This window comes from Sinohyriopsis cumingii, chromosome 10 (genome assembly GCF_028554795.1).
Source record: "Sinohyriopsis cumingii isolate HCF-2022 chromosome 10, ASM2855479v2, whole genome shotgun sequence".
Taxonomy (NCBI): Eukaryota; Metazoa; Mollusca; class Bivalvia; order Unionida; family Unionidae; genus Sinohyriopsis; species Sinohyriopsis cumingii.
Window position 1 is genome coordinate 7,757,090 of NC_142970.1, and position 72,089 is coordinate 7,829,178.

General features: G+C 34.7%; 2 long non-coding RNA genes across 6 annotated transcripts; both read right to left on the bottom strand.

Moving 5' to 3' along the window:
- Positions 1–20,931: 20,931 nt before the first annotated feature.
- On the bottom strand, positions 20,932–33,986 carry LOC149789563 (uncharacterized). Of its 5 annotated transcripts, none has more exons than XR_016423672.1 (4): positions 33,870–33,986; positions 23,503–23,592; positions 22,455–22,651; positions 21,608–21,954 (listed from the first exon to the last, which is right to left on the bottom strand). It is a non-coding gene; the product is annotated as an uncharacterized LOC149789563 (long non-coding RNA). The 5 variants fall into 5 exon arrangements; XR_016423671.1 differs by having other exon boundaries at positions 23,503–23,619; XR_016423670.1 differs by lacking the exon at positions 33,870–33,986 and adding an exon at positions 23,938–33,111.
- A 3,384-nt stretch (positions 33,987–37,370) lies between these two features.
- On the bottom strand, positions 37,371–38,679 carry LOC149789564 (uncharacterized). Its single transcript, XR_016423675.1, has 2 exons — positions 38,013–38,679; positions 37,371–37,494 (listed from the first exon to the last, which is right to left on the bottom strand). It is a non-coding gene; the product is annotated as an uncharacterized LOC149789564 (long non-coding RNA).
- Positions 38,680–72,089: the final 33,410 nt, after the last annotated feature.

Consider the following 72,089-nt stretch of genomic DNA (forward strand, 5'->3'; position numbering starts at 1 on the left):
CAGGTCCAACGCAAGAAATATGTATATTGTGTGGATCATATTAGCTTCATCAAATAAAACTGCCTTTACGCTCACGCGTACGTGCATGTCTTCGCATTGCTGTGTGGAATATTTTGTACGGTAATAACCTTTCAATATATGCGGAGAGGGTGACTTTGTAACAGAAAAATGACGTTGGTTCTTTTAGGGGTAGAGTTTTAAAAAAATCGATTTTCGGAATACACTGCATAATATATGACATATATTATTGTCCCCTGGTCATAGTGGTCCTGGTGCTATGGAACTTACTTAATCTGGCGAAATCACATCCTAGGTAAGAACATTGCTTTTGCTGTATGTATCTATTTTATGTGCTTTATTCCATGGTGTGTGCATGAGAGAGAGAGAGAGAGAGAGCATTGTTGAAGGATAGGTAGCCAGTGGACATATGTAACCCATATAGCATTGCCATTTGTATTAAAGGTACTACTGTTACACGTGTAAGCATACGTGTTTCTTATGAGATATGTATAGTGTAAGTACGAAAGATGGGTGCAGACGGTAGGAATGGTGATGTGGATGAGGCAATATCATGCGCTTTGTTTCGAGGGGCAGTCGAGTTCTTAGTCATATGAGATCCTTGAAAAACCTTAACTATTAAAGGACATTTCCTTATTGTTGTTACATGGGCGGTTGAGAAGCATCTTGCCAGAGTCATGAACAGGAAACCCTCAAAATAATTGACTAATATTATTATAACTGGAAACTGTGATTCATTCTTACGGATTTTCCTTTTTCCTGTGGATCACTTTAATACCCACGCTTCGATTAAAACCTTCAGCTGGAGTGTTATATTAAAGCCTCATACTATCGATAATATTGTAAGTGACATTTTTAAAATAAAAAATATTGTTTTCTAATATAATCTGTCAAACAATTGAGGACGCATGGCATATGTCTTTCACGAAGAAATGTGCTATCTTCGTTAAATAAAGTTTATTATTGTTATCATTATTATTATTTATAGTGTTGTTGTTGTTAATATTAGTATTCTTTACTTGCATTTTGTCCTCAACTCTTTTTTTGTTTGTTTTCTTTTTCTTTTTTTTGTTGTTGATATTTTGTGTAGGTTTTAGTCTTCCTGTCTCGCTAAGTGTATTAAACACGCGAAATTTACTTACGTTGCATTACTAAATATATAAAGCAGTTATGTTTGTATTTGTTCTTTCATATGAAGTACTTGATAACATGAAAGTTAATCAAAGTAGTGTAGATTTAGTTATATCCTATATTCTCTGATTTAATGATGTTCTAAGGCAAGGTTATTAGTACGTTCCTGTCTTTATTTTGTTATTGTGATTCTAAGGGAAGCAACTCTGGAAGAAATATTATGTACACTATACATCGGTATGTGCATGGAAGGTTAACATAATGTTCAGTCTATTACAACCATGATTAAAGAGAAATAACCCGATACGAAATATAAAAATCGTTAAGCCTTGTTTATGTGATTATCCACCCACTCATATATATATATATATATATATATATATATAATAACAAAAAGTAGTCATACCATCTGATTTAGTACATGTTATATATATATATATATATATATATATATATATATATATATATATATATATATATATAAGTATAAGTTGAAGTGTCAAATTTTGACGAAGAATATTAAAATATTGTATTTCATACGCTACTGAAATTATAATCCGGGTTCACGCTCATTCCCCACCATCTAGCTTAAAAGCAATAGTTTCCTTACCACCTTGGACATGTATGACTGAGAAAGAAACATTGACCAAGATAGTGAGAGACAGAGAGAGAGAAGGACCCGACATTACAAGAAAACTAAATAGTATGATCAGTTGTAACGGTATGTAAAGCACAGAACTGACTTGGATCAGCTCTAAGCAACTTGACGTATCGGAAACACTTCCTATTTCTCTTTGATGGGCATATACGAACCACAGAGGGAAGCACAGACTCGCAAGGATATCCGGTGGTTATGCAACGTTATTGCAGATCATAGTTAAGGTATGTACTTGATTATGTCTTATCACACTTGATGATTTTTATAAGATCATATCGTTATAAATGTATTAAAGCCGGAACACATTTAATTAATAATAAATATAATATAGTTGATGATTAATTCTCTCAATTTGCGTCTTTTGCGTAGTTGCATACAACATAAAAATAAGATGCTAATTACTTCCGCAGATGTCAAAATAGGTTATTAATTATAGATTTTTCTTATTGCTATTCAGAATAGTTATAACGTATGGCAATGTTGCTTATGTATGTGATCAAATGTTTCCTGTCTGGGAATTGCTTTAATCTTTTGCCTCCCAAATCTGTATCGTAATCTATCTCTTGACTGCAACTATTGGCTTGAAAAAGCATATCATAATGCATATTGAGATTAGTAATTTTCAGGAAGGCACATTTGGTCTTGCCATAATTTGATCTAAACATTTAAAATTTGAAAGGAAATATACATAAGAAGGTAAAAGGGAAATCATGCTAGTGTTAATATACCGGGTATAATTTTATACAATGTTAAGGAAATAATGCAATAGCATGTCAACGGAGCTGAGCATTGTGGATTTCGTGATGCTTTTGCTTCAAGGATTCATTCATCTTGGAAACTGCCTAGTCGGAAATGGAGATAATAAATGTCATTTGCAATCCAAGTTAAGAACAATGCAACTATACAAGAACGAGAGAAATAATTTATGTTAAAATGTAAGTTTTCTGTCTAAAATTTGAATCCCTTGTTGCTGTCTTTAAATTGTATACATAAGCTATGGTGGTTGCTGCTGTCTTAATACTGTCAGAAAAGTTTTAAAAATGCGTCCTTTTTAAAGGTGTGGATTTAATTCAAGCATGAAACTAAACAAACATTAAGCTTTATTGCGAAATCAACTGTAGATAATGACAGCAGAAGAAATCTGAGCGAAAAAAACACAAATACAATATAGAAAACGCATTGTTTTGTTTAGACTAAAACGTTTGCCACAAACATTTCTCGATCTTGCAATAGAAAATACATGAAAATACTAAGTCGTTGCCCATCGTTATAGACTAAGTCACATGGGTTATGTATGTGCATTTATTCATTTTAAATTAATTATAAATTCTTCTTGTAAAATTTAGCACTAATTTTCATTAAATAAATTCTATTAAATCCTGATTATTGAATTCTCTTCATTTTAACTGTCACCAAGAAACTTCCAGATAAAAACTACCTATCACTATGGACCTGTCGAGTGGAATCATCATAATCGAGGATAGTACGAATTGTTTATCAATATGCGTAGCTTTTATTGTGATATCACAGCTCCCGACATTGAATCAGGGTTCTACTGGATTACAACTTTAGGTTCATTTCTTCCAATAATGGTTACGTACTATAACATTGATTTTGCCGTAAAATGAAGTGAATACTTGCCACTTAAAGGTATGTAGAACCAAATTCTTAAATATGACACCCATTACTGAAATAGTCGGTGTTGAGTGCCTACATAATCCGCATGACTTGTACTATAGTAATGACTTCTAGGATACTTTCCATATTTAGCTTTAAGGTCTCGTTTTGACGGTGTTATTTTGATGAGAATGATATTACCTAATTAATTATGTTATAAATACGCCAACTTCTAATGAACATGATTTTTTTTGTTCGGTGCCTGGTGGGTGGTAAATATTCGAATTTAAGATTTAGAATTAAGTATCCTCCGCCACTCTTAAAAGAAAACATAAAATCAGTATAATTACATTTTTCGTAAACTGAATCACGTTTAAAGTAATATCTGTTTACGTCTTTCCTTAGCGTGGAAATTTACAGATAAAACCAATCACAAAAGAGAACGTATTAGTTGTAAGGAAGCTTCAGTTACTTTGATGTATAAATTAAAGTTTCTGATAAGGTCACTCTGGGCATCCAAAGAAGGTAAGAAAGAAAAGAAGCACATACAAGTACGGATGAAACCGTCAATCGGTATATGAGACAAACCTTAAACATAAGATACAGACGAGTGGTTTCGTAATGTGTCTCCTTTCTTTACAAGCATTTAATCCTTTCTAAAACAAATTAAACTTCCTGCAAAGCTAAATTTTATTCATTTTATCCTATGGACGTGCTGATTGTGAGTTCACAAAATCAGTCCCACCAATAAATTATGTATATTCGAGCAGTGACTATTAATTTCATTATGCAAATTTCAATACAAATATAAAACGTGTTAATTCTTTGATACAATAAATATTGGTTATCATACACGAATAAAAAACCTTTACTTTTACGGCCTCAAATAAGCTTTCCATACTTTTCATAAGGTAACAAAGATATTTTCCTGAATTGCAAAATGTTGTTTAAAGTCTAAATTAAGGCATATTTAAAGGCTACTTAAACTAAACTATGGAAGGTTTAAAGTTTTGTTTCTTGTTGAATGGTCTATAAAGCAAACGGCTTAGGCCGACTAACACTTTCGTCAGTATAAACATTTTATTCTTTTTCAAAATAAACATTCAAACCTCACTGGAATAATACAGAAGGAGAAAATACGACAGTAAAGATCAGGAATAAAGCAAATCCAATTATTCTTGTTCCAATAAGAAAACTGTAAGATAGGAATAAGTGCCTATAATTAGAGCTGCTCAAATATGGCGTCATTTAACATGGATAGGTTCAAAATAGTATCGGTGTATCTCAGATTTTCAGAATAATAAACTATTCCATGAAAAAATTTTGAGACACTAATGTTCTGAGATACATTAATTCGGGTAAAAGAAAATGCAATCTTCGTTCACGGATTAGAACAAATTAGACCTAACGTTAATACATTTGTTTTAGTGATAATGCTCGTTTAAACCAAGTTAACATTCTTATTTATTATGTCATTTAGAAATATAGAGGAATATTTATTTTTTAAGTGCACATATAGTAAACGCACGAAACAGTAACAGAGTCATGAAAATGTTTAAACTCAGGTGTGTGTGTGTGTGTGTGTGTGTGTGAGCGGAGATAGAGACTAAAACAGCGAACCAAAGAAATAAATCAAGTGCAGGAGGAAGCAGACCGTGTGTCCCGGTAATGGAAACGGAATCCCTTACCTGTTTGTTCAATAGCCAGTTCTATAATGTTGTATCTTAAAGTTGTATTAACACATAAAGGTCATGTTAAATATGTCATATGTATATACGTAAAACTGAGATGTATACCTGACCTTAAATTGACTATGCATTCCAAACTGTCATTGATCGTTGATTACGTATGCGAAATTGAAATTATATCGGACACAACATATTTTTTTAAAGTTAACTGATCAACTGCAATGACAAAATAAATACAGGTATTTTACTTTAATCTTCAGAATCATCAAACCGTTTTCACAGTTCAGTCAAATGGATTCGGAGCTTGATAATTTTTGTTGGGTCTTGTAAAACAGCTGCCTCTTGACTGGTTTATTCTCAAGCTTCTCCAAAGCTGAATTACTTTGTATTATTAGAAACATACAGAACATGAAAGAATATCCATATAACTAATTGTTAGTGTTAAACCTGATTAATTCAATAGGACTCTGTCCTAACACGATCTTGTCTTTTATTTCATTAAATTTCGCTATATTTAGTGGACTCGCTATATTCCAAGTCACCCATGTGTATACACTATGTAAAATCTTTTACTCCTCTTCCGTCACTAGTATTATCGTATTCTCTTTGCTCCGACTATTAAAATGAAGTCACTCGGACAACATTATTTTCCGTACCGTACCAGGTACCAGCTACACTCTACCTAAATTATCTGTAAAAGGTAATACGTGACATGTTCGGGTAGAGAATTATATGTCCATACCGATACTTACGAAGTGGGCAGTAACATAACAATTCGAGTCACATTTTACATGTCGGACGGCAATTTGTTTAGAAGCATATACAGGTACAGTCATGGAAGCACCAGTTATAGCAATTATGAAGTGGACGTTACAAGTAATCCATATATTAACACCTTGCAGCTACCTATCTAACCAATACAAATTAGCTTTATTGAATATTACGTTTGTCACAAATATCGAAAAAACCAGTTGTTTTAAAGACAAAGTTCTTATTATTTCAGAATTTGATCAGAAGGTAAGATTGTAGAAATATTATTGACATGTCTGTCATTAATAACTTAAGTTATTCTACAACTAACATTCTAAAGATGTCATACATTAAATATTGATCTTTTTGTCAAAAGGTGATGATTTGAGGAATAGAAAAGGGAGGAGGGGAGGCTAGTAAAATCAAATCTTTATGATCGCAAATCTTACCTTTTAAGCATGTATCATGCACGGAACATGTACAGTCTGCGAATGGGTGAAGATATCACAAATGGCAATGCATTTCATGTGTGAGAATCACATCATTTGCTTTGGTGTTATTTTCCCATTTTTCCAACAAAAATAAGATTGACTTCGAACCATGTGACTCAACGAAACCAAATGCCAAATCCGAGCATAACTTTGGTTGGCAATACTTTCACGTAACATATGAAGAGTAACTAAACCCATAAACGATGTTCTTACAGCAGATTGTACTACAGTCTCTTGACCCAGAGCTGAATTTCCATTTTTATGTCCTTAGCAATGTCATTATTAAATTAGATAAAGCGAGACATGTTATATTCGGAGAATTATCCTAATTTTCAATATTAATATTGCACGTTTGCACAATTTTCCTTTCTCTCTATTGCAAGCAGTAAAAGAAAGCAAAATAAATATACATCCTACTTAGAGACAAAACAATATGTACTGGATGAAAATCCTGACAGTTAAACTATAGCACCTAAACTAAAGGAACCACAGTCTTATAATAGTGTGGCATGCGCTTCAGATATATTTTCTTTCCGCAGTGGTTCAATATGCTAGTGAATATACATAGTCGTTAACTCTTAGCGTCAAACGCGAACTCGTTGACTTCGGGCGAAACAACTATTGAATAAACAGTTACCATCGCAGAGGTGACATTGATCATTAATTTCACAATTATTGTACTGGTTGTGTTATGCAAAATTATGACAAGCGTTCGTCTTTGTTGAATGCCATTTGCTTTCACTCTTGGTAATACTAATTATTTTCCTGCAGCACTATATTATATCCCTTCTCAGGAATGATTGTTTTAGAAAGTTATCTTTTATGTACGTTCAAGGTAATATTTTTCATCGTTGAAGATCTGGTCGCACTAAAATTAGTCTCATTATTCATAAACTCAATGAAATATACATATGCACATACAGGCAAATCAACATATTATTAAGTAATCGAGGCTTATGTTAATTTTATGTTCGCTTGTTAATTGAACTTTTGTTTCTTTTTGTTAAGGTTTGTCTTTTTCCGCATTAACTGAAAATAGACACATGGAAACTCTTTCAAAGCTGCTTTGCTGCCAATGCCAAGGAGAATAACTGATTACAGTTGAAGTTAAGGATACTTTTATGTTTTTATGTTAGCAATGTTTCAATGTTATTACATGATCTCTGAATAAAGTCAGTTTCCTAATACTTTAAAGAAGCATACGAAAGAGCTGATTAATATTTTAAAACAATATTGACTAAAAACTCACTATCAGTCAATTGCACTTCGCCGATAACAAAAGTAAAAGGACAAGTCAGACAATTCAACTGTTATATTGTTTGTTTAGATGAAATGTAGTATTACAAATCATTATCTGTCGATTAAGCTCTCAACACTCACCGTTGCTAATTATTCCCAATTAAACATCTTATTAAACACTTAGAAGGTGCACATTATTGTCTTCTATTGAGACGATTACTTGACTGCCAGTAACTCTACGTCGATAATTCAAACATCGATACCATAATTTGTAGTAATCTTGTTCACCTTGTTGTTGGTGGATGGTTGGTAAGCAGGAGTATATTGCAACAGTCTATTATACAATAATACGTATTGCAGACTCGTCCATGTTTATACCGATATTGTCTAATAAAGTCATTTATACTTATTCTTTGAGATCCAAACAGTGCTAATAAATGAAACATAAAACTTGCAATCCATAATAATTGATTTACATCTTAAACGAAACGTTCTACGATTTTCCTCTACCTTGATACTTACAAAACAATTTTAGCATTCACAATCTTTGAAAGGGATAAAAAGGTAGTCGCTGTAGAAAATCTTTCAAAAACGTAACTAAGCAGCAGACATAAAATAGTACCATCCTTTTGGACTTGAAGTGATGTTTCCCTAAACGTTTCTATCGGTAATCATAAATCCCGAAGATGGGAAAAAATAAAATACACCAAAACACCCATAGAGATCAAACCGTATATAAGACAATGTGTGTAACAAAAGGTAAAAGTTAAAAGTATCTTAGTATTTTATTAATTACGGGATCCAATCTTGAATAAAGCAGGATAAACTGCTTACTAACTCCAACTGCACAATTATATTCCTGCCGTTTCATTGAATAATGTTTAGAGTAAAAAAAAAACATGTCTGATGAATACATACCTTATATTAGTGGACCAGTTACAGATGATTTAGCATGTAAATATTAATACGAAGAGGCAATTTCGAACAGGTATTGCTCTAATAAATACTCATTAGCTGACGGGATTCCTAAACATACATTTCTATTACTTTAAATCAGGCTAGTCAGGTATAGCTTAAGGAAAACAAATGTCGATATTTCTTTTTGATTTGTGCCAGCTATTTAAATGCGTCACTCATTTTTAACGATTTTTATTAACATCGCTTTCAATTATTTCATTTTATTTGCCTAACATCAAGCAGAAATTATAATTATGAATATGCCATCTTAATTTCAAGCTAAAGTATCTTGAAATCATTGCAAAGCTTTTCCTGACGGTGATAGTATAAAGTATAAACAAAATATATATTTTTAAATGTCCCAATATTTTAGATTTTGCGCTCAAGCCCTTCCAAAAAAAGATTGTTTCGCAGCAATCATTGATTGTAACTCAGATACCTGCATAATCCACTGTATTCTATGTTTAACGAAGAGGTTTGCTTCGTAAACTCTAAGACAATCCGTTTCTTAAACCCGAGAGAGAGAGAGAGAGAGAGAGAGAGAGAGAGAGAGAGAGAGCGAGAGAGAGAGAGAGAGAGAAAGAGAGAGAGAGAGAGAAGAAAGGAAGTTCAATCCTCTTGAAAGAGGTGTCACTTGATGATGCTGAAAATACAGCTACATGTTGGGGAATCTTGCCAAGAGAGAGAGAGTACACGGATCGAGCTGCAAACACAAAGCCTGTTTGAGCTACTGGCCAGCAAAACTTTATTGAAATACTCAACATATAAACTTACATTTCAATATCAAACTACAACAAGCTCAGTTTTCGGGTATAAGAAATACATATAAAACTATACGATATTCTTTCACTGACCAACATCATACTTGTATAATATATGTCGTTTAGAATATAATACAGATATCTAAATATCGAATAATTCCACGATAGTAAATAAATCTAAAATTCAATATTTCAGACTAACATCGTAATTGAAATATATTTTACTGAATTTATTCTAAAATGTCAACATATTAAAACTCTGTTATTCAAAGAGTATTTTATTTCTAAATTAACTATTACTGAGTATGAAGTTTGTAGCGAACGTTGATTTTACTATAATCAATAATATAATTACAAGCAAATATAAGTTCTTCAAATAAATTAACTTTCTAATACATTTTGTTAAACAATAGCAAAGAAATATTAAAATAATCTAATGTTTAAACATACTGATGTTAGGTTAACATCTTAATGCTAAAAATTCTTATAACACTAAAAAGTCTTATACTATGAAAAGTTGTACATAGATCATAATCTTACCTGTAAAGATAAAAGTCTGTTTGAGTTTCTGGCCAGCAAAACTGGCGTCAGCCCGTGGCTGTGGCTTTATATACCAGTTTCTTAAGACAACGCCAAATATGGGTATGAGTCTTAGTTCTTTTGCGTTGGCCAGAATCTCAAAATGAGGCTTCGTAGTCTCTACAGATTATCGTCTGGGTCTATGTACATTATTACGTAGGTACTTCTGCAAGATCAGCGCATTTGCCCTCTAGAAAAATCTATGGAATCTGTCTAGTGCATCTATTTACGTAACCTAGCAAATATACTTTTTTCTGATTTGAGATACAGGGCAATGTATGTATAAGACGGTTCGTACTTGATCATAAGAGCGCGATCATTGTTAAATAGTACACAATCATAATACCGAAATAAATGGATTCAGTCTCAATATATTTTTATATAAATTTACTTTCAATATAATTTATCAACTTACTTTTAATACCATTTAGAGAAAATTTCAATCTTGTTACTTGTACTAAAAAATTCTGTCCTAATATATGTACTACTGAATTACGAATTACATGGTTATCGACCTCTGCACTATAAATCCAAGTCACTGATTAGTATATATGTGTGTCCTATTTGAGCCCAAGAACTGTTTAATTAACCGTAATGAGATGTACTCAAACGTAATATACTGCAACTTGTGTAAACAGATTACGTTAGAACGAAATATAATTTGAATACTGCATTTACCCTATTATGATATTGTAAACGGGGGGAGAATTGTCCCTCCGAATTTGGTTTTCGTTATCTAGGGGTTGACCGCCCTCGATGTTATTACCCGGTTCGAGTAAATATAAATAAAAGTGGTGAAACGTATAGGTGAAATAGATAGAGATCTGAGCAGGTATATAAAACAAACCAACACGAGCCTCCGTACATGTAAACAAACAATTTATCAATTACATAAAAGAACTGTGAAAATTCATTACATCAGGAATAGGTTCAGCTTTTAGAAATTTCAACTTTCACCGAAATACACAGAAAATGCAGATAAATTTAAATAAACAGCCGATCTGTTTACTGATAGATTTAGTTCATCATAGGATCGAGTTAACAATCGAAGTCAACGTCTTGTACGATTGCATCACCTGCTTGTCCTCAGTTTTTTTTTTTTTTTTTTTTTTTGCTTCTTCTGTAGCTGTTCAGACCCTTGTATATCAGGATGATACTTCTCACTGCACTTCTCTCTATACTTCTCAGTATACGCCTCAGAATAACATCACATCATACGTCCAGAATAATACGTCTCATACGTCTCAGGATAATACGTCTCATACGTATAAGGAGATATTTTCTCCCTTTTAAATAAATATAAATAGAGACAACCTAAATTTCCCGTTATTTCTGAAACAGCTAATTCTTCATTATTCTCCCTCGTTATCCTATTTCACTATCAGTGCTAAACGGACGCTAAGGCCATCAATCGACTCCACATGTCCTATAATGACCCTAGTTAGTCGCTTGGCTAATTCGTTACGCCTTGACCTTACACATTAACACATTCGCGAGGACTGGGGTTTGAGCCAGCCTCAGTTTACACAGCGAATACATAGGATACATCAGTCAATTACTAGATCATTTCAGTCAATACACGTTTATTCTTAATCATACGTGAAATCTTCTAAATTCAAACAATTCGTCAAACTTATCTAAAGAAGATTAATGTAAGACTTCCTATGCATAAACTCAACACAATTATACTTCATAAAGCAAATTCTTACACGAATGTAGAAAAAAGATTCATGCAACTACAAGTAAATAACTTCAACAAAGCATTAAATATGGCATCAACAAATTACATGGAATTGTCGCACTATCTTTGCTTTCAACGTTCCTCCCTCTAATCGGCAAATTAGTTAGTTAGAATCTATATTAGCCCTGCATGGAGGATGTGGCAAGGTTAGGTGATTCATTGTTTCAGAAGATCTGTCACGAACGTGGATTGGAGATACTGGGGAGTTGTCGTGAAATAGATGGTTACCATTGGCACGTGTGCTCAGACTGGCGATTTGATAGTGTTCCAAACATTTTGGCAACATATTAGAACCATAAATAATTCTAGTGAATATAAGAGAGTCATGGACAGGTACCTGGAGGCTCTAAGCCTTGCGTCAACAGTATGCGCATTAGACTTTTTTAATAATAAGACTACGTGGAGCGATTTGCAGTCTCTGCTGATGTTGTGAGAGACATGTTTATTATTTTCTATTTAGTCGAATACAAATGCTTTAACCTTCTCTGTCAATCTGATTCCAACATGAGTAGTCCTATTTTCCTCAGTTCGGAAGATGTTTTACTATTTTAACCCGATCCTGTATATGATCACCCGTCAAGATATGAGGGACCCATCTAGCACACACATTTAAGAGCTTCATATAATGTTAAAATTATCTGCCCGATTATTGCACGGGAAAACATAATGATATAAGTCTGTCGATAGAACATCTCTCATTAAATGTTGATTTCACAGCAGTCATTTCCCGCTGAGCAATCACAAAGGTCTTTTAAAATGGGAATAATATTTTAGGAATTCTTGACCATGTTTAAAATACAAAGCCACATGAAAAAATTAGGATATGACAGAATTAGATGTGCCATCTTCATAATAGTGGGAATTTTTATCACTCAGGGAATACCGTTAGAATGGACGCATTATATAGTATGTAATTTGTCCAGCAACATAATTGTTATCCTTCTGCAACATAGTTCCATTTAGGGCGGAAACAACGAACTTCATTGACAGAAAACACATCCTTAGGTCACCGTCATTTATCTGTACAACGTCACACCCAAATATATTCCCGTCCACACACAATAAAAAGAAATCAAATCTGCAGGTTCAAAGAGATCAATAAAATGTAAAATTATGCACAGAACTTCTCAAATAACTCTTGTCTATAAATGCAAAATAATATTGCATTTGTATTATATTGAAATAATAATAATAATAATAATAATAATAATAGCAACATCATTACTAGTAGTATAAAAGCAATAAAATAGAATGATAGTTCTTCATTTTGCGGATAACTATATGATTGCCAGTAAGATTATTCCACTCCCATACATTAGGGACAATCCACTGCTCTCTCTCTCTCTCTCTCCCTCTCTCTTTCTCTCTCTCTCTCTCTCACACACGGACACACACAAACACATCGCCAGTCTGAGCACCCGTTCCTATATATATATATATATATATATATATATATATATATATATATATATACACGTTTTAGGTGCGTTGTGGGCAGTCATCCCGAAAGTGGGTTTACGGGAAGGACATGATATAGTTTACATTTCAAATCAAAATACATATACATAGGTTGTATTTCTTACATAGTAATTATGTATATGTTGAAAATAAGTATATACACTTATGTTATAGTCCTATTCATGTTTTCGGTTCGTGGGCAGATATATAAATTTCATGGGCAGTTTTGACCTTTAGGTTGAAGATGACAAAGTAACTGCCCAAAAATACGTTCACGAAGAACAAACATATAGCATTCTGCCCGTGAATACGGCCACGGGAACAATATATAGCGTACTGCCCACGAATACGTTCACAAGTAACAAATATATAGCATGACTTTCCGGTGTGCGCGCGCAAAATGGTTGTCAAGACACGACGATAAACATTAATCTATTAAAGCATCCTTTGCAATGGCCAGCGTACATATAGCGGACGTGAGGTTCGTTTTTCACAGCTTGTTTGAAATAAATGGATGATTATATATCCAGTGTAACAACTTGTCTTGACAGCTTATGGATGCTAATGTTTGACATTTATTGTGAAGATGATTGTTCACTGCTTGTTGATGAATTCGTAGCTTCAATTAATCGATGCTATAGCTCAATTTAACTGTCATACACTGATATGTTTAAGTCTGCTTGCACAGTTAACTATGCAGAGTTATGGAAATATAACAAATTGGTTTTAATAACTTTCAGAGTTTGTTTTACTATTACTCAATATTTGTTTCAAGTACTATAAAGGCTGTGATAGGTTGGGTGGCTTAGATTACAAATCAGGCCCTTCTCACTTGGGGGGTGGGGGGTGGGTACTGCCCATTATGAATATTACTGGTCCTAGATGTCCAACCTGATATTTATGACATATAGGTTCAACATCTTACTGCCAGCAGAAATGGTGTTCTGTAGTATTTTTCCCAGTCAATAGTTTATGGATATATTATGTCATGTACTATGCTTGTTTAATTCTCTCATCTCAGTTCTGACGTTACCTTTGAATGCTATAATGTTCCCAGACATCCGGTATTCTTGGTTATTAAAATTATATATATACACAGATAACTGTAGGTGAGTTCTCATTATTCCCTAACAATTGTAACTAGTGGGGCTGTAGCAATTGATGGTCTGAGAATTCAAGTTAACTGGTTCAAAACTTGGGTAAACAACAAACTGTTTTCTTCCTTTGACAGGCATCATAAAGTTTTGCATCTTTGTCTCTCTGATGACTGTGGTACACAAGTTACAGACTTTGCCTTAGAATAAGCCTGATTTTTGATACTTGTTACTGAATGGGGTGGGGTAGGGAAGTAACAAAATTATTAAAGGTGGAATGTATTCAAACCATGCTGGAAATAGATATGTGCCAGCAACTGCAACATGTAAGCTTCAATCAATTTGGAAACTATAAGCTTTATCCTGTAAATATTAACAGTTCACACCCTGTATAAAAGATGATTTTGTGTTTGATTAACTGGAACTGTTAATTTATTATGTTAAGGAATTTATTGTTTTAACCCTAGTAAATGTAATATAATTAGGTCAAAAGTTCCAGTTTGTTTATTGTTTCCAAGAGTTGATTATTGTAACTGGAAGAACCTGTTTCTAAGTGTTAAATGAAACGAAAGAGATATTGTTTACTCAAGTGATATAAAATAAAAGTTTAAAATGAACTGAAAGAAATATTGTTTATTCAAGTGATACAAAATAAATGCAAAAGTGTATATTCATTAAGAAGTGTATTGTCAATTGCAAATAAATGAAGATTTATCTTATTTTGTTCTTTACTTGTGTACAAAATTATACCTGGATTGGGCAATAATTACTTGGACTCCATTTGGAAAAGAAAAATCTATATGTCCTAAATACCTAATGTTCATATCATAATGCTCTTTTAATGGATGATTATGCTTTTCAGCTGACGTTACCATATTGCCAAGTGAACTAATAGTATGGCCTTCGGTGTGGCCCACTAATCACATTTGTAAATGAATTATGCATACAATAGAGAAATAGCTCTTAAAATATCTTATGAGTTGAACAATGTGTGTACACAAATAAACATGAAGCAAATCTTTGAACTTGTATGCCACACATGCAAGTGAATTGGTGGTTTTCATATGTAACTTGTGTACTCTTATGGCTTTTGTCTATATTACTTTTAGCCATTTCTATTCACACACCAGAACACAACCTTTTTTGTCTGATTCAGGTACTAATGCAAAACTTATTTCAGCTGTAACTGAAGTATACATAATTTTTCCTGATGTTGAGGCCTACTGTGTAGACAGTATAGCTGTAAGTCATCAAATCAAATGGAAGACAACAGTGTGCAGTTGAAGAAAATGATATATACCCAGTACCATTTAGAGTTATCTTAAAGAAAAGTCACAATGCGCACTGATACAAGTAGTTTTAGAAAATGCATTTGTTCCACATACATTTTAACTTAACCCAAAACTTCAGTCTCTTGCCTAAAATTCAATCAGATGTATGCATTTATTCCATAAAACACAAAGATATAATGAACCAAATCATTTTCATTATTGAGTTAGGTAGTAGGCTATGTTAAACAGTGCAATCACTTTATCGACTTTTTTTTCCATTACATTTTTATTTATTATAAAATTACATTTCTTAGTGGAGTGCTAGCAACTGTAACTTGAGGAATATTTTGTACATGCTGGCCTAAGTGTCATGAATATACTGTGCTACATTTTGCTTTATTAGGTATAATACTATCATGAGACTTGCTTGATTAAATCCTGAATTTGTCAGTTACACTTACAAGTCCACTGGTAGAATTTAAAATCTGTGACAGTTTGGGAACTTTTTTTGCAGTAACTGTAAATCACTTTGCCTTCACAGTCAATGAATTCAAGCCATTGATAATTGTCAAACCATTGTGACTGAAAATGTGATTGTCTCTTAGTTGTGTCCTATTTGATAATTTTGCTGCCACAGAGTCTGGATTGTGTCTCTGAAGAAATAGTTCATCTAGACTCTGTTGCAGTATTGCATTTTATATGTTCAATTTAATGAATTTTCTTTCTTTGAACCATTCTTATGTCATAACTTGCGAAAATAGTTTAGTTAACAATATTTATTCAAACAGAAAAGATAACCTCACTTGACAAATCATCCTACTAAAGTGATCATGGCATACACTTTTATCTTTGAAATTCAAATATTGCCCACTCGTTAATTAACATAACTAATATTGCACATTGAAGGTGATCATATGTATCATCAGTTTTAAAAAAATAAAGACATAATACTATCATTTAATCACTGCATACAGGAAACAGATACTTGTGTCTGTAAAATGCCTTTCATTGGATTACTTTGGTTTATTAAAACCAAACAGCGATCCACTCAGGATTTTCTAGGGTAGATACAGAGAATATATTATGGTCATTCAGAACGCTATCAATACATCAGACCAGATTGTTTTTATTATTATTTAGGCAAAATAACTTAGTAAGTCAGATGGCAAACATGAGGATGGTGATAGGTTATGTGGAATTTGCATTGAATCATCTGATCCCAGAAGATTTGATACAATGTCACTGGCTGTGGTAATCATCAAGTGCAGTTGCACGGCACCATAAGACTTATCAAGATACCATAAGCTAGAAAGATGAAGAAAAAGAAAAACGATGACCCAAAGACAAATCCTGCAAACTGTGTGCAAAAACGATTCCACAGATTATAGATGAAAACTTTACTATATTTAGCCTCAAGATATTAATAAATTCGGATTACTTCCTCCAGTCTGCTACAGTAATTCATGTCCATTGCACTCATAAATTGATTATAGTCCTTGCAGTATTTTGTGTGGGCCACAATATTTTAATTGATGCAGCTGATGCTCCATTCTTCAGTTCAGTGTTGATTCAAACATAGCAATGTCCCTTTGGGATGTGTGCATAAATAAAGAATGCCTGTCCCTTCATTACCACACTTGTTGAATTTATCGTGTCTCTCTGAAAACTGTACCATGTGAGAAAGAATTTTATAAACAAACTGGACATAAGTATTGCTAGACATATACTCAGACCTGAGACTTCATAAAAGACTGCTTACTTGTGAGGCATTATTAGTGCTAGGGCTTGAGGTAATAACTTGCTATATGTTTGGTAAGGCAAAATAAGGGGCCTTATGACTTAAATTGAAACTGAAAAAACAAAAGGTTCAAATACAATAAACTTTTGTTTTTCCTCATTTGTTATATTACAGTGCCATGAAAGGTCATTTCTTTTATCTTTTTAATCCCTTGCCAATTTTAAGTCATCATCACTAAAACCAAGTCTCTAAATCAATTCTTGGCATATTTAGCTAAAATGGTGTCTACTGTTCCATTATATCATTGATTGTTTAGCTTGCTTGTATGGAGCTTAACACCATTTTTCAGGACATCATAGACTTTACATGGCAGCCAACATATTTATTGGAAGAAATCAACACACATAACGCTACTGGCATGCTTTCTCATATCCACACATTGGTTGGACTAGAGAGAGTTGATTAGTGATGTGTATGCCTAGACCATTCTATAATCCAGGGCCCCATGATTGAATACAGCTTAAAGAAATTAACCCTAATTCAATTTCCTTGTTGCATTTAAATCATAACACCCACCATGCAAAGTGACACATGTCTCAAGATTTTCAAATTTGTATATGTTTTGCAACTTTTAATTCTGAGTTGATGCATGTGGATGTGGAAATTCAGTTACTGAATACTTAGCTACTTATATGAGGAGCTCTCACACTGGTAAAAGCATGCAATTGGGATTGTATTTGCAAGAGGGCAATTAATTGTTCAAAATACTGTTTTAGCTAACTACATATGCGAAGGGTTGATGTATAAAAAAGAGGATCAAGAAATCCTAGCTGGTAAAGATAATTGTATCCAACTTGATAGAAAGTGAGAAGGCCTTTTAATTTTGTACAGCAGTTTCATTAAGGAACCAACTATAATACCATTAGAAGTTTATGAGCAGCAAAAACCACATTTAGGACCAACTAGACATCAAAACCATATGCATAGTTCCATTTACGGCCAACCAGACATCAAACAGGTCATCTAGTGAAAGCACAATGTCAAAATGACCAGCCATCTAGGAGAAGTAGCAAGGAAGGGGTTTTCCAGATGCCCATTAAAACAGCCATATTGGAGGTTAGATTGGCACTATTTTCATTTACGTCCAACTAGACATAAGAAGTCTTTCACTGATATGACGATTCATTCAGGAGAAGTAGTTATACCAAGATTTTCAGGATGGCCACATTGGTGGCCTTATAGGATGTCTGTACAGCACCATAATTCTCATTCAGGACCTGCTAGACATCAACATAAGTATTTTGTACACATGTTGACACGCTGACACAATTATCCATTCAGAAGTAGCGATAAAAAGTTTCTTAATATGGCTACTGTGGCAACCACATTGTATGTGTGAGTGGCACCATCTTGTTTTTTCTTCCAGATATTTTCACACAAATATCATATTTAAAGATAACATGAATTCATACAAGATCTTGTCGGTTTATTTCATAACAGATTTTTCCCTCATATTAATATAATCTTTTGAAAACATTTATACATTATAGTTCTAGAAATTGTTCATGCTCTCAGAAACTATTAAAATCACAGCAGAAAGTGTTATGTTATATCTTTATTCAGCACTGAAAAATATTTATGAACTCTTAAAGTTTTTTCCCCTATATTAACTTAATTTAATGAAGATTTTCAGACTATAACCTTTCGATTGGATTTATTTTTTCAAACATGGCGTAAAAAGTATGTTATAGTAACCAATTTTTACATTGCCTTCACCATTGCAGAAAACTCTATAATCAATTTCCTAGTAAAGAAAAGCCAAGAAAATAAATGGACAGTTAATATTCACTTCAGGATCACAGACCTGAGGCAAATATGTCATTGTTAAATCAAACATTTTTATTGTGTTTCCTTAGACCTAAATATATATATATATATATATATATATATATATATATATATATATATATATATATATATATATATATATATATATACTTGCTGTTACTCTAAACGAAGGCTGGTGATCCAGTTGATAACCTTTTGGGGGTTTTAAGGATGTCTTTAAAATTAAGGCCTTAAAAATGTTGAGATCTTATATTAAAAATGACAATTTGAGCCTTGCAGATTCATGTCCACAGGTGCCCAAATAAAAAAAAGGGGGTGGGGTGCAAGGGGCAAGCTTGTTGGTGTGTTATAAAATAACTGACTTATCATCGGTGTGCTGACAGGTGATGTGTAATTAAATCACTGTTGTAATATTAATAATGAGTGAGTCTGCACAAAGGAATTTCATACAGCTAAACTAGCTCAACAACTAGAGGCAATTAAGAAATATATCCACATTCGTGATTCTGTCAAATGGCAGATACAACAGCATCAGGAAGCTCAAGTGGCATTTACAGAAGGTAAAGAGCCGCTATACTTGTTATCTTTTTAGGGATGTGCTTGGATTTTGCCCTCAAGCTGGAGCAGTCATACGATATATAATAAATCGCCACGGTCGGAATTTATCCCCAAGCTGGGGTAATCGATGGGTAAAGTCTTATCCACAGTCGGGGTTTTATTCAAGCTTCAGGTGCAAGTTTTTGTGCATCTCCATGCCCTTGCATAAAACACAGTTACACGTTTTTTTATATAGATATTTTTCAGTTGGAGACAGGAATAATAAGTATTTGCGAGTGTTTGAAATGAATGGGTTCATTATGAATTGAGTGGCACTACATTTCAAAAGCAAAATTGGATTGAAATGCAAGAACTGTAGTACGGAATTAGTGTTGGTTCTGGATCGTAGAATGGAATTGTGTGTGTGTGATTGGATTTTTAACGTAGCTTGAATAATTTTTCAGTCATATTGCTACGATGTCTGCAGTGTGGCAGTTTATAGTGATGTATAGCACTGGGGCATCATGCTGCAAACATGTAGTATGATGTTGCACCCAGTCACATTATCCTGACACCAGGCCGATCAGTCCTAACACTAACCTCTTAATGCTGAGCGTCTAGCGAGGTAGCTGTTAATACCATTTTTGTAAGTCTTTGGTATGACCTGGCTGGGGTTTGAACCCATGACCTCCCGCTTCTGAGGCGGACGCTCTAACCACTAGGACACCGGAGTGGTCAGAATGGAATTGTAACAATTAGAATGGAAGCAATTTGTATTATGCTTGTTGGGGCATTCCTCACTGATGGCTGTCAGTGACATCATCATGGGAATGTGTAACAGCCACATTTTGTAAGAACAAGGTGTAGTTGGTGAACAATACAGACACTTTTCTGCCATTTCCACTGGCATCATCTCATATGATGTTATTTAAAGAAACTTCCTACAACATACTCACAACATATAAAACCTATATGCAAATCTGATGAAAGCTGCTTGTGTTTCTGAAACACATATTCCATACTGGTGGCAAGAATGTCCAAATCTACATTACAAAAATGAAAACATTACCATCCATCTAGGAGTTGCAAATGTATGAAATCCTCTTGTTGGGTAGTTTTACTAACAGGCTTTACAGCAGGGCCTTCCATTAGATTTAAATGTGGCAGGTAAGTTGACAAAGTAGGGTGGGGGGTTGGGGGGACCTACCCCAATGGGGATAATTCATTTTTTTTTTAAAGTAGCATGGTGTAAAGTAAAAGTAGATGGGCTGATAAGGAATCCACTGAATTTACAGACTAAAGGTTCAGACATTTGTTTTTAAGAGAAAAATGAAAGAAGGAAACAACACAACAGATATTTTAATATGACTTTAATGTTTATTTTCTAGATTTAATTAAGATTATGAATCAGAATCAGTCTCCAACTCCACTGCAAAGTTTATCTATTACTTCTTCTGCTCAGGCACCTGCAAATTAAAACAAAATTGTAATGCTTAAATAAAGTCATATCATCTCAGCACTAGTTACATATGCAGAAGTCATGTTAATCAGCATTATAAAAATGTATGAAATTTTCTTCACTGCACTTGTGCTTCCCTTACTATCGTTAAGCCATGATACAAGATAACTTTGCACTTACTTGTCATTTCTGGCAAGTGGATGGTGCAATCAATTTGCACAAAGATGAATTTATTTCATCCAAATATTTCATGTGAATAAAAATTCCAAATGGAGGCACTTGTCCGATCAGACAAGATATATGCATATTGTAGTTAGCTGGACTCTAGCTCTGATAGTCCTGGGCAATAGGATAAGCTGATTTTGTTATCAGTTTAGAAATGCATCCGCTTTGCAAATACTATGCTTTAAAAGACGAAACTGAATCAAATATTGATGAAATAAGAGTCATTTGGATTACCTTGTTTTTTATCATTCTGCGTTGGTTGGGTGCATATTTGAGGGTCTCTGATATGGTCTCTTCCATTCCATTTGCCTTTGCTTTGCCATTAGTTTTCAAGCAGGCTTCTGCAAGAGTAATACAATGTTTTAAAATAAGTTTCACAACAAAGGATGCATTGCATTTTTCTAAATGCCAGCAATAATCAATGGAATATTTTTAAAACATGTACTTTGAAATGTGTCTCAAGTTACTTTATCAATTCATTTAAAAATCTCTGGCAAGTCACATGAAAAACACAATTTAAATCAAGCCATACTTACTTATCAAAACCTGACATATCACAAGCTCTTGAAATGCTTTTTTCCCTTTACGTCTCTTTGGACTATACTCTGGCCAGTCTTTTTGTTTTAAGCTTTTTCATCATCCTGCAGACACTATCCCCAATTGTAAACCTGCCAAGGGAGCTCAAGTAGCATATCTGAAAATAATAATAATAATAATATTACTATTTTTTGATTTTGATATTATTATTAGTAGTAGTATTTCATGATCGATGTGACAAAATATGCTTGTATATAGTTATTTTTTGCCATGGTTTTGCAAGCAAATTTAATTTCTCTAACTTGAAAAAAATTTGAGAACATTAACTATGCAACACAATGTACTAATAGCAATTATAAACCAAATTAACCACCGTGAATCTATTAACTTCATAAATGACATTCACTCAAGGATTGAATTAAAGTAGCCACATAATATGTAATAGTGTATATGTAGTAAAATACCTGTTACATGTTCATCTCTAAACATGTTTTAGCCTACATCCGTAAGACAAAACAGCCGACCACTACATGTTCACCCCACCCCCAAAAATAATTATACAGGCACTGCAGAACTTGCATAATGCATATTGAGGTTCACAACAGCAAATAAAGGTTATAACAGTTTTTTTAAATAGAAAATAAAGCCCCAATTTACCATCTTCTTGGAGAGTTTGGGATTCTCCTCCAACCTCTGGCAAAGGCCCTCTAGTTCCTCCACTGAATCACATGGCATTGCAAGAATTTCTTCTCTATATTCTGTGTCTGGGCCTTGTGTATGAACTTGGAGGGCCAGCTGCTCCAACAAATTCTCAATATTTGTGTCCAGTTTCATAAGTACATTGAACTGGAAATCTGTAGCAGATTTGTGATGAAATTAGTTTTGAAAGATCAAGATCATTATTATAAACTCCTTAAAAAGATCTGTACAGTGAACATGGGTTTAACAATGAAATATATTTATGAAATGAAATACATGGTTTTTGTACAGTTTATATGAAAACTTTTCCCTATAATCCTTTATTTTTTTATTCCCTGGATATGTTGTTTCACTGCTGGTGTCTGTAAAGTCTGCATTCAATGTAGATGGTTTAGGCGTCTGACTTACACAAGACAATGGTATACATCAGAAAGAAAAATAAAAAAACCAATGGAATGATGAACAGTCGACACATCAATGAAAAACAATTCATTGTTTATTTGCACAAATAAGTCTTGAACAGTATGTTTTATGACCTATAATTTAATTAATTAACATCTCACAATGTTCTGAAATAACAGTATCTAAGCTACAAGAGCTTGTGCTTTCATGTCATAATCTTCCATTTTGCAAACAAATTTTGATGTTGAATCAATGTATATGACCTTAGCATTGAACACTAACATTCAAAATGTCTACAAGATGACAAGACTATTATCAATTGAAGTGACAACAAACCAATGAGTTTTACGTGCATTGAACATAAGCATTTTTAAATGCTACAAAATGTGTTTTTAGTGTATGGCCACAAATTACGCAACATTTTGTCAAACATAAAACAGTTCTACTACCTTAGATGAGAATTAAATTCATAAATACAGTGTATAATTGACCTACTCGTATTTAGAGAGCTGTAAATGAAATAAGAGATTATATAAAAGTCAACACCTGTAGTATTTGTTTCATTATTCTATAATGTACATTTTTTTCCATCCTCAATACTTACTACTTGCAGAGGAACTGGCAGAGAGAAATCTTTATATTCTCCACTCCAGAGTGGATGGGGATGGTGATGGTGTTGTCCTTCTGGATGCAGCTAAGAGTATAAAGATTATCACTACTCCTTAATTGCAGTAAAAAAGAAACAAAGAAATCAGACTGGATTTTTTGGCATGTAAACAAAATGCATACTGGTTGCAATGACCACTGTATATAAAGCAGTGATACAATATATCACAAAATGCATTCTTTTTTAACAAAACATCTAATCTCATATATACAGCATCATGAGTAAGTAAGTACTCTTAAACACATCTTATTAAACAGACAGAAAAATGATGAAATTTATACATACTGTTGATAAAGAATTTCCAATTGTGGCATGGTATAAAAGCAATTGATAAAAAATAAAAAGAGACCAGATAAACTAAATAGAACATACCAGCAGGATAAGAGGAAATCTTGGAGTCTGCAAAATACTCTCCATTTCAGGAGGTTTTGGATGAGATGGCTGACCAGAAAGGTTTCCACTTGAGATTTTCATCTTTAAATAATCATCCTAGAGTGCACCAAAGTCATGTGAACTTGATCCAATTCCAACATTACTGCTGCTTGAGTGCTTAGATCCAGTATTGCCTTCACTAACTGATGTTATTAATACCTCTCTCTCATCAGCATAATTTCCATCATTTTTCAAAACTCCCATTGTAAAACCTCTGCTGAAGAAACTAACACTACACCATAAGGATTTAAAGAACTACTGCCCGGTTTCTAATCTCCAATTCATATAAAAAATCTTACAAAAGGTTGTTCAATCCCAGCTTGCATCTTGTCTGAATTCAAACAGTCTTTTTAGCAATGTACAATCTGCATATCGCCCTTGCCACAGGACACAAATTGTGTCTGCAAATAGATTACACTCCAGCCCAGTTGATCTATGTTGTGGTGTTGCACAGGGGTCTGTTCTTGGACCTGTTCTCTACACTCTATACACTCAGCTGCTCTCAAGTGTCATAGATCATCATCCAGTGTCTCACCAATTGTACACTGATGACACCCAAATATACAAATCTAGCCACCCAACTGAAGTTGATCCTACCATCCAAGGTGTAGAGATGTGCATTTCTGATGTGAAATCATGGATGACTTGTAACAAGCTGCAGATGAATGATGATAAAACTGAGGCCATTCTGATTACAACACAAAGACTTTCTCATTCACATCCTTTACCTCACACAATAAATATCAGCAACACCAACATTAAATTCACACAATCAGTACAAAACCTAGGTGTTACTCTGGACAGTACTCTCACATTGCACCAACATGTCATGAACATATGCAAGGCTGCATATCTTGAGCTAAGACGCATCAGCTCCATTCGCAGATATCTTTCAGTTGATGCCACTAAAACACTTGTGTGTTCATTACTACTTTCAAGACTGGACTATGGTAACTCAATTCTGTCTGGTTCATCTTAATATCTACTGCAGAGACTTCAAAAAGTTCAAAACATAGCTGCTTGGATCATACTTAGAGTACCACAATCAGAGCACACCTCCCCGCTGCTCTGTACCCAACACTGGCTATCCATTCGATCCAGAATCAAACACAACATTAGTTCTCTGTGCTACGTTTCACTGACAGACTCTAGTCCAACATACCTATCCGACCTCACCTATGTGTACACACAAGCAAGATACTTACACTCCTCTTCCGACAATCATATACTCATTATTCTCACTATGAAAACAGTCACATGGACAGCATTCTTTTGCATACCAGGGCCCAGCAACATGGAATGAATTGCCCACTGAACTTAGACACAAAGACGCAGTGATCCCATTCAAGAGTGCTCTCAAAACTACTTATTCTGACTACAAAAACAAACTTAATGACTTAATAATGTTAACTACCTTAAATATTCTCAGCATGTTTTTTATGTTTTCTAATTTCATGGTGTTTGTTTTTGTAATCATATCATTGTGTATGTTTTTATGTTGTCTAATGTTGCAAAGCGCTTAGAGCTTCTAAAGATTAGGCGCTATACAAAGTCCTCATTATTATTATTATTATATTTAGCTTGGATGAATATTTTTTAAATCAGTGGCCATAACTAAAAAATGGGATTTTGTTTTATGATCATAAAAGTATGTTGGACACCATCCATGATGTACAATGCTGTCTGACATTTCTATGCACCTAAGGTTTCCATCTCAAATATTAAAGCAAAATGCATACCGAATTTGACAGATTGACGAAAATAAAAAAAGCAATGCTTACCATTTGAAAAGAGGCAATTGTCACTAGAATATTCTATTCAAAATGATATTAATTTTGGACACAGGGGATACCACCCCCATGTTTTCCTGACTCGTGATATGTCGGCCTATTCTGTGCACAGCTTTAAAAGATGTAATGTTTATCCATCGAGCTATAGAAATGAAATACATTTACTGTAGACTGTTTCTGTCAGCAGTTAAGTTGAGTAATTAGGTCAGGTTTATAGCTAGTTTACAAAATTCAATGTAGAATGCCAATAAATGACAAGATATATTTTTGCAAACTAAAGTGATCTTGAAAAAAGATTAGTAAAGTTTAACATTTTATAAAAAAATAAGCTATTATGTGGAAAAGAAACAACAATGAAATAGGATGCAATGTGTTTACGTCTAGTTTTGGAAGGTACCGTCTCTAAGGTACCGTCATAATTGTACCGTAGTTTAATGGGTGGAAAGGCCATTGAAAGGTAAGGGCAGTGCGGAGACCATCGAGTATGTTCCAGAATAGCTGAATCTTTGTAGATACATAGATCCATTCGTAACTTCAGTCCGCAAGCGAAACACTGTACTTCGTATCCCAATCCTGACTCAGGTCCGAAGTAGACAAATCCTGTTCTAGCTAAAACATACGAAGAAGGTAATCCTTCCCTATCCGTAGGCCATTTTTGAAACGTGTCCAATCGACGGGCACAATCACAATAGTCAGGTAAGAAGACTGGAAAATGGTAGGGTTTGAACTTGCAGTTCTCACTGGATTTCTCACTCGATTCTTGCTGTGGCGAAGTCATCCTTCTGGTGGGTGGCTATCCTCTTACAACCAATGTTTTATACCGACATGTCCATACGGCAAAGTAAAGTGGGTGGGAAGCCGCACTCGCTTCTGCTACACGATTTGATAGACTTTTTCCAAGGGTCGACTGACGATGTGGTGTGTGGGTAAACGTACAATCTTGTTGGGTTGATAGGTGGTCACTTTCTCTAGACTGCAAGGCTTCTTTCAATACGCCAAAGTTGACCACTCGACTGGTACGATAATTCAGAGTAAGTCCTTTCACTTTACACTTCGTGTGCACTTCTCCTTGTTTGTCCCAGTATTCGTAGCCGTAATTTTTGGGACCGCCACTGACGAAACTTAGAATCTTGTCATCGGGGTGCTCGTCTGTCCAGGCTCCTAAACGGTCTCCTTCGATGTCAGGGTGCTGTTGACTCGGGTGATCGATATAAATGCAACTGTCCATGTCAAAGTACAAGACACGTTCCCCTAACAGTTCTAAAGCTTCGTACAATTTTAAGCGAGCATGAGCTGTCATGTAAGCTGCAATGATGACATTTACAAAGGGGTCATCTTCTACAAAGTTCAGATCTTCTTCGTAATTCACCAAGATCAAATCCTCACGAACGACGTCCACGTGTTTCATGAATTTGGCTTTGTCGTGAATCATCTGAAAGTAGCGGGAAGGTTCGGTCAAATACTCCATCTTGGGTAAACACGGTCATTGTGCCATTTTACCCCACAAGCAATTTAACATCACTTTGGCAAACGATCGCCTGCCTTCGTTTTTCTCAATGTGATCTTAAGTAATGCCTTCTTGTGCCCAGAATTTCTCTCTGAATGTCTTTTGGTCTTCGGGAGTGTGACACCAGGACAGATAGCCACTGGCTTCTTGCTCAGTTTCAAAAAGGCATCCACGTAGTCTGCGAAAATGCCTTTCTGCGTGGAGTCACCCTTGTGGAATTATTGTGTCTTGGGAAAGTGGCAAATTTCGTACACTTCTAACAGTTGGTATCCCATGTTCAGAGCTTTGAACAATTCTACGCTGACCCATGTCCCCGTCAAGGCCCGTTCTTCCTGGGTGTGATGACAAGGTTGATCTTGGTTGCACGTTTCAGCACAAGTACGGCACAAAGGAAACATAAGTTTGCCTTGGCAATGGCGAGGTAAGACGGGATTGTATAGGTTCGTGGGAGGCAAAACTTTGCACTTGATCAAGCCTTCGTATTGTCGAATGTTTTTTAGGTCGATGTGTTCGGTGAACAATTGTGGGTGCCCTGCAGGAAAGCAACAATATTTGCACACGTAGGGATACAGTGAACACACGTCCAAGTATTTGATTTGTTCTCCTTTCTCTTCGTCAGCTTGGTACAGCAAACAGGTGGCATTGGTCCTTCCTCCGTACAAACTATCACTTGGGTTCAGGGGGTCCATGAACTGGTAACTTTCCATGAGGCGTTTAAACTCGGGATCGGTGTTCAAACGGTGATTGTATTTGTGTTCCCACATTTCCACCACTTGGTATCCTTCCTGTTCTAACTTTAGGCGTCGCTGACAAATGGCCTGGTACAAGTCTTCCATGGTTCGTTGTAAGAACTGATTTTTAGTGCCGCGGTCAGGGTAACAGACATCCGTGAAATAAGCAACCGTTAAACTCGTACATGATCTTGGGGTTTTCTAAGTCCCAGCCATCGACCGAATGCATTCCGATGATCTTTTCGCCCTGTCCGTTGCGGGCATGCTGAATCCATTTGTCTTCCTTGTCGCACAAGTAATGCAACCAGCATGGGGCTTTGACCGAGTATTGACGTTTGACATAGTTGGTCGTTTGAGGACTGATGACAGCCACAGTGTTTTCAAGCATGAATCGTTGTCGGTAGACTAAGGAACACGCTTCGGCAATGGTGCAAGCCTCTTTTAAATGATCAACCCCTCCGTGTTCCATGAACAGTTCTCGAAATTTTCCACAGCATCGCCGTAAAATGTCCACGTCGGAACGACGATACTTTAGCATTTCTTCCTGAAAGTCGAAAGGGTCGGAGGCGTGAGCCTGGTACCAAGCGTAGAAAGTTTCTCGTTCGGTACGCATGTTGTCAGGGTCGTAATAGTGAGCCTGAGGCAAATGGGGTAGAACGGCGTGTTGATTGGCTTCTGTTCTGAAAAAGTGTGGAAAGTACCCTTTAGCCATTTCTGTCATTCCAAACATTTTAGGCATTCGACTCAAAGGCATGGCTAAGTAGCTCATCGAATCTTTAAACTGCACTTGTCCCACTTGCATGAAAATGATTTTGGCTGCGTTCAAAGTGATTTTAGGACGCTCGATGCCACGTTCCGTATAACATCTCAAAAGAAACTGTCCATCGTATCCGGAGAAATTGTGAGCCATCACCGTGGCATGGTGATGACATTCTCCATAATAATGTTCGATGTCCTCTTGGCTCCACGTCTTGTCGATGGGGTCTAAGACCCATTGTGTGAAATCGGCTAGTGTGTTCGGTCCTTGAAAGATTTTTTCACGCCCTCCAGGAATCTTACTGCAGTGAGGGCAATAACTCAAGATAGGTTCTTGAATCACTTCTCGCACGCTCGATGAGCCACGCAGAAACTAGGAATGTGAATACCGGTCTCTTGCATGCATTCGAAATCGAAAAAGATGAAATTGCCTTTCTTCTTCTTGTGACCATCCTCTTTCTCTGGTTGGGATTGGTATTTTTGCATGTAGCATTGGTGTTCCAAGTCCACGATGCAGTGACAAATGTGACATTTTTTCTTTCCTGAACATACGTGTGCCTTGGTACTGTTGATACATAGACCTTGTCCACACATTGGGCACAATCTCAGGAGTTGACAAGCACATTTCTTCTGTGAACCTTGCATCTTCAGATGTTGTTGGTAACAGGCTGGGCTGACAAATGTGCGCAGACAAGCAGGACAATGCACTGGTTCTTGCCCTTTGCTCAGACAGGGCTGAGAGGCCAAACATCCTGAGCATTTCGATCCACAATGTTTGTGTTGCTCTCGATTATTATAACCATCATAAGTCACATTTCTCACAGTAATATTTGTATCCCAGGAATCCAGTGATAGTGGTAATGGTATCGAAATGGTCATCGTGATGATAGAGGTGAATGTATTTTCCATCCTTAAAGTCTTTCCCTCGAAACAACAGAGACCCGCGCACTTCTTGAGGGTGCACTTTCAAGGTGTATCGTGGAGCTAGGGCATCTTGCAATTTTTGCATCTCAGGAATGCCACAGGATGTGTCTTTGGACAGGCATGCTTGTTGTAACAGAAGTTCTGCTTCATTTCGTTGTTTGGCTCGGTTCGATTTTCGAATGTTCTCCCAGGCTCTTTTCCATTCTACCGTGTCGTTCTTGTCGGCATAAGTTCATCCCACCACGATGGCTCGGGCTAAACACATGTGGTCTTGAAAATTGTTAATTTGGACAAGACTTGTTTTGGTAATGCGAAGGTTGTTGACCAATAAGGTCTTTCTGCATTGTCCGGTCCCTTGAGGAGGAGAGACGTGGGTCATGTCCAGTGTGGCTTTTCCATCGGTGATGTCAAACTGGTCATTAGATTGTTGCACGTGTTTAATCTTGTCCATGACTTTGGAAGTGGTCAATTCTGCAGGGCTGCTAAACTCGATCCAAACAGGGGATTTCAAGCCGTCATGTTGTATGGAAAGTCTCAAGCGATCATCTTCTTTGGGTTGACATTGTCGCTTGAGTGTGGTGAGCAAAGAATCCCACATGTCGGTGATGAACCCTTCTGCTTTCTCTAACAGTACTTCAGACTTGAAATCTTTAAACTTCACTGTGTATTTGTAAGCCGTAGTTCTAAATTTTCTAGAGGGACGCTTTTCCGTCTTTCGAATGTCATAGTACTTTTCAGGGTTGACTAAGGGTGGTAAACTTTGTTTAGAGGGTTTGGATTCTGGTTCACTCATGTCCTCTTCAAAATCACTGGCATGAATTTGTGCCAAGACTTTAGCCCTGGTACGAGGCGATAGATCACGTTTCTGCCTCTTACTTTCTTCTTCTTTCTTCTCAAATGAATTGGATCATTTCATCTCGATAGCAAAAAGTCAAATGACTAAAGTTTAAACACCATGGACTAATTTATAGTCATAGCAGACCAGCGTATATAAAGGGTATGTGTCTTGTCCTTTCACTATTCATTTCACTCTCAAACTGAGCACAACGATGGAAGAGACTACCAAGATCGAACGTTTCATCAGAGCTTTGCGAGGGGTCATTAGAAAATTCTCTTCAGACCAGCCGAGGGACTACTCTCCTTCCTTTCAAGATAAAAGTCAAGATACTTGCTATATCTGTCAGAAGAAAGGGCATTGGTCTTCAGAGTGTCCAGACCGTCAAAAATGAAAAAAAAGAGGTTAGAAGAGACAAAAGTCAAGATACCTGTTATTATTGTCAAGAAAAAGGACATTGGTCACCAGACTGCCCAAAAAAGAAACAAGAGGAGTCAGAAGAAGAGAGGGATTCTTCAGAGGAAGAGGAAGAAGAAGAGGAAGAAAACAGACAGGTGAAGAAAAAGAAACAGGAGAAGAAAAGAAGGGAAGAAAGTGAGGAGGAAGAGGAGGAAAAGACTATGACGGTGAAGAAATTAAAAAACAGAGAGTGAACAATGAGACAGAATAAGTCTATGAACTTTTTAAAGTGCTCTGTTGTGAATTGTGAATTGTAAATATTTATAAAAGAATAAATTAATTATAAAAGGTAAGTGTCTTTGGGTTTTGATTTTAAAATAAGAACCTACACTCACGCACACTCATGCACAGACAGGTACTATTGGGTAAAATGTTTTTTTTTAGTTATTGGCAATTGAAAGTCTATCTCTTTTCGAGAGACGTGGATGGCCCTGAAAAGGGCCTTTTTTGGTGTAAGGGGTGAGTTTAAACAATCAACTTTAACTGTCTTAAGCCTTTGCCATGGCCAAGGCCTACTTCTGGACTGCGTACTGTTGATGATGATTTCGTTGAAATCACTAAGGGTGGTGCAGTAGGCGTAGTCACAGGGTTGGAGTGTTTAGCTTGGGAAGGTCGTATTCTCTTCGGCCGTAATGAAGAAGTCTGATACATTTGTTTCAGACGTTTTAACTCCGCTAAAATGTCTAACAGTACCGTGACCGTTTGATTTTGACACCCTTGTTTCTTTGCTGCTGCTTCTTCTTGTTGTTGTTTTTTTCTTACCTCTTCTTCTTGCTGCTGTTGCTGTAGGAGAAAAGCTTGTTCCGCTTCCTTTTGCTGTTGTATAAATTTCTCCAATTCTTCTTTCTGTCTCTGTCTAAAATTTTCCATGTGCGGTAATGAAGGAGAAGGTGACGAAGGTTCAGGAACAAATTCTTGCAAGGTAAAAAAATCCACAAAATCCCAATTCACCTCTTCTGAAAGTAAGTCTGGGTTCCCTTGGGTAGTCTCCACCATCAGTGCACCCAAACTGATCGTTTTCTGAGTTTCCGTCATGTTGAAAAACTGTCGCTTAGATTGACTGCGCACAGGCGCTAGCGAATCTATATAGACTATGTGACGTCACAGACTGCTCTCTTCGGATTGGACGTGGGCTGACTGAATTTTGTAACGCGTGTTTGGATTGGTCAACAAACTCAATCCGTTTCAATCCTTCCTCCCCCTATAAATAAGTACAGTTCACTGCATTCCTTCACCTGTTACTCAGCACCCCAACATGTGGACCGACGTACAATCTTCAACGCTTGTGTCTTCGATGATGTTCCGGACGGACATATCAATGTATGTCCGATCCAACTGGACAGTTATCCACAGGACAGACACCAGCCTGTGGATGCGAAGAATCTTATGTGGAGCATCAAGGATGCCTCAAAAGAGTCTTAATCTATGGTCCTGCAGTCAGGCGCAGCCTAAGGTCAAGAAGAAGATATCACAGATGCCCTTTATGTTAAGGGTATATTAACATAAAACCAAAGGCCCTTTTCAGGGCCATTCCTATCTCTCGAAAAGATCTTGACTTTCAATTGCCTACCCCTTTTTTTATTTTTTTGTTTAAAAAAATAATAAAAAAATAGAGACCCCTCCCTGTTTCAATTTTCGCCTGTTCCATTTTCATAGACCCATCAGGTCGGGACCTTATTAAAATAGGGTCCCGACCCTGTTCCATTTCCCCTAGTCCCAAGACAGTCCCACGATTTATTCCCCATGTTCAATTTCCCTTGTCCCTAGAGTGAATAGTTTTTTTTCTTTCTCCCATGTTAAATTCCCCTTGTCCCTAGAATGGATATTTTTTTTTCTCCCATGTTAAATTACATAGTCCCCAGAGTGGATATACCCTTTTTAACATGGAAGTTCCCTAGTCCCTAGACCGTCCCTATTCACTACTACCATTGTCATTACCAGCCTGAAACCCAATTTAATGCCATTTGTATAAATTCATTTCAAATAAATATTATGATATAGTTGAAGTGTAAAGTCAAGGAAGTATTCTGCTTGCAGATTTTACATTTTAGATATTATAGTAAAGTCATATTTTCTCTTGTTTAGTAAACTCTATTGCAACTGGTTCCAAAATAGTAAAACTTATTTAATGTTCATTCACCAGAATAGGTATTAATACAATCCCGAATTAACTGTATGGTACTAAAATATACCCTGATCTTGTGTGAGATTGTAATATACAGAACTATACCTAAAGACAACAATAATATATTGAATTTATATTGTATCAAGACTGTCATAGTTATGAACTCCAACTTTATTCAGGTTTTTTCATAATAAATGATCATCTTGTGCTATGGTTGAAAAGAAATCAAAGTTCAGTTTAACTCCATTCTCTCCACATTTGTCAGTTGTTAAGAGGCATACTCATCCTCAGTGTTATAGTAAAATGTAATCTTATTTGGATCAATCTTGGTGGTGTAATATATGAATGGAGAAAGAATATTATCATCCAGATTAAAATATGTTTTATTCAGACTCTACTAAAATTTTTAGTTGGATATGGGTTACGGAGCCTGATGTGTACGAACAAAGCAATGTGTACCATGACCTTTTTAATTTAACATTTTAAACTCCTGCAGAAGAAAGAGATTTTTTAGATCAATTAAACTGTATTAACAAAAACATTTCTTCAGTATGATTTTCATTTACTTAGTACTGACAAAACTCATATTTTAAAGTTGTTGTTTTTTTGTGTTTGGTTTGGCCTTTTATGGTAAACCAACACAAGTAAGTTATTTAGTGCCAAGGCACTTTAAGTATAGTGCCTTGCCCAAGGACACACCATGGTAGCTAACCCAGGTTGGTCTGATGGTAGAATTTGAACCTACCTTATTTCACAGGTCCAGAAAGCTAACCACTGAGCCACTACAGCTCCCCATCTTATAGTGGAATGCTGGTATACTTTATGATCAAGAAGGATGGGTTGGGGTATGCATGTTGCATCTGAAAAAAGTGATGGAATTTTTGTTTACATAATATTTTAGTCATACAATATGAATCATTTTCTATAGATTTAAGATGTATCAGATCAAGATAAGAAAAATCATATATTCTGTTTCCTGGGAATGTACTAAAATTCACTGTTATTGTTTGATTTTTTGGTAGTAAGCTTACTTGGTATTTTTTTCTTTTTAACTTGAATACCTAATTTGTTAACATCCTATTCTAAATCTTCATAGTTCTGTCTATTAAGTGACAACTGTTGATACATGTAGGGAAGTTTTTGTTTATATCTTTTGATTTTTGTGATTCTGGAAATTGCAGTATTTGTTGTTGTATTATTAACCATTTCAGTAATTTAATGAGTGCAGAGTATACTGCTCTATAAATGAAACTTAAGTGAAAATAATGTAAAAGTATGTTTCACTGCAAATATAAATTGTTTAAAATAATATATCATTGATCATATGACTATTCAATTGTGGTAACTAGTATTCCATCCAATATCTATATACTAAAATATGTCTTTTCATACAGCTGGTGATCATTTAGATACAAGTCCAATTGAACATAATCAAATTATCAATGCAGGTGTTTTTATTAGTAGTAGTATTGCAGGTATAAGTGTTAGTATTAAGATTTCATATACAGGTATGATAAGTGTATCATAATGTTTAAATGATGCTCCTTGTTACAACATAAAATATGTTCATTGAAACAAATGGTTCACTGGTAAATTGGCAGCAAAGGTCTTCACTGAATTATGTTGCATAAACTATTTTACAATAAAACATATATGATGCATCTCAATTATGATGAATGTGAGGAGGAGGATTAATAATAATGCAATTTAAGTTATCTTCATAACATAAGTTCTAGCAGATGTGTAATTTTTATGTGGTTCATCATCAGTTTGAAACTGGTCTATGATTTCTGGATCTGGACATATCTGGTCCCCTGCTGTTGTGCTGCTATGGTCTTTACAGTTCATTAGGATATCAGTTACACTTGGTTTACATTTAGAACCCCATGGGATGGAATGCCCAGTTTGAAACTGAGAGAATGGTTAATTATCCATAATATAACTCCTGCAGTTATTATTAGGTTTGATATCAAGGTCTTTCTTTAAAAGCTTTTCAACTCAGGTTCTGTTCTACCATACAGATAAATAAAGTCAAATTCAAGGCTTTCAGATTTGTCCAGTTTGTTTCATGTGTTGCGGCAGACAGACTGTATATTGCCACTGTACCATATAAATATCAGTGCTTAGTCTGCTCTCAGTTGCTGTGGTTTGATTAGTTACAAGTGTCATCACATGTGACTAATTATTGACCAATGTCATGAAACTTGTATAATTAGAAGGCTGTATTTAAAAACTCTAAAGATTTTAAATGTGTGCTAGAGGGTAGGGTTAGCAGTTATACTCCCAATTATGTTTGTGATGAGCAAAAGCAGCTGCACAAATTTGAGCTTTTAGTTTGGTTCTGGTAGGGTCAAAGGATGCAGGTACATTTTACATTCATTTTTTACTAGAAATAGCTATTTTCAATATTTTTCTGTGACAAGGCAACTAAAAAAATCAGTATGTGCCTTATGCATGAATAAAGTTCACTAGTACTATAACAAATTAGTATACTTTTCATCACCCCTCTACCATCAAGATTTTTTTATATTTACCTCTGTAGCAGACACAAATAAAAGTCGGCAGCTCATTTGCAGACTAAGTTACGCATATGATCTCCAATGCTCATCTAACTGTGACAGGCAGTCACCAACAAGCCAACCTATTTCCATGCCTAACTCAAAGTAAATCTGAACCACATTATAGATTTAGCTTATGTGTAAATTTATAAATGCTAGGCTTGTGATAATTAGGTTCATGCCTTCTACCTTAAAAATTAGAGGGATGTCAAAATACGAAACTATCCAGTGAGACCTATGATGTTAATTTTAATCCCTATGGGATCTGTGACATAAAAAACCCAAATGCTTTATGTATTAAAAGGTAACTAATGGGGGCAGGATCTGCAGTGAATCAATGGTTAGTATGCTAGACTCCTGATAAAAATGTTTGTGTTAAAATCCTGTTATCAAGTCAACCAGGTTACCTACTGCAATGTACCCTTGCCTTACTCCAATTCCCTCAGTACTCAGTAAACAACTAGTGTTGCTGTACATAACAAAACCAGTCCATATTGATTTTACATATTTTACTAAATCCTGACAAAAATAATTCTCTAAATAAAGAATGATTAATATGTGATGGTCTCGCATGTAATCAAACTCTTCCAAGCTTTTAATGATATGAACCGATTTATCAATGTTTATCAAATTTGCATGAAAAACTATTTTTTATTTGTCATCAAATATGTTCAATGTTTTGATCATATAAGCATTTCTGCTACATTATATCAAAATAATCTTTTTGTCAGAAATAGAGCCCTTATAGTATTTGCAAGGTCAACCAATCAGATGCAGAATTTGAGTTTAATATGAATGAATATTTTTTTTACAAAATTGCTCTTTTGCTATATCTTGATGAGATAAATCTATTCACCAAGTCTGATAAAATTAAGGAGAAATAGTTTTAAGAGCAGTAGCAAGAATGGCTAGTGAGATGTAGAACCACCACATTATATGCATAGATTTTGCTTATAGCCTCAGACATACAAGCAAATAATTAAACAAGTCAGATCTAAATTGGATCATAAACACTGTTGTGCAAATCATAAGAAACTCTGCCAATCAGATGCAAGGTCACTTCACTACCATACCTTTATCACACTCATAATAAGCATCATTGTGAAACTTGACTATATAAGCCCAATGGCCAAGCATGATCAAACTTGAATCAGCAGTAGTGGTTATAACCTCATGTATTTGTATGCATCTTCACTTCTTCTATCTAGATCTCATTTATATAAGCATGTATTCTAAGTTTAGTAAAAACTGCACTACATGTATAAATATTGCATGCGGTGGTAACATACTCAGATGAAAGATCACCTTATTATTATTAATGGTTAACACTCATCAAACTTCAAGGACAACTTAATGATTTTAGCCTATATTGTGGAAGTATGGCTTTTAGGCTGGTTAAAAAACTCAACTAATCTTATACATGATCACATGTATATACTTGGATTTTGCTCATTATTAGATTTATCCAAGATGTTGATTTAAGCCCAAAACCAAGTTTTATATAAACAAATTGATCAGAACTATGGACTCCAAAGTAGCTAATTTCTTACTGTTGAAAGACAGAAGGGGATGTGAAATAAATAACACACTCTGGACCATTACATAAACCCACTTAGCCTTTTGACCAGCTGAGATAAAATATCAACAATAATGTTAAATAAGATTGATAAATTATGTTTTCTCACATTATCTCTAGCCCTTTTCAACATGGATGGTATTTTTCTTCCACATATGTCAGCTCTTAATTAGTGGCCCTTTCCCATCATGAATGTTGTAGGTGAAACTCTCAGAATTAGGCTTTTTAATTTATATCTGTAGAAGAAAAAAAACTATTGGTCTGCATATATCAATGTCACCATTTCTGTATTAGATTAAAATACCATATGTGTGTGTTTGTGTGTGTGTATGTGTGTGTGTGTTAATTTTAGAATTTAAGCAAACTTGTCTCCATGTGTTTATTTTAAAACTGATGATGATAACACATAACAGGTTCAATGGATAAAATGTTATTTCTTACTTCTTACAACTGCTCATTATATCTGAATTTACATTCAATGTTTGTTTTAATTAACATATTTGGGATAATGGGCAAATTATTTATTTTGTAGTTTATCATTATATCATTTACCAGTCTTTTATCATTCAAATATGTAAAATATAGTACCATTATACTGACTTCATATTCTATATGATATCCCAGCAATACATATTAAGCAGATAAGTGCAAATAAAAATGTTCAGAATGTAAAATTTACTCCAAGCTCAAAGAAGATCAGCAAAAGATAATATCCAACAAATTACCAAATAAAAAGCGAAGTTAACGCAGTTACCTTTATTATGATGTCTCCAACACCAACGGTACTGTACAGCTACGTCTTCTGAGTTTTACCGTCATCTTGTCTTTCAAACCAGAATTAATTTCTTGAGCTCTTACAAAATGAAGAAACTTTTAAATACTATAATTTAAGCAGCTTCTTTACATGCCATCAGATAAATTATGGCACAGTGTTATGTCTGTCAGCAAAACGCAACTTCACATTTGGCCGGCGCGCTGTGTGGGCATCGCCGACACAGCAACTGACATGAATTCTCTATTAGCAGACAATGATTCGGAATAAATCCTTCGCAAATCTAACATTCTCGATTTTTCATAGTTCCACTTTTCATTGTTGCATCTGTTTGATTGTACAATTGCTAATGATGTTCAATGAATCAAGTTCAATTCATCTGCTGTCTGAAATCCCGGTTCAGTTGGTATTTTCTTCCGCGCATGATGCCGTGTAAATAAAAGATACGGTCGACATTCAAAGTGGTTTAGGTTAATTTATTATTTTTGTTTATTAAGGTCATTTGCAGAAAGTGTTTCGCTAGGGTGAGAAAAAAAATATAACAAAAAGAAAACTTTCTTTTCCAACGCTAATACTGTATATATTTCAATTTGTGATTGATGCTATAAATAAAAAAAAAATGATAATAAAGCATTTTAGCCCGTGGCTTCGGCACGGCACTCGTTTTGTGGGTTTTTTAAAATGTTGTTAGTGTTGTTTTGGGGTTGTTTTTTGTGTGTGTACCACACTAAAAAACATACCAGGTATTAGGCCTAACGTAGGAAAAGAAATTATCCTCTATTTATTACTATTCTTACTGTCAAATGACGCAAAAGTGATCAAATTGCTGTTAAGATTTTGTTTTGTATAACACTTACCGCTCGTTTTCCTCGAGATAAAGCAGCCACTTCAAAATGATTATAAAATCTGTGACAGATGAAAAACGTGGTTTAAATAGTTCGTAATCGCCTGCCTTAAAATACTGTAGGAATTTGCTAATGTATTTCATGGCCCTCGTTTGAATAGATACCAACGATCATGTATATCGACCAAAATTTGTATATTCCTGCCCACAATCATGTATTTTGTATTAAACCGTATATTACACGAGCGCTCTGTGGCAAACTCGGGGGGGGGGGGTTCTCTATTATACCCAGAGGCGTAGCTATGATATTTTGCGCCCGGGGACGAACTATAAAATTGGCGCCCCAGCCCCCTCCCCGTTTAATCACATATTTGAATATTACCCTTGTTTACTTATTATAATGTAACGTTGTAAGCCTCATTTTGGCGCCCCTGTACCTTGGCGCCCGGGGACATATGTACTCCCCTTCCCCCCCCCCCCAGCTACGCCTCTGATTATACCTGCTGTATCAGTTGAGAAATATATTGAACAGATCAGGCCCCAATACTCTCGCTCTGAAAAACATTAAAATAATTATATGCAGAATATCGGTAGGTCTCCCTCTTGCCGAAAATGTCAGCACCGTATATATTTTGCAAGTAATGTAATGGGTATAATAACACACACACACACACACACACTTTTTTGGGAGTGGGAATGGGGGCAACGGACAGATGCCCCCATTTCCCCAAAAAATAAAAAGTATTTTATATTTGTGTATTTCCCCCTCAGATGTGTTCTACGTTTTATTAAAACAAAATTTTATATAAAAAATTTAGTTTTTATAATTTTTGATGGGGTATTTATGTTTCCATAGTGTTATCTAAAGGGTTGTTCGTCCGAGTCTGGTTTCCCTCACCTTGCTCGAAGTTCCTTCCCTTGAAATGTTTTGTAACCTTTGCTATATGTCGCCTAGGTCTCAGTGTTTGCTATATGTAATGGTGTTATATTGTGTGGATGCTATAATTTCTTTATGTTTGAGACAGCAAGTATAGATCAAATATCTTTCCCAGTTGTATTCCTTCCTTTATGATGTTATAATGTATCTTTTAATTTGTTTTATGGTTTTCGATTTTGACGATAGAATGGTGTACTATTTAGATTTTGTTTAAAAAAAAATAATTTCCTATTTTATTATTCGAGTGATAATATGTGTCGTTCCTCATAATAGTCTTTAAAGATGTTGATAGGTAGGTTACGCTCGATCCAAGGTTCACGCTTCTTTATTCTCTATGTGTTTTTCCTGGGTCGCGTTAGGCCTCCTTTATTTAGTTTATCTGATTATGCTTTATTGAAAGATCCAAACGTATTTATGAGACCACATTATTCTATAGTGGTCAACCATGCAGTGCGGGAGAAGTTAGTAGGGTTTAAAAATAAGTGTTATACAGTATGTATTTGTGTCTTTATTTTGTCTGTTTATGTTCTACATTGGGTGTTTTCAAAGACTCATGATGGGCCTGTGCACTTCACTGAGCCCTGTGACTTAGCCCCATGATGTCATCGCCATTTACTTCCCCCTTATATTTTCGCTGTATCCCTTCCTATATATGTCTTTAGAATTTTCTTTCAGAGAAAGAAGAAAAAAAAATTAAATTACAAAATTCTTTTATTTTTTTCTTTCTTCCTTTCTTCCCTTTTCTCTTTTAAAAAAAAAGTTATATGGGTTTCTTTGAAATATTTGAAATAGAATTTGAAATTTTCTTTGAAATATGGCTGTTGTGGGGTGCGAGGAGGGGGTATGGGTATGGCATCAGCTCGCAATTGCGCTACGCGACCCTTCGGTCTGTAATACCTATTCCTCCCTCCCCCTCTCTCCCCCAATTCCAACATCAATTGCGTTATATCAACCTGACGGTAAGTATCTATTCGTCGTAAGACGTATTGAGTTCTTGTTGTGGTTAATATTCTTATTTTTACCACGTATCTTATTTAAAAATCTTTATCACCTGTCCACAGGATATCATCGTAGTTACTATATAGTCTATACATTTTAGAACGATTTTGTTTTCGTAGTCTAAATCTATGAATAAAATGTTATTTTTGTTATACTTATATTTTTTGCAAATTTTCATTATTAACTTTATCCTATTATGTTTAGTTTTATCACATTGGACAATCGTATGTAGTTTGGTGAAGTTCGCTGTTTTACATAAAGGGCATTTCGGCATTATCCTCAGCATACGATGTTTGATTGTTTCTTCGCCTGTTAGCCAGGTGTTGTGCAGGTATTTAAAAATTATACTTTGTGTTTTGACAGATCTTATTTTCCCCAATTTTTCCAATTTTTTGTCCAATTTACCCCCTCAGTTGTCCTGCTCTACTCTACATTTTATAATTTTGGTTACCTCCTCCCTAATCCAAGCGTGACTTTTACTTATTAAATTTTGCATAAATCTGTTTTGTCTCTATATTTTAAAATTAGTTCTCATATGTTTGCGTGGCACTTCGATTTTTTTATATTAATTTGTTATTTTTGTATATCTCTGGTCGGTTTCTCAAGGTGAAGCCGAACCAGTAGATGTGCGGTGCTTCTCACGCTGTAGCCGGGTCTGATTGCATTTTTTTTTTTTAATCTATTGATTATGTTAGTTAATTATAGTAGTAGAGGGCTCGGCAACCCCAAGCCCCCTCTACTTTTGGCCCTATATAATGTCTCTTTTTTTTACATGATGCATTTTATGATTCCATATATAATCTATTATTTCGTTGTCTGTTTTGTTTAAAATTGTATTATCCATATCTATGGATTTAATTATGTAGTTAATATTTGAGTATAAATAAGTCTTGGCCACTTGGGCCCGCTTCATGATAGGTAATGGCGCCATGGCCAGATTTTCACATTTTCTCTTATTTTATTGATAATATGTTCATAATTTTCTACAGCTTCTTTTTTTTATTACCAAAGTAAACCCCTAGAGCCTTTACAGTGTCTCTCAGTATGTGTGTGTGTGTGGGGGGGGGGGGGGGGGCGATAATCCAGGGTGGTTGCCCCTCCAGTTAACTATTTTTAAGATTTCGTGCTTGTTGTGGTTTATTTTGGAACCCGACGCTTATAGCATTTCCCCTCTCTTATAAAGATGTTGCAATCATATGCACGTTAGAGCATTTTTTAATTCTTTTTTAGGTTTGGTATTTGTATGCCTTGTATAATCAGGGGCGGATTAAGGCTCACTGGTGCCCTAAGCACTGACAAATCTTGGTGCCCCCCTCTTTTCCACGTACACCTGAGAAGATAACCCTAGGGTGTACCATGATCAAGAAACAGAACATCATGATCAATTTGCACTAGTTGTATCAGTTTTTTTTACAAATCTTCATTCTTTTTTCTTTCTTTCTTTTCACCCTTTTCTCAACTTTGTGGTGCCCCCTTTTTCCCTGGTGTCCTATGCACGTGCTTAGTCTGCTTAATGGTTAATACGCCCCTGCTTGTATATCTGGGTTGTTTCTTATCGTGTGACGTAGGATTTATATTGCCATTACGTATTCTAGCATTGATAGTGGACATCCTTGTATCACTGATCGTTGTATTTCAAATTCTTTCGTGCATTTCCCGTTTAATTATCCCAGTGTGTAGGATTTTGGTCTATTTTGGAAATTGGGTCCGAAACCAAATTTTTTAAAAACATTCTTTATACAGTTTTGTTCAAATCAGTCGAAAGCTTTCTCCTGTTCGAAGAGTACCATAGCACTCATCATACCAGTTTCATTTATGTAGTTAATTATAGTTTTAATGTTTAAAATATTGTTTTGTATATCCCTTCCCCACAAGTTTGATTTACATTAATTATCTTGTTTATCCTACCCTTTACTGTATTTGTTAAAATCCTACTTAAAATCTTATAGTCCGTGTTTAAAAGTGATATAGGCCTCCAGTTTTTAATCTCGTCTCTATTCCCTTTCCCTTAGTATATAATTGTGATAACTCCCTCCCTCATAGATTTAGTCATTTTATTTTTACTTAAAACTATATTATTATACAAAGCGTTTAAGATCGGCGTCAGTTCACCGTGGAACTTTTGGTAGAATTCCACGATGAGTCCATCTTTCCCTGGTGACTTTTGTGAGTGTTGATATACTTTTTGTGATTTCTTCATCTGAGATGACATCATCACATTGGTCTCTATGTACTGCTGATGTCATCTCACAGTCGACATTTTTTAAGTAGCTGTCGATTGTGCTGAAGTATATGTTCTGTGTGGTGTGTGGTGTATAGTTCTTTATAATATTTGGAAATATTATTTAGGATATCTTCTTTTACAGTATGGGTTACATTGTTTATTTTGATATTGTTTAAAATTGTATCACTCCCTTTTCTAAATTCTTCTCGCTTATATACGTTTTTTGCCTCGTTGTAGATCTCTGTAAATTTTCCAGCTCTTATTATTCTCCCCTGATTTTCGTCTTCTTCAACGATTTTAATTTTGTCTGTCAATCGTTTTTTTTTTCTTTCTCCATCGTCGTTTGTTGTTTTGCTTAGTTCTAATTTGAGTTCGTGTTTGTCTTTTTTTTCTGGGGTTTTTCCGCCCTCTATTTGAGTACTGAATATTTATTCCTTTTATTTTGTTTTTTAAAACATCCCAATCAATTATTATATTAATATTTTCTTCATTTTTGACGGTTTCAATTTCTTTTTTTAATTATTATTTCGACATATTCTTTGTCATTTAAAATCTTATTATTTAGTTTCCATAGTCCTGGCCCACATTTTTCTATTTTTTTTCATTTTTAGGTCAATAGTGAGCATGAAATGGTCTCATAGCTTTTGGTTGGTTATTGCAGTATTAATATATATTAATGGATCATAAAAATTTCCGTAAAATTTATCAATCCTGCTAGACTGGTTTAATTTATAGTTACCCAGTTGAAATCTCCCCCTATGATTAGATTTTCCATCGAATATTGGTGTAGGTAGGTATATAAGTTTTCTTTAAAATTAGTTTCTTATTTCTATTAGCTGGCATGTACACATTTATAATATGCCAATTACACATTTTAACACGTAGCAACCGTCCCTTAAAAAATTCCCCCCTCCTCAAACCTTTCCCAGCTTTTTAAAAATATTATTGTTGCAACCAACTCTAATATCATTATTTGCAAAATTGTTGCATATCTTTATTGCGTTAAGTTTGTCTTCTACTAAAATTTTGAACCCTGGTTTAATTCTATAGTGTGTTTCTTGTATCATTATTACATCAAAGTTTGTTTCTTTGGCTACTTTGTCTGCTTTCGCTTTGTCTATCCCATTGCTGTTGATAGTAGCGATCCGGAAATTTGTTTCTTCCATTTTTGCTTTACTCCCAGGTGCCGCATCACTTTTATATAGAATTGAATTGTATATATTTCAGTTAAAGTTATTATATTCCATTTTTTTTTTTTTTGTACACACACACCAGCACGCTCGACAAAGAGCGCTTGAGTAATATACAGTTTGATACATCCTACATGGTAGTGGGCAGGAATACATATATAGGTCGTTATCCTTCTCGACCGAAGTAGTAACATTGTTCCAATGCTAACACTCGACGTCCTCGATTTGTGCTTCATCGTATTTGCAGTCTATACACTTAAAGTTACAATGGAAAAGTGTACATGAACATATTTATACCATAGACAGAGCCTTGAAGTACTACTTTTTTCGGTCTAAAACTGTCCAAAAAAAAAATAGAAAAAAAACAGCATGTAATAGTTCATTTCGATACAGTTGCACAGAGCATTTGACGTTCATTTTGATGTCAATATATATTGATATCGATTAAGTGCGATTTGTTTTCAAAGCTGCTTTATTGCTGGTAGTGCTTCTGTTTTCAAATTCGATATATAATATACCCATGGAGCAGTAGTAATACAGAAATCAGAACAACAACCATCATCATCATCATCGGGAGTATTATTATCGTATATGTTGGTCACATCGATGACCATTAATAAAAAGCGGTTGAAATATGAACAATATTCCATCTCTTCAAATAGCAAATAACCAAGCAAAGTGTGTGTGTGTGTGTGTGTGTGTGTGTGTAATTTTTAACGTAGCTTTAAAAAAAAATGCAATCATATCGCTACCATGTCTGCATTGTGACAGTTTATAATGATGTCTAGCAATGTGGCATCATGCCACAAACATACAGCATTTTGTCCCACCCAATCACATTATCCTCACACCAATATCTTAATGATGGGCGCCAAAAGAGGCAGCTGCTAGTACCATTTTTATGTCTTTAGTATGATTCGGCAGGGGTTTGAATCCGCGACCTCTCTCATCCAAGGCGGACGCTCTGTACAGACACTGCACCACCTGAGCGATCGCTTAGCAAAGAATGTACGATACTGTTTCCTGTTGTTCATAACAACTCGACCTGGAGACCTACCTGACGGAAAATGAAAGCGCATTATAACGTTATAATATACGAATCCGGAATTTTTTTGATTATTATAATTTTCAAGAAAGTTAGTGCCTTTTAGCATTTGACAAAGTGTGCTTGCAGTTGCATACTAAGGGGAGGGGGAGTTTACAACATACTTCGATGCTGACTACTGATTTGAAGCATAAAATTAAAACTAAACTACAGCATAACATGTTTATATATCTTATTAAATACGTCTTCATTTGTCTTTCCGTGCGCCAAAATGCCTTCCTACACGAACATGTTCCATATAGGTAAATAAGTTGTACCAATCGTAAACAACCACCGATTTCGACATATATGATATCAATTTATAGGTTTCTCATCAGTTTAAATCGATCTGTGCAAAAAAAAAAAAAAAAAAAAAATTATTAAAAAAAATGTGTGAAAATGAATAATACAAAAGTTGCTATTTGTGACTCATTGTCGCTTGCGACTTTACCGATCTTCGTATCCTTGATGCTTCCATCCTTCCCGTTTAGGGATGGTAGCACCTACCTGGATGCTAATACTATAGATTTGAAGCATATAATTAAAGCTGTACAACAGTAAATAATATGTTTATGTATCTTCTTATTAAGTACGTCTTCATAATGTATGTTCGTGCGCCCAATGCCTTCCTCTACGAACGGTTTCGATATACACGAATAAGTCATACCAATAGTAAATAAACACCGATTTTGACAAATTTCATATTAATATATAGGTTTCTCATCTGTCTAACTCGATCTGTGCCAACAGACATGTGTGGACATGCAGAATACAAAAAAGTGTACTTTTTACTGAATATTGGGTTCGACTTTACTGATCTTCATATCCTTGCTACGTTCATATACCGTTCCCGTTCTGCGATGGTAGCACATACTTCCATGCTAATACTATAGATCTGAAGCATAGAATTAAAGCTGTACATAATTATAAAATATGTGTATGTATCTTATTAAGCACGTCTTTATCTGTCTTTCCGTGTGCCTACATCTGACCTATACGAAAGTTTTCTATATGGGCGAATAAGTCATACCAATCGCAAAGAACGATTTTGACACGTTTGATATCAGTTGATAAGTTTTTATCAGTCTAAATAGATCTGTGCCAATATAAATGGGTGAAAATGCAAAATAGAAAAGTTGGTATTTTTCACTCAGTATCGCTTGCAACGTTACCGATCATCGTATCCTTGCTACGTCCTTCTGCCATTCCCGTTTTGCGATCGTATCACATTTTTTCGATGCTAATTCTATAAACCTGACACATATAATAAAAGCTGTTCAACGGTAAATAATGTGTATGCGTCTTATGAAGTACGTCTTCATTTGTACGTCCTTGCGTTTAGTGCCTTCCTAACCGAATATTTTCCATATAAGCGAATAAGTCATACCAATCGCAAACAACCAACGATGTTGACAAGTTTGATATCAATTGATACGTTTCTCATGATTCTAAGTCGATCTCTGCCAATAGACATGTGTGAAAATGCAAAATAAAAAAGATTGTTCTTTTTACTGAATATCGGGTGCGACATTACCGATCTTCATATCCTTGGTACGTGAAACTACCATTGCCGTTTTGCGATTGTACCACATATTTCGATGCTAATACTATAAATTTGAAGAATATAATTAAAGCTGTACAACAGTAAATAATATGTGTGTGTATCTTATTAAGTACGTCTTCATTTGTCTGTCTTTTCTCCTAATGTCTTCTATACGATCGTTTAACAAACAGGTGAATAAGTCATTACAATAGTAATAAACACCGATTTAGCAAAATTTGATATCAATTTGTTAGGTTTCTCGTCAGTCTAAATCGATCTGTGCCAACAGAAATGTGTGAAAATGAAAATAAAATAGTTTGTATTTTTGACTCGATATCGGTTGCGACTTTAACGATCTTCATATCCTTGATACGTGCCTCTACCATTGCAGTTTGCCACGGTACCACATATTTCAATTTTAATATTATAGATCTCAAACATATAAGGAAAGCTATACAACAATATATAATATGTGTATGCATCTTATAAAGTACATCTTTGTGTGTCTGTATGTCCGCTCAATGTCTTCCTCAATGAGCGTTTTCCATATAGGCAAATAAGTTATAACATTAGTAATTTTTTAAAAACGCGATTTAGACGAATTTGATATCAATTGATAGGTTTCTCATCAGTCTAAATTGATCTGTGAAATATATAAATGTGTGAAAATGCAAGTAAAAAAGTTGATATTTTTTACTTGGTGTCGCTTGCGATATTACGGATCATCAACGGATCATCATATTCTATATTCATCCTACGTGCCTCTACCCTTGCCGCTTTGAGATGGTACCATATAATTCGATGATAATCATTTGAATGTTTGTGCTCCTAGATCTTTACAACACGAACGTTTATCTTAGAGTCGAATAAGTCATACCAATCGTAAGCACACACAGATTTTGACAAATCTGGTATTATTTGGTAGGTTTCTCATCAGTCTAAATTGATCTATGCCTACAGAAATGTGTGAAAATGCAACCTAGAAAAGTTTATATATTTTACCCAGTATCCTTTGCGACTTTACCATTACCAATCTTCATATCCTTGTTACGTGCCTCTAGTATTGCTGTTTTGCGATGGTATCACATACCTCGATGCTGATACTAGTGATATGAAGCATATACTTAAGCAATAAAACAGTAAAAATTATGTGTATGTATCTTATTAAGTACATCTTCATTTCTCTGTCCGTGCGCCTATATCCTTGCAACATGATCGTTTTCTATAAGGCTAAATATGTCATGTTAATCGTAAAAAAAGCTACAAAGATTTGGACCTATTTGATATCCAGTTATTGGTTTCTCATTAGTCTAAAACGACCCGTGTCAATATAAATGTATGAAAATGCTACCTTGAAAGTTGCCTTTTTTGTCTCGGTATTGCTTGCGACTTACCGATCTTCATATCTTTGCTACCCGCTTCTACCCTTGCCGTTTTTTGATGGTTTGTATATAACCAGATAAGTCATGCCAATTGTAAAGAACCACCGATGTTAACACATTTGATATCAGTTTATAGGTTCTCATCCTCCAAATCTTTCTGTTTTTAAGAAACGTTTTTCTAATTCAACTAACGGGTCATCACGCTAAAATTACGCTACTGACAAATGTCACCTTAATATCCTACATACTAAACTTAGACAAGCAGGTAGTCTCCTGAAATCCGACCTTTACATGGTGAATTTAGTTAACTCTTTCACGTGTGCATGTGCTTATGATAATGAAGAAGTTGAACACTTTGTCTATTGCCCCTTACCTAATGCCAAAGATCCCAGCTCTTTCGCTCTACCTTTCAATACACTTTTTGGTTAAGTCTAGATTTATCATTGAAAAGTGACGTGACTACTCACCTACAATAAGATGTCTTTCTGCTTGTGTGATGACACGTTAGTTAAATTAGAGAAACGTTTCTTAAAAATAGAAAGATTTGGAGGATTTCGGATATCAGCAGGCAGAGAGTTCTAAAGACGAATCGTATATGGTAAAAGGTCGTGTGAAAATATAAAGTTTGGTTGAGATTGGTGTGATACTTTGAGAGTAACGTAGACGATAATTAGATGCCTCATATCTCCTTTGTGGAAGAAGTTCGTTTAAATAGTTAGGTACTTGAGTATTTATAATCGAATACATAATGCATAATCTCTTCCTTTTCTTTCGTTGTGCAAACCAAGCAGTTTCCGCATAAAGAGACTACCTAGAAGAATTAATGGGTATAGATCTGGAACGATCCGTGCATCTTCCATCTGATTTTCCCCCCCTTTATTCTGATCTTTCCGAATCTTCAATAGAACAATTATCCCAGACTCTAGAAGTATATTCTAAGGTTGGACTTATGAATAGTGTATATAATTTAGCTGAAGTCAACAATTAGTCTGCATTTAGACGGTAGTGTTTTATCTCCTTTCTTATACATCGGTATGTCATACGCTAGCTTGCACTGTGTTAGGAACACGCTGGCTGGGAGTGATTTATTTAAATGTATTTGCAATGGAACATACATTTCTTCAACTATACTTGTACAAGTTTATTACTTATTGGATTGGTTCCAGCGGTTTTGTTTAGGTCAAGACTAGTTACTACATCTATAATTTCTTGTTTATATATAATGATGGCAGAAATAAAAGTTTCATTTCTAACTTCAAAATGCGGTAACTGTTTATCATAATTTTTTAAACGTGTAACATATCAAACTTCCGAGTTCAACAGGTCGCACTTCTCCTGATCACTTGTTGCAAATTTAGATGATCATTTCGTACGTTTCAGTGGAGGTAATAGGTTCCATGTCTTTCTAGAATGTACTTGTTATCTCATTATTTTCCAATAAGGTCGAGGATTCGATCCGATGGCAGGGGTTGAACCTGCATCCTTTCGGTCGCAGGTCTGAGACGCTAACCACTGAGCCAATGTTGCTCCTCTTAAGATTAATATACCCATATGATATTTTCCAGTATCATACGTAACTATATGATACGTTTAATAACACCCAATAACTCAGCAAATGCCGGCATGACGACATATGAATTGAAGGTGTAATGACGAATGTAATTTAAAGTCAATTATGTAACCTATTTTTATGTTTTTATTGAATATCATTTCTGTCATGTGATACACATAACATAATCTTACATTTAAGATTATTTAAAATGAAATTTATGAAATTCGTTAAATAGTTTCAATCTTTTGCGACTCTCGTGAAAAGATCCTTCATTGCTGTTCATGTAATTTTACATGTCATTATATTTCTTTATTGATTTGCACTTTGGTTACAAAAGAGACAACTTTTGCAATTTAAAACTTATTTCATCTATACTACACTAGTATAGCTCATGAAATGAAGGCAGTTTACTTGGCCTCTAATTCATCTATAGGGAATGATACCTGCGGGAGACTGCTCTATCTGACCAGTGTGTAACTATGGAAACGGTAATTTAGTGACCTCTTCTCCAGCCTCGAGCTTTAGGTTAAGACTGAAATTCGCTGTCTTATGTAATGTTCTGTATCTGTAGTTTAAAGCTGGAGAATTATACAAAGAGAATAGCAAGTAAAACCCTTCTGTAAATGGAGCAAACTCGCACTTTTACATGTAAAACTAATTTATCTTACAATCATTTATGAATAATTAAAAATTACTGAGTAGTAACTAAGAATATATAAATTCTTTAGATGGAGACCCAAATTTCATTTTTTAAATTATCGTATTTTTTATGTTTACTTTCCAGATACATTTTTTAAAAAAATTCTCAAGAAAATATGAAATCTAACAAAAGATGAACGAAAGTCTTATTATTTTGATTTTTTGTAAAGAGCAAAGAAAGAAAACTATTAATGACATAAGCTTTCATCATGACATATACACACTAGCCTCCACAGAAGTACCTTTATGACAGTACGGTTAAAATAGAAATAAATATGCATATACAGTTGTAAACTTTCCCGATTTATGACTAAACATTTATACTGTGATAGGGTATTCTTAGTAAGTAAAATGTGTATTATACAATGAATGAATAGGAGGTATTCGATGAATGGACTGCACGCATTTCAGGTGCAGTGGCTACTCAAGATTATTTACTGATGCACAAACTAGTTATAGTTGTCATGCCGGCATGCGTATGCATCCTTACTGTGTGTGTATCGCTAATGTCAGATAAAAAAAATATCGCAAAAGAGACGAAAATATCACCAGATTGCTTGAAGGCGCCTGCCATTCACGCATGATAAGTTTCAAGGTGCAAACGGACCAAGATTATATTGTATCCAGGTTAACTATACGAACGATATCTCGCAAATAAAAAAAAAATCATTATTTTAAAGAACATACAATGTGAGTGCAAATAATAATCTTTCGCTAGTATGAGTTACGAAAGTATCATGGGGGGGGGGGGCACCAGACAGATGACCCCCCCCCAAAAAAAATAAAGTGTTTTCATGTACTCTTGTATACCCCAAGATGTGTGTGCTTGTTTAAAGTTTAAAAAAGGAATTTTGATCAAACTTTTAGTTTATAATTAGTCCTGGTGTTTTCTAAAGGGTAGTAGTCTGAAACATGGGTCTTATTCCCATTTTCAGATTTCATATCCTTGATTTTTAGTGATCTTTGTCAAGAATTTTCTATGTTCCGTGTATGCTATGTGTATCAATGCTATGGTGTGTGTATGCTATATAGTCTGTGTGTAGGGACAGCAATACTATGTCAAATTTGTCTCTGTTGTCTTAATATATATTTTTCTATGGACTCTTCAAATTTATTTGTTTGTCCTGGTATAAATTTAGTTGCTTTTGAATTAATTTGCAATTTAGAATTCCGGCGAGATGAACGGTATACTACCATTTGAAATTAAAATAAAAACCTTTTGTTTTATGTGATTGACTATGGTGTGGCGTTTCTCACATTAAAGTCTATTTTCAAAATGAGGTAGGCTGTATTCGAGTCAGGGTCCGCACTTTCTTTCTTTATTTTTTTGTGTTTCTCCCGATTCGAGTTAGGCCTCCTCTCTAGTATTTAATTTATAATGTAAAAGAAGTAAATATCCAACCCAAAACGCCTTAGGAAGCTTTATACATTTACTGGTTTGGTTTTAGCATGAAAAACATAAGTGACATCTACAAAAATAATAAACTTGTAAAAAGACTAGAAACAACAAGGACCTTTAGAAGTATAAAGGAACTTTTATGTAAATATAGGGAAAATGAGGAACTTTGGGGAATTGAAACTAAGGAAACATATAATTGGATAAGGGAAAATTTAACCTCTAAAATTAAAAATAAAGTAGAGGAGGAAATATCTCGGTTAATTGGGACAGACCTTGGAAGTACTGGACCAACATCGGCTCTCCAAAAATACAAAGCTTGATATTCAAATATCTACACGACATATGCATACATGTAAAATATCTCACGTGCAAATGTGCGAACTTCACAAAATATCATGCGATGGCACAGTGCGAGTTTAGGGAAACAAGACAGGATACAATTAATTATGGAGATATCCAAGAAATAAAAATACAGAAGAAACCAAGTTTTATATCAAGACGGCAACTTTAACAAAACTTTAATAGGAAAAATAACAGATAACATAACTAAAACCATGATGGCGTGTGACCAAGTCATAAACATAAAAAAAAAATGAATAGGCAAATTTTTTTGTAATCCTTTCAAATTAATTAGAAAAAAGAACTTCTAGGAAGATTTGTGAATGGGAGGGACGGGGCTGCAAAGGGTGAAAAGAAGGGGAGGGGAGATGGGGCAATGGATAATCTCCCATTAAAGGGGACCATCACAAAGTGAACCCTTGCCCTCATACCCCCACTCCGGATTGGAATCTGCTGTAGCCGCCACCCTTTTAATTTCTTATAAATTTTCCTAAACAGCTTCAGTTTCTTTTTATTATCCATTACAATTAAAAATTAAATAATTAAATAGACTTTAATTATATTACGTAAGCTATCACAAATCCTAATTATCGGGAGAGAGAAACTATATGGGAAAAGTACGAGATAATGACGTCATGGGGCTATGAAAGAGTCGGGAAAAACACCTCATATAGGAAACTTTACATACATACACGAAAACAAAGGATCTAATAAGTCTCTCTTCTAATTCTATTTGCCTCAAAATGTGCAGCTCTCGCACTGCACGGTAAATCCCACTGTGTGTGTGTATGTGTGTGTGTGTGTGGGGGGGGGGAAAGAACAACCATTTTTAGAGATTTTGGCAGAAATCCAATAAATAATTTGAGACGGCCTAACTCTAGGTGGGAGAAATACAAGCAAATAAAGAAGTGTATGGACTCCAACTCGAGTACAGCGGATTTCAATTTACAAATCCAATATATGAATAATGACACAATATATTTGCACACAGAACACATTAAGTTTTTTTTTTCTTAATTAAATTATAATACACCGTTACTTAGCCAAAAATTCAAAAATATATTAAATAAATAAAAATAAACCTTTTCTTGATCCGATTATTAAGGTCCTAAGATTACTGGGGAGATTTGGGAAAAAATAAAGGCTATCCCAACATGGAAGCAAAATATAGCATACACAAACTATAGCATATATATATATATATATAGCACACACGGGATATAGGCGACCTCTAGCCAAGGTCAACCAAGAGTATAGGGAAGGGATTTCAAGTCAGGTGATAGAAAGATGGAAACCTATTCGGAAAAACAACCCTATAGATAAAACTAGGTTTTAAAAGAAATACCCCGTTAAAAAGGAGAATTAAATTTTTTTGACCTAAATTCTTTTGCATAATATAAAACATACAACACATGGGGGGGGGGATAAATACACATAAAACACTATAATTTTTTGGAAAAGTGGGGTGGGGGGTCTGTCTGGTGCCGGCCCCCCCCCCCCGTACTTCGTCTTGTGGGGATAAATGTACGTCATTTCCTGCTGGCGTCCTCTATAGGTGGAAAATCGTATCTAAGTAACAGTGATGTATACTTTTATTTCGAGAAATTAAATTATTTTTTCTGTACACTTTATAGGTTTTTTTTTGGTTCTTTTTGTTCAAGAATAACTACTTTTAATCATGTTAAGCAAATCTGATGTATAAAGAAAAATGTTGGTGCATGACCGGTAACTTTTATACGTCATGGCAACGGAAAATAAATTCCGCGCATGCGCATTTTGTGTGGGAGCACAAAAAAAACCCCACACAAAAACAAGCAATCTACTAAAACAAGCCATTACGTGAGAACTTGGCCTGAAAAGAGCAAATATAGGTACTATAAAATATTGCTTGTCTCGGATTTGACAATCCTTAGTTTTTTATGCTGATGAAACATTTTTCAGTAGAATTTTTTTTTCCTACAGTTTAAATGCCTAATTTTACTGTTTATAATCATACATGTTCAAATGTACTGGTCACATATAACAATATCGTCGAAATATTAACTGATACCATGCTGGATTTATATAGAATGTCTAAATAATCATAAAACTAAAGGTGTAATTGATTATAACCAATATATATTTTTTGCAATAACAAGATAATGAGATCCGAACATTGACCAAACAGTACTTAGAGAAATTCAATATCGATTAGTTCATCCTCAACCTCCAACTGATATACTTTATTGCAAAGGGTAAATGGTACCGTATTGAAAGACGTGTTAGGATAAAAGATACCGTTGTTAAAGAATATCCTGACCGACTGAGATCTTAACATCGTACATCATAGCTGAAAACAGTGCAAGCCAGTATACATATTTGCATTATGCTCACGCAAGAAATATTGTATCAACCAAATGGGTTTCTTGACCGAGCGATGTCAAGCCCTTGCGCGAATCCCGCTACGAGTCATAGGTTTCCCCGATTCAAAGGAATCCTGTACAACTACTTCTGCAAACTGGAAAGTCCAACGCGTCCAATCTATCAGTAATGTTATTCTAATTAATACATGACCACAAATCCCAACTTCCCAATTGTATGTCAATGTCACAACTGAAAAGCTTCTCTTCGTTAACTTTCCGTAACTTACCGCCAGTATTTCACGCCGTGAAACTATACAACTCAACAACCTAATACAGGGAACCGTTTTTACTACGCCACCTTAGGCCTTTTAAATCATGATTTTTAGCTTCATTTCGCCTGTAACTTTGTAACATATTTACCACCACAGCAACAATAAATGGCGCCCGCCGACGGCGGAACAGTCCTTTTCTGTTGATTCCATTGTATAATTTACCAATCTCCAGTCATAAATACTGCACCTGGAGTCACACGATCAATTCACGCAATTAGATTTGAATAGGGACTACTGAGTGACAGGGATACTCATGCGGCTCTTACCTGAATTCACCAAAAGTAAACCATGTCATCTTGAAACTCACGTACACTTCACTCCGTAACGTTTGCCCCTAGTAATTGGCTAATTATTTTGGTCTAAAGACTATAATCCCAGCACCGACTTCCCATATTCAAGCAAGTATATAAGGAATCCTTAAAATGGAGAGCGGTAAACAAATGCGCATACTCCAAAATATATTACAGTATTATACATACCTTGGAATTTTATTAACTATTTTTGTTTACATATTTTCATTGTACTCGTGGATGGGTAATGTGATTTTGCGTTCTGCCTTGCTTATAAAATGTATTGTCTTTGGTCAACAAAAGTTGATTTAGAGAGGATAAGAAAAGAAGTTTTGTTAAACTATGATGGAATTAAATAAACACTGGGGACAATATCGTACGTTGCACATAAATCGCAGAGATTAATTGAGATTTTGCTTAACGGTCAATCAGTCCGCACTCGAAGTAGGGAAATAAGCGAATAGTGCAAAAGCCGACCATTGTCTGATAATCGACGTACATCTGCCACAGCCATATATTGTAAAAATCCCATTACTACAGGTAAAAAAGAATTAACTACAACTGCTTCTTTGGGGCGTCATGTGTGACCAGTGTATATTAGTACTGTGTTAGAAAAATATTGCGACAAACCAAAGTAAAGAAAACAGTCACTTTTATCAATCAGTCCATAGCGTTTTACAAATTATACTGAATAACTGACTTCAGTAGAACTCAGAAGAATGTATTCCTGTAAGCACATCACGATTGCGGTGTTTGTACATTTATATAAAGTGGGATCATTTTACAAGCAAAGTATACATTTAAAAATTAACACTACAAATGAGACAACGCTTAAGTACATACGGATTATAATCGTGAGATGGCAAATAATGGTTCATATGTTGAGAGGTAACCAATACACCAACAAAATAAGAGTTTGTAAGAACATCTTATTTCCTTCTCAGATATACTTAGCCATAATGCAAATTGTTTCCTAATATGAAACATGTAAACATATTCCGACCATGCTGGAAACAAAAATAGTAAATTTAATTTAGTTCAGCGTAAACTGTAAGTTAGTTCTTTCCTTTTGGCATGGTGTCTGAATAAAAAAGTATATTTCTCAAATTTGCTAACCACTACACTGTCATTATGTAATTAGATACCTAATTGATGTACCATGGTTGTATACATATATCTATAAATATATATAGTTTTGTGGACATGTACGGTTGAATAATACCATCCCGTGTTTGTGAAGGGAAATGCGTACATCACAATCGCACTCGTAAATTTGAATCAATACCATCTCATGAATGGTTAGGGGCCGTCCATTTAGTATGTACGCATGGGGGGGGGGTAACCCAAATGCATAGGCTTGAGCATGGAGGTATACTGATAATATATGTACGCATTTAAGGGGGGGGGGACGCTGAAACCTCGAAAATAAGTTGTATAATACGTAACCTGTTCGACTTGGTTCAGTAGGCTTTTGCATTTTAGCGGACATAAGACAAACTTGTCCCACCCAGTCACACTATCCTGACACCAGGCCGACTAATCCGAACACTAACCTCTTAATGATCGGCACCAAAAGAGGCAGCTGCTAGTACCATTTTTATGTCTTTAGTATGATTCGGCCGGGGTTTGAATACGCGACCCCTCGCATCCGAGGCGGACGCTCTATAGACACATTGCACCATCGGAGAAGTCGCTTAGTAAAGAATGTACGATACTGGTTCCTGTTTTTCATGACAACTCGACCTGGAGACCTACCTGATGGAAAATGAAGGCGCATTATAAGGTTATAATATACGAGTCCATAAATACATAAATATTTTATAAATTATAATTTTCGAGCAATTAGTGTCTCTTAGCATTTGACAAAGTCTGCTTGCAGTAGCGTACTAAGGGGAGGGGGGTTACAACATACTTCGATGCTAATACTACTGATTTCAAGCATAACATTAAAGCTAAACAACAGCATATAACATGTTTACATATATTATTAAGTACGTCTTCATTTGTCTTTCCGTGCGCCAAATACCTTCCAACACAAAGATTTTCCATATAGGTAAATTAGTTGTACCAATCTTAAACAACCATATATTTCGACATATATAATATCAATGTATAGGTTTCTCATCAGTTTAAATCTATCTGTGCCAAAAAAAGTCGAGAAAATTAATAATAAAAAAGTTGGTATTTATGACTCATTATTGCTTGCGACTTTACCGATCTTCATATCCTTGATATGTGCATCTACCCTTCCCGTTTTGCGATAGTAGCACATACTTGGATGCTAATACTATAGATTTGAAGCATATAATTTAAGATGTACAACATTAAATAATATGTGTATGTATCTTATTAAGTACGGTTTCATATGTCTGTTTGTGCACCGATGCCTTCCTATCCGAACGGTTTCCATATAGGTGAATAATTTATACCAATAGTAAACAAACACAGCTTTTGACAAATTTCATATTAATATATAAGTTCTCATCTGCCTAAATCGATTTGTGCCAATAGACGTGTGTGAAAATACAAAATAAAAAAGTTCCACTTTTTACGGAATATCGGGTGCGACTTTGCCGATCTTCATATGCTTGCTACTTTAATACACCCTTCCCGTTTTGTGATTGTAGCACATACTTCGATGCTAATATTAGAGATCTGAAGTATAGAATTAAAACTATACAATATTATAAAATGTGTGTATATATCTTAATAAGCACGTCTTTATTTGTCTGTCCGTGCGCCTAGATCCGACCTATACGAAAGTTTTTCATATGGGCGAATAAGTCATAACAATCGCAAAAACAACGGTTTTGACACATTTAATATCAGATGACAAATTTGATTTTAATTGATTTGTTTCTAATCATACTAAATCGATCTGTGCCAATAGACATGTGTGAAAATGCAAAATAGAAGGTTTTGTTCTTTTTACTGAATATCGGGTGCGACTTTACCGATCTGCATATCCTTGCTACGTGAATCTACCATTGCCGTTTTGCGATCGTACTACATATTTCGATGCTATTGCTATATATCTAAAGCATATAATTAAAGCCGTACAACTGTAAATAGTATGTGTATGTATCTTATTAAGTATATCTTCCTTTGTCTGTCATTTCGCCTAATGTCTTCCTATACGATCGTTTTCCATACAGGTGAATAACTCATAACAATAGTAAATAAACCCCGATTTTGACAAATTTGATATAAATTGATAGGTTTCGCATCAGTCTAAATCGATCTGTGATAGTAGAAATGTAAGAAAATGCAATATGAAAGTTTTGGTATATTTGACTCTGTATCGCTTGTGAATTTAACAATCTTCATAACCTTGATACGTGCATCTTCCATTGCCGTTTGTCTCGGTATCACAAACTTCAATGTTTATAGTATAAATCTGAAGCATACAAGGAGAGCTATACAACAGTATATAATATGTGTATGAATCTTATTAAATACATCTTGATGTGTCTGTATGTCCGCCCAATGTCTTCCACAGCGAGCGTTTTCCATATTGTGTATTGTTCCACTTCCTATTTTTACACTACCTAATTTTGATCTAGTTTAATAAATACCCATTTCTACAGAGGACACATCTGTCGCAGCCTCGACATTTTTTTACACTTATCAGCATTGAGTCACTCGGACAAAAAGATTTGTCAAAAGTCATATCATTATTATTAATGAAGTGAAACAAGGACACATACGATGAAAAAAATAATACATTTCTCCAATTCACTTTTTTCCAACCAGGAAGTCCTCTTAAAATCTTTACCAACTATTCTGACAAGGCAAATACAATTCGTTCCATACCAATCATCCAGTCTGCTACTCAACATGTGTTAGCTATGTGACTCACAGCTGATAACTGCATCTCCATCACTTTTTTTAGAATTGTGTTTTGTGTTTTACGTGAATATGTCATTACTGATTTTCTGAGGTGGTTCTTGGGTATTTTACTTTGGAGTAATGAACATGAAACACACGTTTATGGTATATTTCATAAATAAATCAGCATCCTCTACATTACTGCTAATTTAAATAAAATTACGTGTATTACTATTAGGATTTTTCTCTCAAAAATAGGCAATTTTACTTTAATAGTAAATTTTCAAACGTCCATTAAACTAATCTTGATATTTAACTTATTTTGACAAATTAATTCTTTCTAAATGTCTTCTGTCTCCTATTATTTGTACTATTAGAGAAATAAGTTATGAAGTATGCAAAACAGTTTTGTACCTTAAACAGTACATGTACATTAAAGAATTGGGGTTCTGCATATTCACAATGCCATTTAATTATTGCAAGGATGTTGTACACTAAATCCAGTATTCTTTTATTATAAGTAAACAATTGTATTATTATACCATCATGATTTTCCCCCAATTTTATTCTTTCAGCTTTTCCAACAAAATATCTGTTCCAAAACAAATTTTTTGATAAATATAGGAACAAATTCTGAGTAAACACCATTTTTCTTTTGTTGTCGTTGTTAATGGTAGACTGAGAGAAGAAAATGCAGCAGCATATAATATGAACTTAAGTGAAGTTATGAACTTACTAAGCCTGGATTTAAATAAATGGTATCACTTGTATTTCTAATGACAGCCACAATCCTCTTAGTTTGGGCTCAAGACCAGCAATAGTGAATAGAGGTATTTCGAAAGACATATAACAGCTCACTCATTATAATGTTACTAATTAGCGTCATTGAAAACTTCTTAGATATCAAAATAAATAGTATATATGTATGGTGCTTGTTGGCGACATTGGCAGATTATTCACTCCACATCCTGGTTCCCGGGCAGTTTTGATCTCTCACAATAATAATCACGGGCACAGTGGCTCGTTACAAAGAAAATCAACAGATTTGGGTTCTAACCTGTAACACTATTAACATATTATATTGTTACAGGTTAGAACCCCATCCCTTGATTTTCTTTGTAACGACCCCCTGTCATCATGGGCAGTAAATTTGAAACATACTACTTCCGGGTCAATCTATTTTTAAGGTGCAATATATACTAGTACATAATGGGAGGTAACTCAAGTTGTGCTATTCAATTCAATTCATTAATGAAAAAATGGAAATAAATAGGTAAAAAGGCAATTATTTATTTTGCAGATGAATATTTATCGAATATTTAACATTCAGCAGCGTAAATATGCATTTATTTTATTGATATTTGTGGCAAGAGTGCAGAAAAGGACGACGTGCTTCGTGGGCAGATGGAAATCTGCCCACGAACTTTTATCTGCCCACGAAACCGTCTGAGGACGACAAATCTGCCCACGACCAACCTTAAATAATAGTATATATATATATATATATATATATATATATATATATATATATATATATATATATATATATATATATATATAGATAGATAGATAGATAGATAGATAGATAGATAATGCCACCTTGCGATTTTATATTTTATGAAAAACAATTGCTACTGAAACATGACCAACGATTGATATCAATACTTTGACCAGTTTTGCGTAAAAAAGGATAAAATTGTTGTATTTCACAGTACAACATGTTTGCAATATACCTCGTTTTCCTTACAATTTGCTACATTTTCAATTAGATGTATGCGTGGATTGTGTATGTTATTATTGTATGTTCCACTTGATTCGTGTAATAATTAAGGTAACCCCAACAGAGCTTCATTAAAGCCAATAGCACATGATCACCCTACATAGGATCTTTTATATTATCAGTATTATGGTTTAGATGTCGGTTAAGTATCAAGTTAGGGAAAACACAGATGTGACGCATGTAATATCAACCAAAGAAACATTAGGTTACGATATGTAGTTGTGGGATACAGTTCGTATATCAATAGAGTAGCTTTACTTTAGCATTGGATCCCTGAAACAAACGAACTCATCAAATCTGGATGTGATTATATATATGAAAGTAGTGGGTACAAATATAACAATGATAAATTTGGAGACTTAATGCCAGGATCTGAGTTTTTATTTTGTATGCTGTGAGATGGGATGGTACATATATCTATTACCTGTTAACAGCGCCCCAGCACAAAATGTATATATAGTGCGAATTAGGAACAGAAAACATGAAACAATGATTACGTGTTACTATAGTAGTTAACAGATCAATACCACCAACATTAACAAGAACAACAACACTAGAATAGTATCAACACTATACAATTAACAATGCATTATCTAGTTAAAAAAAAGACAAAGATCAATGATCCTCAGTATGAATAGCTGTAATACAAAATCCCAGAAATTTCAGGTGTTAGTCTATGTAGCATTAATTATGGCTCCTATATGTCACAATATTATTTTATACACGAAATTAAATGTTATTGTGCATATGTGTCAAAACAAATGTTATAGATGTAACACATATTTCCCCAAAAATGAAATGCCAATTGGATTCAATGATGTGAAAGTTAATATCATATACGAAGCAAATAAATTTAAATATTCTAAACGACAAAGAATCATTTTGCAATAATTTTAATTTTTCCATATCTTTACGTTAATTACATGCTGACACTCTATGTAAACAAACTTAGAATATAATTGCTAAACAAAAAAATTGCCGGTTTTGGAAATATAATTGAATTCTTAACTCCTTACGACCTGCCTCAGTACGGCACATGACACTAAATTATATACTTAGCTAGATTATTTATTGTCGACGCACTAGCACATCACGTTATGCTGATGAGATGCAATAATGATATACATATGTATTAGGTCAAATCATGGCGTTGTTTGACAGTGACACATATATGATCGATGGAAGAAATATTAATCAGTTCAAACATATGTTGATGCTGCTACAACGATAATATGTTTAGCAAGATATTCAGATGATTATAGAAGATCAGCTGGCCCGACAATGATGTTCGCCAAAGACACTTCTGATCACCCAGATAACACCCAGACAACAGAAAGTATAATATAAGACGACCAAGAAATTTTGTCGATGACGCTGACACTGATGTGTGACCGGTTGTTCATGGTGTAAATGCAGGTTTTAACTGAGGATTTTCATCACGACGATCAATGATAAGAAGAGATCGCAGAAACTTTTCATGCGCAATTCTATTATCTCATATATTTGGATTTTGCAAAAATGTTAGGAAAGTTATCTTTGGGGCTAGACATACAATTGCATTAGTGAGAAACGCTACCGACGATGATGCAATTTGGCAACTTAATGGTGATGCTGGTAAAGTAATACTGACAAAACTTTCATTGTGGATGCCGGTAATGACTCCATCAATTGCTGAAGAACACAAATTATTTTCTTTTATGGATTCAGACAGTAAATCATTACTATCATGGTTGCCAGTGACCACAGACAGCGTTCAGAGTTCTGTTAATGGTTTATTTACATGGAACAGCGCTTCTCAGCAGGATGTATCAACACCACGACATCTATTTGTTGCTTTTCAAGAATTCACAAACACGTAGTCATGTGATATTTGACAAACTTTGAGTTAATGAACTTTCTTTGCGGATAAACGGACATCAAGAACCAGCTGAAGATATTTGATCAAAATCATGTAGCGCGTGCGTTTGGTCTACCAAAATCACAGCTAGATTTTACAACATTGTACCAGATATATCACTTTTCGTTGGAACATCTCGATTTATCTAGACAATCTGTCGTTGACATTCACTTGCGACCTCAAGTAACACAACCTCCTGTAGACGTGGCTGGTCCACCAGTCGTTCATGGTAAATACAGAGCAATTGTCGTTATTCTTTCAGATAAATCAATGTTATTTGAATTAGCTGGTGGAAGAATGCGAGTTATTGACGCTCCAGTAGAAAATATTTAACTAAATCACTCATCATATTACAAAAAATATCGTATAGTCACGCTGGAGTTACTCTGACTTCCGGTCAAGTATACAAATTACAATCAAAACTCGCGAGTAAATGTGGAACAAAACTATCACTACAAAAAGCTCAGATCTATAACAGGTCCAAACAAATTTTCATTAACCAAGACTCAAGTTAAACATTTTAATCAAGCCTTGGAATCAAGGACGGGGGTTCAACTTCATCTTTCTCGAGCGCTATTAAAGATATGATAAAAGTTGGTGGTATATTTTCACTTCTTGCAGCTATACCAGCCGCCACAGCCGTAGCGAAAGCAGAAGCGTTAGATGCTGTTGCAACCACCGCCGGAATGGCATTAAAGAACGCAACAGAACAAGGATATAAAAAGGCAAGGGGTGTAAGATTACCGGAACCCCTTATCAATACGTGTAAGGTCCGAGACTTCCAGGAACACTTCGATGATCTTTCCAATGTCAAATTTTGGTTTACTTGATGCTGCTAAAAAATTAAATATAACATTTTTTAGTGGTGCTTTTATGTGTGACCAATTACCAAAACACCCAAACAATTTTAAAACAAGAATCATAAATCTTGATGATAATTCAGGGCCTGGTACTCATTGGGTGGCATACGCAATTGATCCAGGTGGAATCGTTTATTTCGATTCGCATGGGCTTCCTCCACCAGTTTATTTGTTAAAATACATAAAACCAAAATAAACTCCGGTCTGGTACTCAACATTCCCAACCCAAGTACTGGCTGATCCACCGATATGTGTTCGTGAAGTAATTAATGTACTTGACGCTATAACAAAGTCTTCCAATGCACCTCATAAAGTCGTGCAAGATTACACAAGTAACCACATCGTTTTAAACAGATCTTAAAGTATAATGGTTGATATTTACGGAAGATCTTCTTCTATCAAGGGCAAGAAGAAAAAAATGGTATTGATTTGTCCAATTAGGCGACTAAAACTGAACCTGCTGTTATTATGAACCTTACTGGAGTTGACCGATATGAAGTTGTTATTTTTCAGGATAAATACGGCGTTTTTAAAACGAGGAACATCAAATGGAATGATACAATTCGAAGAGTTATTGGTGTTACTACGGACAACATTCCAGTATTTACTGACGGTGGTAGAATCAGAGACTCAAATATGTCATTGGCAACTATTAGAAATGAAATTGCAAGAAGCGTTGCTAATTGTTTGCGGAACACCGGTGATACAATGACGGGCGAACTAAGCATGAACGGAAATAAGATAGTTGTTTTAAGAGATTCAACATCTGATGAGCATGCCGCAAGAAAAAATATGTGGACGTTAACTACAATACCGTAGATGGTAAATTATCCACACTGCCGGCCGAGTATGAAGTTTATGTAGGTGCGTTTACAAATCTCCGTAGAAACTTTAGAAATCTTAATGAAATCGCAGATGATTTCTTTGGCACCCCGTTCACCGCTGACGTAAAACTCTCTAACTTCAAGACAAGCATTGAAATGATTAATAAATAAAAACACTAGAGGATGTCGTAAGTAGAATTCCTAATATCGCAAAACAAAATTAATCTGATTAAAATCCCCCACGGGCAAATTGCCAACACAGTATGCACAGTATCAGCAGGAATCTCAATATGGTCACAGCAAAATAACACCATCAAACACACTGCAGAAGTCATTGGTGTGTTCAGTGCTGCAAAATTTAAGATATTTACTACGCATCCCTGGCAGAATTCAGTCGTTATTTTTTCTGGAGTTGTGTCCATCATATTAAATAAACGAGATGAAAAAATATGTATTCTGGAAGCAGCTGATAAGAACTTAAACGCTACATCTTACTGTTCGAGTCTGGAATTCGTCGCTGAAACATCTCACTTTGTTACTGTATAAAATATAATGAGCACTTCAAACGACGTTCAAATATTTAGGTATAATCAAGCACGTAAATGGCAAACAAAATTAAACGATACCGTAGAACAATACACTTTAAAAATAAAGAAATATCTCAGACGTGTAGTTATTGCTGATATAACTGTTTATTCAGTGTCTACTGTTGTTGCTGGAACCGGAGTGTCATTATCAATAATAATAATGATGGCTCCAGTAGTTGTAGCAATCTGTATTTCAATTACATCCACAATTGCCGGTATTCTCAATATCATTGCAAAAAAATATGTACTTGCATAAATGCGAAATTGCGTGATTATATAATAACATTACACACAGCTACAGCAGCATATTCAAAATAATCCTCGTTATTATCAACGAGCCTTAGTGATGGAAAAGTATCAGAGTTTTAGTTCACAGAGATGAGTAACATTTACAATGAAACACGGAAATGACAGTAATTGATTTAGAACATCAGGATTTAAATAAAAATGACAACGCAAGAGCTACTACAAAAAAATTGTGACAAATACAGCTCCAATAAAAACAACGATGATATCAGTACATTCAAATAGTCCAGAATTTAATATTAACTTTCCAACCGCAATTTCAGTAAAAGAAATCGCATGGGCGCAATTAGGAGTATATTACAGTTGGCAAAATATCAGACCTAAATCATTTGGTGAATTACAGCCGAATAACTCACGTGTATTAGCAAATATAAATAAAGATGATTGAACTCACGATTGGCAAGTTGTTTCTATTCCTACAGCAAGTTATCATCAAATCGAGCAAATCAATGATGAATTTCAACAGAGAATTAAATTAGTAACTGGAAGTGAATCGAAAAATAACTATTTCAGTTCATGAACCAACATTATCTTCTACGATTGAAATAAATTGTCCAGATTACGTTGTAGATATGTATCAATCATCGGTCAGAAATGTTTTAGGATGACCTGAAAAATACCCAAATATCAAGGATCCACAGAACCAAATTTGAATGAATTTCTTACCAATGAGGAAAAAATTATAAACACTCCAGAGTATCGAAAAACTATCCCATGGTCGTATGGTGTATATTGTGGAGGAGCCAAATTTTAGTTTAAAAGAATTAATGGTGATTTTCTTTATGATACATACACACCATTCTTTTCTGTTAATAATGCAAGAAAACCAATCGCTGATGAGGCTGGAACTAAATCACTTTCCGATGCAATTAAATCTGTGCATTCTAGATCATTTGTAAATCTACAAAATTTATTTTCTAGCATTGCACAACATTACAGCGATAATACAAAACAACAAATCATTGAGGTTATACAATGCTTAAATCAGGTTACATCAGATCTAGAACATATTAGTATAACTATCACTGGCGCAATATACGACTTTGGTTATTATGAAGATAAACCTCTAATTTACCGAGAGTGTAAGCCAGTCGTAATTAGGGAGGTATTTGTGGATCATTATAAACAAATATCAAACGATATGTTACATTTTATAATACCAGGATATGAAACAGATGGACTAAACAAAATCAGTGAATGATCCTGTCAACGAAAACGTTCTTAAAGTACTTGAAGCATGGAGAAAAATAAATCCTCCTCCAGGTATTTTAAGACACAATAATAATAATAATCCATACGGTAAAGGTCGTCATATTTCACCAGGAATCGTTATTTATAACTTCAACAATCGCAGTCAATCTTGTTTGTGACGTAATTGATGGCATCTTTCAAATAGATCTTGAAAAACCAATCAAGCTTAACAAGAATATATTTTATATATATTCACTCCGCAAGAACATCCTGGATATGTAATCGTACAAGAACCGATAAATCATGTTTAGCTTCGATGTCACAATCCGTTTTTATCAAGCATAAATTTCAAACTTACTGACCAATCCGGACATTTGATTGACCTACGTGGGGTATTTCTTAATGTAAATGTATGTCAAATCTTAACAATTTTCAACCTCAGAGTGAAATCAGATTTATTTTATTCTGATGACAAAATTATTTGTTTTGTGTAAAATTGTCACGGACAATCTGTCAGATTTCTTAAATTTTGAAGGCATTAACCCCAGCACCCTTTTCTCAAATGGATTTTATGATTTTTGGATGACATATAATACAAAATAATTAAATTTTAGCTATTTTCAACAAAATTAAGACATCAAATTACAAAAAACAAACATCAATTAGAGAAATGCTGGGGATTCGAACTTAACGATTTTGGAAATTTGGCGATTTTGCTTGATAAAAATCGACTAAAATAGGTATAACAAAAACGATACATTTTGACTTATTTTCATGAAAGCACAACATTTCAGAATATTTCATAAAAATTAAAATCGTTAAAAATAAAATAATTCAAAATAAAAATGATACAAAAAGAAAATCATACAAAATAAAAATCATACAAAAATGATAAAAATATTTTCGTAAAATATTTTACAATTAATCAGTAGGTAATTATATAATGTACCAACATGTTAGGGTTTTCACAAACGAGAGAGAGGCAATTGAAAACGCCATCAAAACAATAATGACAGTCTCCAAGAAACACAGAAGAATTTAGTGTTGTCGCTGTAATAGATAAATACGTTAACGAATAATTTCTTGACGCAGGAACAGTTAGATCAACTGCGGCGAGAACATAATTCTATGATCACGTGTTATAGAGATCACATTCTGAATTATGCACATTCCTACATAAAACTCGATCAACATAAAAAATACGTAAACTAATAAACGAGTGGGGACAAATAGTTAAAGACACTGGGGCGTCTATCAAAGATGTCGCTGAGCTAGGAAGAAAACTAAAATTCCCAATAACTATAAAAACTATAACCGGGGAGATTTTGTATTAATCAAAATATAAATCAATGGGAGCTTCGATCGAAATTGTTTGACTAATGCAGTAACAATATTTCCACAAATAGAACTGTTAAATTTTATCAAGAAGATATGTTCGATTTTATTAAAGAAATAAGTCAAAACGATCCTGTATTAGTATGTTTATTTCAAAGTTCTGAAAACGACGATGACTTGATTAGATCAGATGGAAATATTTCTATCGAAGAAAGAAGTAAATTTAATCAGTTTGTACGACCTAATGGCGTTATTTTTCTACTCAAAAAAATGAAAACTCTTGCACCGCGATATACTGCCGTTACTGACGAGTTACTGAGCAACTGTTTCACGGTTCCGTCAGTTGCGGCTCCATTTGCTAGAGAGAAAAATATGTGGAAACCAACTCGGTTTACTTTTATTAATGATATAATATCGAGTTGTGTCGAATATTGAAACGATGGATTGTGGAATACTAAAATCGAACGAGATGTTATTTAGGTTGATATGGTCGCGTGTTGTCCGGGAAGTTTTCTTGGTATGGGAGAATGTTCTGCATAGTTTTAAAGATTTGGTCATCCGACACACGAAATGACCAAAGTATCGATAAATGGACCATTACCAGATTTTGGCTTGACTAGATTCGTTTGAATCTAGTCATTCGCGTTTTCTAAAGGTCTTCATCCATTTTGTTATGCTTGGCTTGGCAAACATTTTTCAGAACATATGTGGGCACCAACAGTATTATTACGATATATGCTCGATGTACAATTACTGATATTTCTGACAATAGGTGAAGCAATTATATCACATCGTCCGCAGAAAAAATATTGGTTACCAGAACAAAAGAAATATTCTGATGATGAAAATCCTGATAAAACCGATTATGAGAAGAAAATTGCAAAAGATCTCGGCAGAAAAGTAATTGGTAAATTCAACCAAGGAGGATTATTTAATCATAAACGACATTGTACAAGATTGATTATAGACAATGCTGATTTAGATTTTATAGTCTCTGATACAACGAAGAAAGATACGTTTATGAGTCGAGAAATAGCTTTCTTGCTAAATGGAACCAAATTAGGTACAATTGTGAGCTATATGGACGGCGAGTCGGTAGCAATTTACACATTAAGATCGTCAATGCTCGCATAGGTCTCAATAAATCTATTATCGATGATAAAGAGAATTGTTGTGTTTCCTGTCATAGTCGCTACAGATTCGTTTAATATCAATAACAAAATATTCAGGATTGTTGGAAAAATTAATATGACACTTATGCAAAATGGGGCGAATGGAGAATAAAACAGGAATATATACTCGATTATTCTGAATCTGCTGATGTTGAAATTAGAGATATTTATTGCCAAAAATATCAGACATTAAAGTTATCATCTGTACCGTCAGTGTATGATCCCGTAGCTAGATATAAAACAGTTTATCTCAATGGACCAGGTGGATTTAGTAAATCAACTCGCGTGATTGAACTATTTTTGAATTTTGATATGATCGTTTTAACTCCTACACAAAGACTTGCATGATAAATGAGAGAAAGAAATATTAAATCATGTACTTATCACAATTTTGTTTCAATGGAAAGGAAAAGCATGGACTCCTGATCGAATGGGCGAGAAATAAATTCCAAAGATTATCGTTTGGGATGAAATATATACAGCGTTGTTAGAAATATTTAAAATATTTCTTGATTGGTTATTAACAAAACATACTGCTGTAATAATGTATGGCGATCATGGTCAACCACCACCTCTTGCTGGATTGTCTCCACATAAATGGCTGAGGAATTTTGTTGATTTTTATGAAGAAATAATTGATGATCATCGAACACTTGATCCAGAATTAAGAGAGATTAAAAAGTTAATCAAACTACAACCGAATAAAGATCAGTGTGAAATAATGCGTGAAGTAATTTCAGAAAACACTATTTACAATTCTTGGAATAGTGGAGACCAAATGACTTGATAGTTGCAAGTAGAAAGATAGTTCGTGATACACTCAACAACAATTATTTATGTGACGTAAAGAAAAGTTTCCAGAATTACCATTTCCGCTGTGTTATCGACCTATTGATACGCGACGGCAAAATATCGACGTTGATATACCAGGATCGTAAGAAAAACACAATCTTGTATTAAATAATATTGTTTGGTTCCTGTCAATGTTGTTGAAGATGCGCTGTAAATGGACAAATCGCCGTGGACGCTAGGATACGCGATGACGATTCATTCATCTCAGGGATTAACTATTTCTGACACGCGAGTTTTGATCGTCGAAGATCGTATCTAATTGTCAAATCTAGTTTATCTCGCAGTGTCTAGAGTTTTAAAAGAAAATATCTTAATTGCGGAGGGTTATTATAAACGTTTCATAAACCACTGGCGATGTTATCGACAATGATATAATAAGAAACAGAGTTAAGATGGTAAGAAGCTATGTTACATCTGGATAAATGAGAGATATGCATATCTTAGCCTAATAAGAAACCGAAGTGGAAACTTCAATAGACGGTTGATATATTTGCATGATTTAACAGGAGGCAGAAAGCATGCATATTATAGGAAACTGTACTCTAAGCCATTTATTCGCAATTCATCATGTGATTGTTTCAAATGTCTTCTGCTTGCAATAGTCAGATTAATCAGTGGAGGGATATGGGGCGTGGAGGTATGATCTAAATGGCAAATTTCAGACTGGTGCAAGGTCAACCATATCGTGGAAGTTTCTTTGCTATGTTCCTCAGATCTATACTATAGGATAACGCTTCAATTCCACACAATCTTCCCTCAACTTTAAATTTTGTAGTGTGTCGCTTGTGTAATTTCTGAAATATAGTTAGTTTTGTGAGTGGTATATATAATATAACAATTGAAACATAATTCTTTAATTTTAATATTGCAATTCTTGGAATCTTTTTTTTCAAACTAAAAGGATGTGTAAGTCTTCAGGTTTGCGGATTTCCCAGTTGTTTCATCAGAACTACAACCAGACTATTTTCAGCATAATAGTATTACCGTTTTTCCAAAGCCAGATACAAATGATATCACTTTGCATAAGGTCCAAAGTCAACAGAGGATTAGATATACGATATGCTCAGTAAGGTGTTAATTCAGATTTGCCATAAATAATCTCAGCAGAAACAATAAACACTTTCGTTAAAGATTTGTAACAGGCATAAACTGCAATATAATCCACCTAAACGGCGCGTTATTTGTGTAACTGTCGTTTTGCTTCTCAACGGATATCGTGAATGACCGTTAATAGTTGGAGGTCTTTAATGCCTTAATGCAGCATTGGGTTTAATGGCAGGAAAAGTGTCATTTCATCCAAGAATGATTATAGGATTCCTAATCCATGATGTCTAATCATGGTCTGAAACTGAAGCAACATAACAATGATATTGCTAACTCTAATTTTGTGAAATATGTGGGTTTTTTATCGCGTTATAAACTAGCTGTCAATTGCCGAATTATATATTATGTATAGTATCTTACGAACGTTGTTTGCTTAGTAACTCGTCAGCTGACATACGATGTACAGATACACAAGTACCCCTACACACACACACACACACACACACACACACATGGAATTGAACTTTTAGTTGGTTATGTTGTCCATACGTAGTTTTCCACTGAATGTCCAAACTACCGTCATTTATATGAAATATACTCGTTTCTACACGTGACTGAAACTGCTCTCGCGTCACCTATGCTATATTTATTTGACAAAAATAAAAGACCAATATATATCCACTGAAATATGAATAAAGAAATTAAAATATGGATTACGTTTATTCATTTTTTCTGTCTTATGTTTGTTATACAGCTAACTAAGGAGAGATAAAAGCATCAAATATGCAATATAGCTTTAAATGTGATTGATAGAAAGATATTCGCAGATAAGGAGTGACATGATATGGCATGGTCTATTTACATATCAGTTTGCAGTAGTCGTTTGTTGAAGCGTTCGATTTGAATATTTTGCAGGAAAATGTATTTTATTTTCTTATTTCCAGTATATTACTTGATGACAGGGTGCAAAATACAGTTACCCTGGTACTCGTAACTATACAATATTGTTGTCGTAATAACAAGTTTCGTCAGTCATTTGTATCACTGTTGATGGTAACATACCCTGTATACACCAGTATTAGTATTTTTCATTGTAGTAACTTTGTTCGTTGCTTTTCATTGCATTAACTCTAGCCACTGTGTACACTAGAATTTTTGCTCAAACCAACTTATGTTTCTCTGTAGCCGGACTTCCGACCCCTCGACGAGAATGGCGTGAGACTGTAA